Raw genomic sequence first — 72089 nt, 5'->3', positions numbered from 1 at the left:
TTGTCTACCCTTAGAGCTTCGATGAAGAGATCCTTATTGAATGCCTTCGTCTTCCACTTCCGCTCGCTTACTTTCGTCCTCCGCATTTCCACCGGTGTCCGTTCGCCGATACTGTACCGGACCGCCTGATGGTCACTATGGGTGTACTCCTCGCACACTGTCCAGTTCATATTTGCCATTAGCGACGTACTGCAGAAAGTGACGTCGATAATGGATTCCCTACCATCTTTGCGGAAGGTGCTGATGGTTCCTTCGTTGGCCAGACTGACGTTCAACTTTGCCAGAGCTTCCAGCAGGCTATACCCTCTTGCGTTGGTACATCTGCTCCCCCAATCCACTGCCCAAGCATTGAAGTCTCCTGCGATGACGACTGGTCTCCGTCCAATGAGCTCTTCGGTGAGCCCATCTAGCATCTGATGGAACTGCTCAATTGTCCATCTCGGGGGTGCGTAGCAACTACATACATAGATTCCATTGATTTTGGCGATCACGAAACCTTCATATGAGCTTGCCACCACTTGTTGTATGGGATACCTGCCCATGACTTGTATGGCCGCCATTCCTGCTCTATCCGCCACCCAGTTACCATTATCGAGAGGGACTCGGTATGGCTCTGCAATGATTGCAACGTCGCACTTTGTTTCCGTTGTTGACTGCCACAACAGTTGCTGTGCTGTGTTACAATGATTGAGATTTATTTGGGTTACCTTCATTATTGCTGGCCCACCATCGCCTTCTTGAACTCAGGGCACCTGAAACTTCCCGTCACATGGCCATTTCCGTCCTCCTTTTTGCAGAGCATGCACTTCGGTTGCTTTGTACAGTCTTTTGCAACGTGCCCCTTCTCTCCGCATTTCCTGCACAGATCAGATCTGTCAGGGCCTTTGCAGTGTCTCGCCTGGTGACCGAAGCCCATGCATTTGTAGCATCTCTCCATTTTCTTAGATACCCGAGGAATAGCTTTCAACGGGCACACTGACCACCCAACCTTGATTCGGCCAGTCTTCAGCAGCTCGTTAGCTGCGTCCGAAGAAAGTCGTATCGACGCCGTCTGCGTGCCACCATACGCCTTTCTCAACCGAATTGCCATCGGTACGTCTCCCAGGTTGCATTGCACCTTCAGCGCACTTTTCAACTCGTCTTCTGTTGTGACCTCGTCCAGATCCCTGCACTCTACCACTGTCTCCTGGGATAAGGCTCTTACGTTCGCCGTCTCGCCAAGAGATTTTTCGACGAGCTCCTTAAAAGCTGCGCTCTTAACCGTAGGGTCCCTTTTCAGCTCGAATAGCATCTCGCCTTTCTGGGTTCGCCTGGTTTTCACCACGTTCTCGCCTAGTTGTTTCAACTCCGGATCCTCTCTCACTTTCCGGAGGAGTGCTGCGTAGGACGTTTTGTCCTTCGCCTCAACAACCAGAGCGTCACCCTTGCTTCTCTCCCTACGAGGCCTAGGCTTCTCCTTATTCTTCCTGTCTTCCTTCTTCTTCTCTTCCTTCTTCCTCGCTTCCTCTTCCTTCTTCCTCACTTCATCTTCCTTCTGTTTTTTCTTCCTCTCCTTCTGGTTCTCGACTTTACGCCACGCACCATTTTCTCCCATCTCCTTGATGCCTTCCTCGTCGTCCCTGCGTTTTTTGGGCTCCTCCTCATCTCCTGGCGTGTCCCTATCTCTCTTTTCAGGACGTGGATTTGTGGGTCCCTTCGGCGTCTCATGTGCTTGAGCCAGTCTTATGCTCTCCTTAGCCTCCAGCAGAGCCTTTTCGGCATTTTCGGCTCTTTTTCTCCACTCTTGACATTCCCGATCTGCCACTGTTATGCCGGATTTGATACCGGTCACAAGTTGCTTGATCTCTTTGTGTACGTTGTTTTTATCCTTCACGAACGCATAGAGATCATCGATCTTCCTCCTGACCTCCGTCATTTTGGTTCTCCCGAGCTGCAGTTCTTGGGATTTGCTACTACTGGATATTGGTGTGAATATCTGGCTTAGCCCAACGCCTGGCTGCTCTTCTTGAAACTTATTGCTGCTGTTGGAATTTGCAGTGACCCCCAGGTTCGACACTGGTGATCTCTGCAATATCCCACTCCTTGCGAACACGTTTGCTCCTCCGTTTTCACTGTCTGGCGTCTTGCCGTCGTTCTTCATATTTTTTTTGGTATTTTCTTTTTCTTCATTTTTGTTTTTTTCTCCAATTTTATCCATTCTGATGGGTCCCCCCTTCGGGCCGCTATCTCCACTCGTTGTATGTAGTCTCCTATCGTGATCCCATGGTTATCTATGCAAGCAGGGAGGCCATGCTAGGGTTGACACGGTCCTTCATGGGGGCCGTGTTCAGAGCCAGATCGGTGTAAGTCAGGAATGTTACATCTGAGCCTACTACTCACCAATCACCAATTGGTGACGAGTTTTGAACGTATCCGGAGGCCTGCCAAGGTTTTACCGGGACGGGGGCAGCCGCACTATTAGCCCACTCGCCATTTCAAGAAGGTGTCACCCTTCTTTACTTAGGGAGCAGAATAGCACGACTGTCAGCCCTGTAGCGTGGTATCCAATCCATTGTACCGTGTCGTGTCCATAGTTCCATGCCGTGTCCAGTATGCCGTAATAAGGATCTTACTGGCGTCGATCCTAATGTGCCGGTTGGCACTCCTGCGGGTTGACGAAGCATTTCCTCTATCGCCGTGTTATGGTTACCGCGCCAGTGTTCGCGTCGCACCCCCTCACTTTGCTATTGTCAGAAGGACAACATTGCCCAGGCTACACCACGGGGAGGCGTGAGGTAGGAACTTGTGAGAACCAGAGCTAGGTTGTCAACTCACCATTTGTAGCCCTAACTGCGTTAGGTGGAAATTGACTTCTCCGTGTTTTCTGTTCACCCAGGTCGAAAGAATCGGTATTAGTCTATGTGTCCATCTACCGTTCTCCGTCGTGTTCCACTCCTGTTGCCACTTAGCCAATGACTCCACTCTCACAACTTTCCGTACTCTTCCGGCTTCCCTCTGCCTGTAGCACTCGCTGTCCTCCGCCAGGGTGATGCCGATAGGGATCATACCGGCGATAACGCATACTGCTTCCGACGAGATGGTTCTGTACGCACTCACGACTCGCATGGCCATGAGCCGGAACGTACTGCTATGTGTGTGTGTGTGTGTGTGTGTGTGTGTGTGTGTGTGTGTGTGTGTGTGTGTGTGTGTGTGTGTGTGTGTGTGTGTGTGTGTGTGTGTGTGTGTGTGTGTGTGTGTGTGTGTGTGTGTGTGTGTGTGTGTGTGTGTGTGTGTGTGTGTGTGTGTGTGTGTGTGTGTGTGTGTGTGTGTGTGTGTGTGTGTGTGTGTGTGTGTGCCCTGTTCGGCATAACAGTTCCATTAGCATTTTTTGCGAAAATAAGTTATTTATTGGAATCAATTACCCCCGGTAATATTCCCGTTTTTAATCTCAACACTTATTAGTTTGAACCCCGCTAATCTGCACGCCGTGGAAACTAAAAATGGTTCAAACGTCATGTACCTCATGGAATGGAGTAAACCGAAATGGAAGATGATGAAAAGGAACGCAGAATCAAAACAGAACAGCAAATAAGGCTACCAGAAACATGCCTTTCTGATGTTTATTTACATGGAATGTCGTTCAGATTAACGGAGGTCCACGGTGCCATCACGTTACAATGTACAGAAAAAATTTCCTACTTTGTTCAGAAAATGTCACGAATAATACCAAAACTATGTTGTCCCATCTTTAAGAGCCCATAGAGAAAATTAACTTCCTACAGCATTTTTCTCAGCTTGCTGTTTTTACTAATATGCTGAAAAGGGCAATGTACTTGCCTGACGTTTTTCAATTTACAAAACAATTTACAACGAATATTGATGAAACAACTTTCAATCGATCAGGAACTGTTTCTAGTTTTTATACAAGATTTGAGTATATGTTTTGTTTCAGTTTTGAAATATTTAAAAAATGTAATGTTGTAAGTACCCATTTTCAGTAATTACCACATTAATATTTCAAACCGCAGACGCTAATCTGAACGGCACTTCATGCATATGAATGGGGTGCATTTTTAATGTGCACTTCTAGTAACCCTATCCGCATAAGAAATGCATGGTTCTGGCTACGGTGGGAGGTGCTGTCAAATCATCCTACTGATCATTCTTGTATGAAATAGGTTCCAAACCTAAACAAACCATGTAGGTTTGTTATGGCTTGTTTACGTTTGAATCCAGTTATACCATAGGGGTAACTCTAATACTAGTAGGTCCCGAAGAAACGTGCTCAACTTTTTGGCACCGCTCTGGTACTCTTTTCGGTCCCAAGCTAATCGATGCACCCCTCGAAACATAGGAAAATCCACGAACCCCTCATTTTATCTGTCAAACTTTCATAGCGAATCAAAACAAACATAGTGTAGTACTATAATTTCGATTAGAATGGGGTACGTTAATCGATTTTCTTGGGACCAATAAGCTAGTTGAGTAGCGTGCAAATTTTAAATCGTTAGTTTCCACCGGTTGGTTATACGAGGTAGGTGACAATTGTTCATATTTGACAGCCACATCCCACCCCTGGGTTCTGGTATTTGCTATTTTTCTATGATTCTGCGTTCCGTTTCGTAATGTTTCATTTCGCTATTCTTACAATTTTTAGATTGCAGATTAGCGGGATTCGAATTAAAAAGTGTTCAGATTAAAAACGAAAATTGATGAAGTGTTCATTTAAGCAGATTTGTAGAAAAATTTCCAATCGATTGGCTTGTTTAGAATTAAAATCAATCCACTATTGACAGAAATATAAGGGATCAAAACCTAACCACTTTTCGTAACGCGGTCGTTTTTGGTTTTTGAAAATGCACCGCCAATATGCTGTCGAAAGACGTAATTCTACGTCAAAAAAATAGAACCGTGGAACCATTTTAAGCCCTAATCGCCTATTTAGTTTATCCTGTAATCTCTCAATACTTCATGAACTGTTGTATGAAGGCATATTTTTCAGAAAATATGTATAAAACACAAAGGTTTTACGAAAAATAAAGCTGTATAAAAATATAATCTCATGGAAACATAGGGTGACATGGCCCAAAACACATATTTATAGGGCTCTCCAGCGTAAAAAACTACGCACGATTCCCCAGCCCATTTCTCTTCGGAAAAGTCATTGTTCATAACAGGAATTCAGCGTCCTTTTGAAGACTGTAGGCCAAATGGTCGAAAGGTATAAGGTCGAAGGGCATAAAATCAAAGGACAAAAGGTCAAAGAAAAAAAGGTCGTGGAGCAAAAGGTCAAAAAACAAAATGTAAAAGGGAGAAAAGGTCGAAATTGACAAAAGGTCGAAATTGACAAGAGGTCGAAATTGACAAAAGGTCGAATTGAGCTTAGATGGATAAAATATTGAATGGAAAAAACGTCGAATGGTAAAAAGGTCGAATCGACAAATGGTTGAATGGACAGCAAGTCAAATGAACAAAAGATCGAAATGAATAAAAGAGCTAACTGGACAATAGGTCGAATGGGCAAAAGGTTTAAAATGGACAAAAGGTCGAAATGGATAACCTGGTCAAATTTTTGGAGTATAAAATAGGTATCTAACCCTCAAGTATTTTTCGTTCTTTAAATCATGTCCTTTTTAGTTCAGTTCGACCTTTAGTCGATTCGATCTTTTGTCTCTCTAAGTTCGATTCGACCTTTTGTCCATTGGACCTTTTGTCCTTCAACTTTTTGTCATATATATGGTACAAATCGGTTTTACCTTCCGCCACCACTGGGGTGGGGGCACACCCCTCACCATCCCTCTCCAAAGGGGGAGTTTGGTAAAGAGAGATGATAAAACCGATTTGTACGTTTCTAAAAAAGTTGTCTAGCTCGCTGTCTATTCTCTATATGCATTTTTCACACTGCCGTACTCTAAACGGAACTATCAATTCTATACTTTCATCTTCTCCTCATCTATCGTATAAAAAATACCACTTTAGTCTGTTATTTGAAATTAGCATCTTCAACTATTGTTTTAATTGATTTCGTAGTTTTAAATGAAAATAGTAATTACATCAACATTATATAAAATAAAATAATTGGAGTTTCGGCTATAAGTTCAAACCGTAGTTATTTAAACTTTTCGGTTGTTTTTGGCAGTCTTCCTCGGGAGAAATTGATTCTACCGTGATTAAATTTCTCCTGAGGAAGGCTGCCAAAAATTGGGTGAGTTTTTTTTCCCACCGACAAACCGCTGTGAACATAAACAAGCACAAAAATCATTATTAATTCAGGGCTGCCAAACTCATGGGATATTGACGCATCGATTGACAGATTTAGGCTCATTTGGCACATCGTAGGTACAGCTTTTGGCACAACTAAATCATTCGGCACAGATTAAGGTGTGCACAGTTGAATACCCCTTGAAAAAATGAGTAAATTATACATCAACGAATACGCATTTGTTGATATTCACCACTGATTGATTATCCAATCCAAAATTGTCAAAAGCAGAATCGATCCGGAAAGGCAAAATAATCATATTAATTTTGGGCAAAATGATTATTTTGCATTTTATCTAGAGCCTAAAACCTCGATATTATCATCAATTTAGCATGAGGCAATAATTTGCCATCGATGTGTGTGTGTGTGTGTGTGTAAAAACCAGCACGACACGTTCTTCAGTACTATATTGATGTAAACTGAAAATAATTATGTTTCATTTGATCCTCAAAATCTTCCTCGCCAAGATGAAGATGAATATTATTGACAACAACAGAGGTGACAATGAACATCCAGCCACGAATGAAAAAACACAAATCCGGAGTGATTTGATATTTGGGCGTAATTGCATTTGTAAACAAACACCTCAATCACTGATTTTTCGCGAATTAAAGCTCAATCTCGAAAACTGATAGCGATATGAGGTAAAGGACTGATTCCTCTATCATTTGATATAGTTTGTTCATGAGATTGAGCTTTAATTCAAGAGATATCTGCAATTGACGTCTTTGTTTACAAAAGCAATTACGTCCAAATTCAAACTTTTGGATTACGAACAAACATATTACCAACCGGTGGAAACTAACGATTTAAAATTGGCCCACTACTTGACTAGCCTATTGGTCCCAAGCACATCGATTAACGTACTCCATTCTAGTCGAAATTCTAGTACTACACTATGTTTGTTTTGATTCGCTATGAAAGTTTGACAGATAAAATGAGGGGTTCGTGGATTTTCCTATGTTTCGAGGGGTGCATCGATTAGCTTGGGACCGAAGAGAGTACCAGAGCTGAGCCAAAAAGTTGAGCACGTTTCTTCGGGACCTTAGTCTGGTCTTAGAGTTACCTCTATGATATTACTTACGCAGAGAAGTAGGATGAAATTTCCGGGGAGTGTTTGAAATAGCCGAAAGTTTTCATCCAGAGAATAAAGAAACTCTACCGGAGAAAGTTTGAAGAAAGTTCTAAGGAAAGACAGAAAAAGATTCAAATTTAAAGAACTGTTCGTGCAGGCGACTACTTCTACCTCTACCCTTAACATAAAGGAGCTACTGTACCTACCCATAGATGTCACCACTTGTCCCCGTATCATTGTCATTGCTTGTTTTGTAGTTTCCTTGTTATGTTACAATAAATAATCGTTTATAGTTCACATACCTCCGCCATGGCAGGACGGTCAAATAATCGTTCTCGTTTCAATACATATATCCTTTTATCACACAACATAAAAATCGGGTCTTATCCGTGCGCGATCAAGAACCTTTCGGAAAAAATCGAATGACACATCCAGGGAAGCCAGAAAAGTTTCGGAAATCGGAAGTACATTCCAGGAGTAACCATTTCCAGAGGAAGCAAGAAGAAGCTTGGAAAAACCTTCCAATAGAATTGGTTTATGGAGAAATGGTTTATGGAGAAACTTCCAGAGGAAGACGAAAGAAACTTCTGGGAGAATTCGATCGATACATCCGGTAGAAATTTAATGGAACTTCTTGGAGCAGACGGAAGAAACCTCCTGGAGACGCTGGAAGAAACTTTCTAAGGTAGATTGGAAGAGACTTCTGGAGAAAGTTGGAAACCAGTGGGCTTACAGAACAGTCGAAGAAATTTCAAGGAGAAGTTGGGAAAAAATCGGTAGAAAGAGATTTCTACGGGATAATCCAAGAAGTTCCTTACATGCTCTAATGATTTCCAACAATTTTCCTGATCTTCATAAAATGACCCTGAAGTTATCGGAACACTCCAAAAATGCACTTCCTTGGAACTCCTTGAAAGTTCCTTCAAATTTCCTGAAGTTAATGGGGCTGTTTTGAAGTTCTCCGATCATCCTCAAAGTTTTCGGAATTTACTTAATTATAATGAAAGTACCGAAAAAAACTCTAATCTTCTTTGAAAGTCTCTGGACTTTTTTGAAGATTGCGGAACTTTTTAAGTGCTCTCACAATTTTTATGAAATTAATGAATCATCAGCATTGAAGTTCTCTGATCTTCTCGATTCCTTTTATTTAATTTTTAAAATTTCTCTAAACTGCCATTAAAAGAAACGGAAGTTCCTTTAAAATGTTCTCACAATTATTTAATATTAACGTAATTTGCCTTACGTTTCCAAATATTTCATGAACCACTCGGAATTTTGTTGGAGTTTTCGGAAATTCCCTGAGTTTTTTGGAACTTCTTTAAGGTTTCAGCAATTTGCTTGAAATTAATTAATCCACCCTGATGTTCTCTGAGCTAAAAGTTCTGTCGATTCACCTGTAAATAAATGGAACTCCTGAATTTTTAGGAACTGTCCTGAAATCCACAAAATTTCCCTGAAGTTCTTTGGACTTGTAAAGTTTCCAAAACATTTCTGATGTTCTGGAGTTCTGTGGGCATTCCTGAAATTGTCCGATTCTTGAATTTCAACCTATTGAAACTTGCCCTTACAGAAGTTTAAGAAGTCTGGAATTTTCTGAAGTTTCTTTTCCTGAATCAAATGGGACCGCAATAAAACCCTGGTTGCACCTCTGAAGTTCAGGAGAAGTTAAAAAAAATAACTGGTGGGAGAAAAAAATGGAAGAACGTTTCAAGCGAAGCCAGAAGAAGCTTCCAAGAGAAGTCGAAATAACTTTCCGGGAGAAATCGGAAAATAACTTACGGGGTAAGGTGGAAGAAAATTCCAGGGGGAAATTGGAATAAACTTTCAAGGGAAGATTAAATAAACTTCAGGGCGTTGAAAAATTTAATATTTTGATGGACCTATTTGTTCACTGAATTAAAGTATTTTACCGATTCCCAGGAATTACTGGAATGAGCCATCAGCTGTTTCTAGGGTCGTCAAAAACGGCGAGGAAAAGGCAATAAGCCGAAAGAGTATCAAGCTGAGGAGATTTTTAAAATTGAATAATTAATAATCGTTTTCTGATAAACCGTATCTGTATCCAGTTTTCCATGCACGGTAATGGTGGCCTTTTTGTATGAATAAATGTATCCTTCACTTCAGATTTTGACCTCTCCCTTTCCCTCTCCCAGGAACAGAAGAAAATGGAACAACATACACCTTCCAGTTAGTGTCAAAAAGCACAGTGAAGGATACATTTATTTATACAAACAGGCCGCCATTACCGAGCATGAAAAGCTGCATATCGGTATCAACTTCAAAATTCGCTAAGAATACCGATAAATCGGTATAGGGTAGAGAACTACTTCGGACTAATCTCCCATTTTGGGCCTATCGAGCAGAAAACTTCAAATAAATCCATGATTTCAGAGTTAACATGCCAATTATGCATTTGGTACGATACTTTAGTTTTTTTTTTCCTCTGATTTGTTTTCCGTCGATCTTGTTTTCCGTGCTGAGCACCAATGCTACCGACGCCAGGGAGGCAGCCCCCACACCTGGACCCTACCTATCGACTCATCAACTCATAAACCGGGGACCAACGGCTTTACTTCCCTTCCGAAGGAAGGCGTGATCAGAAATGTTATGCCTCAGAACATCCCGGCGGTGCCGACTGGGATTGAACCCAGGCCTGCTGGGGTGAGAGGTAATCACGCTTACCACTACACCACCGGCACCACTACGATACTTTATTTAATAAGCTATCAAACGAAGTCAATGAGAACGCGTGATATGAAGGTTTTCACCCATTATTCCCAAAAACAAAAGAAGCGCTGAGACCGAATCAATTTTTATCTTCATCCGATAGGCCGAAGTAAATTCATTGGCGTTTCAATGGCGTTTCAATGCGTTAGGCCGAGTTTAGAATCCGTAGGCCGAGTTTGGCGTCAAGAAGTAGTGTTAGACTTTTGACAATATCTCAACGATTGGTTTCTCTTTATCAAATCTTACGGTACGTAAAGAAAGGTAAATTAATTTGGAAGCCATCAGTAAGAATAATATTCCGTTTGGTGCTAAACTGCGCTAGATTAAGAAAGACTAAGTGCGAGTTGTGCTTAATAGGCCGGAAATGGGGTAGTTAACCCTATCTGGTCGTTATATTAAAATTCAAATTCACGCAGGTAGTTTGTCTATCTCTTAAGGTTGTCTTTATTTTCATTCTAGACCTAACTCCTGATCGGCTGAAAGTTATTTATTCAGAATCCTATGAAAACTGATATTTTTTATATAATTACTTTATTTTATTAGGCACAATCGAAAAACTTTACAGTACGTCTTAAAACTATAGTACAATACAAAACCAAACATATTTTCAGCCATCCAAACAGCTTGCTCCATCAGAACCAGGGGTGGGCTGTGGCTGTCAAATACGAACAATCGTCGCCTACCTCGTATAACTGGTTCCATACGTAAACAAGCCATAAGAAACCTACATGGTTTGTTTACGTTTGGAACCAATTTCATATAAGAATGATCAGTAGGACGATTTGACAGCACGTCCCCCGCAGATTAGACCGGGATTGACTTCCAGTGGTTTCAGGGTATGGCAACATCGCTAAAGAGGGGCATAGCGCGTCCACTGCAAAAATTAACGCAAATCGTGGTCTTTACTCACACACTCATCACAAAACGGTTGCTTTTTCTAGGTCGACGACCCATCGACCGAAAGAACTGCAGATGAAGAATAATGAGTATCACACAATGGTTGCTGCTGAGTATAAAGACAATCGCGTGATACACATCGAGAGGAATGTTGGCTCGTCTCGAAAGCTTAGAGAACACTGAGAAAACTGACGAAATGGTAGATTTTTTTGAAGGCTTGTTAGTCTCAAACAGAGCTTCAGAGTCCCCTTCTAACGAACTTTGCATTAACCGTCAGTGTATAACGCTAGTAAACCGCTTTCAATCTTGATTCAAATTTCCATCCTCACATTGTATATTGCTTCATGGGAACAGTTTGCCCCATTTATCGAGGAAGCAAATTACAAATGCTGTGTGCAAGCCTCTGGCAGTTGATCCCACACTGCGCAGGCTCCATTTTTGGGCTCGGTTCGTTCATCTCACGTCTTTCTCGTGGTTCACTTCTCACCCTGAGAACAGCTGGTTGCATCACGAGGGCAGAAATTCTCATTGATGAATGTCAACCGAAGAGTGCATTTGAATGTTCTTTCCAATGACGAATCTGCTGTCGCTAGCAAAGGATGGCTTGTTCTGTCCTGGTGACCTATTCGCCAGTTGGTTTGCCTTGATGAGATGTGCGTGATTTGGTTGGGTACTAAATTGGGGCAGAGTGCAGACATTCATTTGATGGGAATTGAAGGCATTTAATCGCTGTGGCATATTGTTTGTTCATAATTTTCTTTTGCTTGGTAGTCACGACTGCTAGCTGAAACCTTTCGCCTGACCTCATTTTAGTGTTCTTTAACCATTTTCATAGTTGTTGTGCGCTCGGAATGCTTTTGGCAAGTACAATCGCTTTGCTCGGAGAAGTTGGTGAAAGGGAAATCAAACGTTCTTCAAACGGAAATTTTCCACATTGGGCCAATGCATCACTTCTGCTGTGCTCAGGCGTTATGAGTGAGCGAGGGAAATTGAAAATGATTTCATCCCGTAAAATTCCTTGGGGGACTCTGCTTGCTCGATGTTCCCAGCAACGATAAGTGTATGTATAAGAAGATTTATAGAGTCCATGCGTACAATTTATAATCAATTTAAATATATTTATGCAATATGTTCTTGGCTCTCCAAGTCGGCTGGGAGTTCAGATCAAATGCATGGTTTTATTTATTTTAGAGACTTTCAGCTGTAGGCTCCATCAAATCAAATCATTAGGTCAACCAAGCTTTATGCATTGTCCTTAGAAAGATATTCAAACATTTTCATGGATAAATTAGATGATATATTTATTTATTTATTGTTGTTTCGTCTTCGATTGAATCTTACAGACTACTCTACATATTCTTAATTCTATTTTTAAAAACATTCTTAGAAATAGTAAAATCGTAATGAACACCAACATCGTTGAAGGCTTTCAAGCAGGAATTTAGTGGATTGTTCTGACCATAGACGGTTCTATGTGCCGGTACAACAATGAGAGGAGATCTCCTTAGTTGCCGCGGTGGTACATGGAGAGGAATTTCCTGGAGCAATTGAGGACAATCCGCCAAGTAGGTCGAAAATGAATAGTTGCTGAATCATTTTACCACAGACAAACATACGTAACTCTTCATTGTATAGCTTCGTTCACGCATTTAACGGTTGATTTGAATGTTATCAGTTCCGCGAACTACTCGCCGTAGCGCTGGCATCGGATCACTTTGACCTTTCTATATATTCTATTGAACTTTAATGCAATATTGTTTGCGAGTTAGCGAGCAAGCTTGTTTTCCGCGAGAAGCCCGAGAGATGTCGTTACTGAGGCCCTATGTTTTGAAATACTATGTTTCCAAGAAAAACTTTTTCAAAGAGTTACGTCTGTTTGTCTGTGATTTTACGCCTTTCATTTGACGTTTCTAAGTTTATCAATGTACAACGAGCGGTGTAGTCAGCCAGGTGCATGGGATCACGCCATGGCAGATTTCACAGTGTGAATCTGATGAACAGTCTCTGTATTCGTTCAACTTTTAAAACGAGTGAGGTATGGAACGGAGCCCAGATGGGAGCTGCATATTCTAGTAGGCTTCTTACTAGAGTACAGTACAGCGTCTTCTGGGCGTACATGGCGAATGAGAACGACTCAAATTTGAGTTTAGTTCACTCATAATCGCCAAAAGTGCAGGAACTCAGCGATGAGTTAATTTGCCTCATGTTTTCCCAGGTTTTTCCAGGATTTTCCAGGGAAAAATTCCTGAATTTGAGAAAAGTAAAGATTGGATTCACTCAGTCTATTGGTACTACTCCGAGACTGAATAAAATTTTCGTCAATATCCTCATTTTCCGGCAGATTTTTTAGGTTTTCCACAGGAAACCATGAGACAAATTTTACTCATCGCTGAGTTCCTGCACTTTTGGCGATTATGAGTGAACTAAACTCAAATTTGAGTCGTTCTCATTCGCCGTGTAGATATCCGTGAACTGCCAAGTGTACCGCCGAATGAAACCGAGAACAGCATATGCCTTCGAAGTAACCATCGCTACGTGATTGTTAAACCTCAACTTTGAGTCAATCGTAACCCCTAGATCAAGAATTGATGACACTCGTTCCAATGGTACAGATTCCAGCGTGTACTGGGGCGCAGCGACGAGAAAATGAAATTATTTTGCATTTTTTAATATTGACGTTCATTCCGTTTTCACTGCACCATAGCAAAAAATTGTCAATATCACGCTGAAGTACAATACAGGCGTGGATGGAAACGATGATTCTGTAGATTTTCAAGTCATCGGCAAACATCTGCTTGAATGATGAGATACGTGGACACAAATCATTTAGAAACAATACGAAAATTAATGGTTCCAGCACACTGCCCTGTGGTACACCGGAAGTGATTGAAAATGATTCCGAACTAGTAGAGTTTAACGACACGAAAGCATTACGATTCGTCAGGTAAGACCGAATCCAGTCAACCATCCAATCGGAGAGTCCTATAGCTTTCAGTTTTTCACAAGCACGCGCGAATGGTACCGTGTCAAACGCTTTTGAAAAATCAATGTAGACCGAGTCAACCTGATTGCGAAGTTCGATCTCGCGGAACAGTGTGTTGGTATAGCACATCCGATTCGTGGATGTAGAACGATGTTGAACAAACCCATGTTGATACTCCGATATTAAAGGCTGAACAACACTGTAAAGTGCTCCGTGCACTAGGGTTTCGAAAGCCTTGCTAATGCAGCATAGAAGCGCAATACCACGATAATTGTCAGCGTGGTTACGGCTACCGGATTTGTGTATTGGTACGACAGCAGTAGTTTTCCATAAGTTTGGGAACGTCATCTCGGACAGCGAACGGTTGAATATACAGCAAATCGGTAAAGCCAGCGAGCGAGCGCAGTATTTCAGGAAATTCGGAGGAATTCCGTCAAATCCGGGGCTTTTTGATGCATTAAGATTGGTCAAAACTGTATGGACATCATCTGGCGTGAAGCGTAGTAAGGGGAAATTAAGGTCATATTCATGTCGATCGTTGACGCTGTAAGCCGGGAGGCGAGCTTGCCTTGCACCATAAACACCTTGAAAAAACGTAGCGAACAAATTTGCGATCTCTTCCGGCGATGTTGCGGTTACGCCGTCTAAAACAACTGTGTTGGGTAGGCGATTGCACATCCTTTGCGACTTCACAAATTTCCAGAAATTCGATGGGTTTTGTCTCAGGGTTGACTGTGTTCGTTGAACATGTTCTTCGTAGCTAGCGGCGAGTAGTTCGTTGTATTGAGTTTCAATTGAACGAAGAGTATTTCGGTTGTCCTCGGATTTTGCGGAGTTTGTTGCGGAGGTTACGCAGCTCTGTATTTCACCAGGGTTTCCACGCAGAGTAGCTGGAGAAAGGTCTACGAAGAGGAACACACTCGTGGAAAATTGCGTTCAGTTTTTCGTAGAACTGGTTTGTAATGACGTCAACTGAATCACCGTTCAGAACCAGGGACCAATTAACTGCTGTAAGTATGTGATCTAGGGCGGTTAGGTCACAGTTTTTAAGATCATCGAGGTTCAGAATGAATGGCCTGTGATGGATGTCAACATTAAGCAGTGAAACCGCTGATTCAAGAAGATCAAAAACGTCTGGATTGGTAGTGAATACCAAATCAAGCAGCTTTCCATTTGTGTTTACAAATGGGTTAACCTGAATTAGACCTTTAGCAAGCATTTCTTCGGTAAGAGCCACTTCGTGCTCCGTCGATGAGTTTGAAGGCAGATACCCGTTCATGGCCTCGTCGAAATTCCATAGTAAATGAGGGAGATTATAATCACCCAGCACCATGATGATATCATCGCTCAAGGACGTCTCTGTAATATTCCGTATAGCTACGGCATGTAACTTGTAGAGCTCAGGACCTAGGTTCTAGGTTGGGTGCCTCTGATATTGTATTCAGTTAAAGCACGGTATTATCAAGTCGGAGGTTCCAGTCTGGTCTTGAAAATGTTTCCTGGACTTCCCTGAGCATCCATGCGTTGATTGGAATATTAGAGCGGTTCCTAAGGGGTAGGTCAGACCGAAGACCACTCTTGCGTCATTTTTTTTTCTCAGTGTGCCGCAAGTGTGCTGCAGGTGTGCCGATTGTAAAAGCCATACAGCATGCTGCGATTCTTTGTAAAATGTAAAATACGAAAATTATGATCTAAGAGGAAGAGGAGACAACTGGCTTTTTACTCTTTTATCTCTCTCTCTATCTCTAGCTTACGTACTTCAAATCGGCCAATCACGAGCTGGTTCGCGTTTGACAGAAAAGTGGTTCGTTTTCACCTCCGTATTGTCTCTTCTTCTGACAGCTTGAATGTTTTTATGCTACACACTTAGAAAAATTCATGTAAATTTAGGTGCTCTGCGACTGACATATACGAGCGTCAATTTTGACATAAAATTGAGTCATAATAGACGTGAAATGCAGCTCAATTAAACGTACTTTTCGTCGAGTAACGAACTTTTCAGTCTTGGAGAACTTAATTTTACATGCATGTTTGTTTACGTCTTATCCTTTATGTCAAAGATGGATTCTGTCACGTGTAAAATTAAGTATTTCTAAGTGTGTATTATAACTGAATCATAACAAGTTACTTAAAATAAGCCTTATAAAAAAGGCGGTTGAAGGCGCTGATTGAATATGGTTGAAATCAGAATATAGCTCATGTCATATGTTAATAATGCTAATTTACTCATATAAGCGAACATCAATTAATAGGTGTCCAAAAATTTCCTTATGCATTTGGTGCACAGCTTTAATAAGAAAAGCGCATTGCAGGTCGGTATTACCGCCCTGTTATAGTTTTGATAAAAATAAAATAAATCGGTTTCGGAGCTGGTTATTCATGCAGTAATCATGAGTGACACCAGATCAAAATCCTGCCTCTAATAAAAGGACATCGGCCATGACACAGGTTTTATTTTTCAGGGGAAAAATCTCTTACCGATGAAATGCCATAAGGCAACATCAATCTCCAATTACCCAATCTGTTTCCTCCTCCTCCTGACAACCACCCCTCTGCCCAAGTCCAACTCACTAACGCTTCAAACCTCAAGCCACGTAGACGAAGACGACGACGACGACGCATCTGGCATCTCTTGTTCAGTGATAGCGTCATTTTCTCTACCTGGAAGTCACACACCTGCAAACTTGTTTTCTGTTTGCGATATCGTTAAGGCACTACCACTGACTGGTTGGTATTACCTGTAAATAAATTGATCCCTCAGTAAACTGGATCCGTCTCCTACCAGGACCGGAGTCGTTGCTGGTACGGTGGAAAGCCTCAGTGACCCAAAAGTCTCCTCACCCTCCTGACATTAGCGATGATTATGGAGACCTACTGACTATAGACACTGTATATAGACTGGGCAATGCGTGAAAAATGAAACAAGAAATGCTGCATGTCCATCTCGTTCTCTCTTATTATACAACCAAATGGGCGATGTTCGTTTGGCTGCACTTTTCGACAGTTCGTGTGGCTGCATAAGACACGCATTGTCTAGTTTATATACAGTGTTTATTAGGGCGGGTCAACATATCATCCTTCTGTTCTACCCTGAGGTTCCTAACAAATTTGTGAAATTTTATAGAATTAAGTGATAATCTTGGCTTGCGGGTGAATTTTATATTTTGTATGGGAAAATGTATGGGAAAGGGAACGATCCTATTCATTTGCTTACCAAAAGTCCAAATCTCGGACTTAGATTGAGAATACTATACAAAACAACTTTGTCAAAGACTGTAAATTGATTTGATCTTTGTACAAAAAGTTGCTAATCTTTCATTTTAGGCCAAGTGTTCCATAAGTACCTACAAGCTCATCAATACTGTCGTGGGGAATTTAGAGCTGGTTATTCACTGATTTCTTAGATGCGTGCCTCAAAATAATGCACCCCCATTCAGGAGGCCCTCAATTCTAATACCGTGAAACCCCGGTAATCTGAACACTTTTTAATTTGACCCCGCTAATCTGCACGCCGTGCTAACTAAAAATGGCTCAAACGTCATTTAGATGGGGAATGGGGATGGAGTGAAGCGAAGTGGAGCATTGTGAAACGGAACGTAGAATCAAAACGAAACAGCAAATAAGGGTACCACTGCTCATAGGGTTATTAGAAGTTCAAATTAAAAATGAACCCCGTTAAGATGAATGAAGAGTCGTACAGATTAGTGGGAGTCCACAGTATAGAAATTTTTGTATATCGGCATGTACCTACAATTTAGTTCCCTCAATCTGACACTGAGATTTGAGTAAAACTTGTCTGCATTTTCAGCTTGCCATAAAACTAGCTAAGACTTACTTCTCAGAATTGTGTTGAAGTTCAAGTAACTGTCCTAAAAATCTGTGAACATTTGTGAAATTCTCTAGACTCTAGACACTAACATTCTCAAAATTTCCTTGAAGTTCACTGGAAGTTCTTGGAACGGCTTTTAAAGCTACACAATTTTGGTGCAGTTAATGGAACTGTCTTAAAGTTCATCCGAAGTATTCGAAAAAAAAAAAATATTCAGATGTTTATAGTAGTTCCCTTGAAATCATTATTTTTTCCTGTACTTCTCTGGACTTCCTTAATGTTCCGCCAATTTCAATAACGATCATGTATCATCTTGGAAGTTCCCACAGTTTATCTGGAATTCTAGGAACGTCCTGAAGTCTCCAACATTTCAATGAAAATTTTGAAACTTCTTAAAAAAATTGTAATTTCGCTGATTTTCTTATCTTCCCTGAAGTTCTTGGAACTCCTCCAATGTTCTTAGAATTCTCGATCTTCTGAGTTCTCTGAACTTCAATAAAGTTCCCAAAACAATTTTGAAGATTTTTAAACATCTCTGAAGTTCTCTGGACTTTTTGAAAATTTTACTTACCTTACCAATCAGACTAAGGCCTTGATATCCTCTGCTGTCCGAAGAAGTCGTCTTTACCATATGCGTGATAATGTTTGCACCATTGTGCAATGTCAAAATTAAAAAAAAAATTCTGAAAAATTTCGCTTTCGAGTTTTTATTTATTTATTCAAAGAGGGGATGTTTCTCAGATTCTTAAACTATGTTAATCATCGATTGAGTTTCCACTTGCTGCAATTACGGCCTCCACACGCTTTCGAAATGTACGGCAGGTTCTAATAATCTAGTCTGGATCCATTTCTCTCCACGTACGGGTCAATGTTTGTCTGAGGCTTGCTGTACTCAGGTGGCGTTTAGAACAGGCCTTGGCCTTCATGACGCGCCATATTGAGTAATCCAGCGGATTAAGGTTGGGGCTGGATGGCGGCCACATATCCTTTGGCCAGAAAGGAAGATGTTCCTGCAACCACTTCTGAGTGCGGTTCGAGGTGTGGCACGGAGCCCCATCTTGTTGAAATACAACATTTGGCTTCGGACCGTACTGTTCTTTGATCCACCGAAGAACATACTTAAAATCCCGATGTAGACCTCCGTGTTGACCGTGTCGCCTTCTGGAATGAACACCGGGTCCATTTTTTTGCCATCGGAAGCCACCAATCCAAACACCATAACGCTAGCAAGATGCTTGATCAGATACACGTTCTTGTGCTCGTCGGCCACGTCTTTTACCGGAAGAGAACCAATATACCGGTCGGTTCTGGAATTTGATACGGGATCGACGGTAAACATGCTCTCGTCGGTGAACAGGATTACCGGATTTTTTCGCTTAAGGAAGTTCAAGATTTTCTTGCATCGTTCGACTCGTAGCTCCCGGATGCGGTTGGAAATCATGTGAGTTTTTTTTTCGTGCTCTCGACTTCGCCCTGCTTTACGATCTTCCGTGCCGTAAAGTCACTGATCCCGTGTTCCTTTCCCATTTTCCTTATTGAACGCACTGTATTCACCCGAATCTTCCTTTTGATAGCAGCGATAACCCTCGGAACCCGAGCTGACCTCAGACGACCTGTGGCCACCTTTGCGGATAGTTGTCCTTTCTGTTCTCGGTCTAAAACCTTTTTGACGGTCCACCGGGACACTCCCACGGCGATTGAAATGTCTTTTTGCGACATTTGCGCGTGTGACAAATCAAGAATACGCTGCCACTTCGTCATGGTGCAACTGTCAAACTAAGTAAATAATTTTCTAATATACATAGCCTACTACGCGTTGAGCTATAGGTTACGTGCAGCCTCGTAGTCAACGAAGGGTCCACAAGATACCTTTTACTTGGCCGATCCACTTTGCCCGCAGCGCGCCTCTTCTTCTCGATCCCGTTGGGTCGTTTTCTAGAACCATTTTCACTGGGTCGTCGTGCGGCATTCTTATGACGTACCCAGCCCACCGTAGTCGTCCATTTTTGCAGTGTGGACGATGTATGGTTCTCCCAGCAGCTGGTGAAATTCGTGGTTCATTCGCCTCCTCCACGTTCCGTCATCCATCTGCACTCCACCATAGATGGTACGCAACACCTTCTGTTCGAAAACACCAAGTCCAGGTCTCGTGACCGTACAGGGCCACCGGTCTAATCAGCGTCTTGTAGATAGTCAACTTCGTGCGGCGGTGAATTTTAGTCGACCGGAGCCTCCTCCGAAGTCCAAAGTAGGCACGATTCCCTGCCATAATGCGTCTTTGAATTTCTCTGCTGTTATCATTTTTGGCAGTCACCAGTGAACCCAAATACACGAACTTGTCAATCTCCTTGATTTCGTCACCATCAATCTGAACTCTTGAAAATCTGGGAACTTCTTCAAATGTCCCACTATTTTTTTTCTGAATTTAATAGTTTTGCAATGATCTTTCGTGATGTTCCCTCTATTCTCGAAATAGCCCTGAAACTTACTGGACATATTTTAAAACGTTTTTGCATTTTCCCGATGCTATCATAATTTCTTTGAAGTTTGCTTATCTTGCCTGACGTTCCGTATGGAATTCTTTGAAGTTCTCGCAGTGTTACTGAAATTTTTTAACGCTTCTCTGGACATCCACAAAGTCACTCAAATTCTCAAAATAACTAATAACTCTTTGAAACTCAATGAAAGTTCACTGATCGATGAGGTTCCTGCTATTTTTGAAGTTCTTGAAACTAGCATGAAACTCTGCTCACAATTTCCTGAAGTTCATGTTTCTTTCCAAGATTTTAATGAAACTCTCGGAACTTCGTAAATTTCCTAAGTTTTCCGAAAGTTCTTTAGAGTTCCTGAAATTTCGTTGTTATTTATTGAACTGTCCTTAAAGGTTCTTTAAATTGGCTTAATGATCTCGGAAAATCAATACAGTTCTCCGAAATTTCCTGATGTTCTTGGTACTGCTCTGAAATAAATTGAACTGTCTAAAACATCCTTCAAACTTCCCTGATGATCTCTGGGCTTCACTGAAGCTCCCAAATTGTCAATGATGTTTTAATAATATAATGAAATTTGAAATTCTTTGTATTTTATTAATAATGATTATTAAAAAAATAAAATAAATTAAGCTGTGTTGGCCTTAATAATATTCTATTTTCACGAGTTAAAATTTCGAATAAAATTGTTGTTTCAATTTGGTTTTTGTCATTGTAACGTCAATAGTTTTGCAGTGCTCCTGGTTGATGGAAATGTTTTGGATTTAGCGGATCTTACGCTTAAAACTTCTCTGAAAGTCTGGACTTTCCTGCAGTTATCGGAACTTCCATTAACTTATTGGATCTGCTCATAAGATATCTGTAATTCCCCGAAGATCTCCAGACCTAGCTTCTCTGAGCTACTTGGAATCCAAAATTTTCGTGAAGTTCTCTTGACATGCCTGAAGTTATCTGTATATTCATGAAACTCTCAAAACTTCTTAAAAGTTTCTGCAGTTTTCGTGAAGCAAACCCAAGTAACCAATAGTTCTGATAAAAGGCTATTTGTTGCTTAAGCAGCTTGGTTGATGTTGGTCTATAGAATTCTAAGCAGCCTCATTTTTTAGTCGTTATAAGAACTTAAAAGTTCCGGTATCATAATTGAAGAGCATTCTAAGCAGCTTCTGGCGGAACTTGAACGGAACCTTTAGAAAATATTAAAACAGGTTTTTGTCCTCTACACTAATTCTTTATTTAGTTTGCACTTTTATGAAAGTTATTTCTAAAGGCAGGTATTAATGTGTGTTGATTTATCAGCATTAGTAGTAGAGAAGTGCAGCTGTTTGAAGAATTAAAACCCAGTCCTTCTGCGTGAGAGTTCCAGCACGAACCGCTGCGTCATCTGAGATATAATAAAGTGAGCTGTTGTCCCGCCTACTGTTGGAGTTTTCAGTCCAGCTGACTGACTTGAATACGAAGCACAACACCTTGATGAATTTTAAGTTGGTGTTTGCCCGCATCGTATTCCAACGCATTTGTGGCGCAGTGGTTAGCGTTCGAATCCAGGAAATTACTTTTTAACTTTTTTTTATGTTTGGATAAAATGTTGATGCACTGCATAAATATAAGAATTATAATTTATTCGGGCAACTGATCATTTCATAATTACGTACATTAAATTTTGTTACTAATAAAGACTTGTGCGGATTGCTTCATGTGGCTTGAAAGTTCTGTCAGAACTTTATTTGAACTTTATGGAACTTGAAAGTTCTGTCGGAACTTTATTTGAACTTTATGGAACTTGAAGGTTCGGTCGGAACTTTAATTGAACTTTACGGAACTTGGAAGTGATTTTAATCGTTGAGTGCGGAACTTTTGGTTACTTGGGAATGGAACCACATGAAAGATCCCCGGAAGTTTCCAAAATATTCTATAATTTGTCGGAACTTCCCTTATGTTCTCGCAGTTTGTTTATGAAACTTCACTGAAATTATCAGCATTTCCTTTAATTCCTCAGAACTTCTTCAAAGCTCCAACATTTTTTGAAAAATTAATGAGACTGTCCCGAGGATCTCTATTGCTCTTGAAGATCACGAAACTACCCTGAAGTTCTCACTAATTGACTGATTATGATCTGGACTTGACCTAAAGATCCGATATTGCTAGTGGAACTTACCCTATAAATTTCACCGTAGTTCTAAGTGTTCTTCATGTTTTCGGATCTACCCTGACATTTTCGCAATACCCTTGAAGTTGTTCTCCTTAAGGTTTGCGTAATTTTTCTGATATCAATGGAACTACTACACAAAAATCGACCATCCAAGATTGATTCATTACAAACTTAAATATTTTTAAATGTTTCGATTGCCTGTAGATTTGAAGACATACTTCAAATCTCCGCGTATATCGTACGGGTTAGGCAAAGAGTGTGCATTTGACTTTGTACTGTCGCATTAATGGCCCTTCGCTCATTATCAACTTCTATTCAATTTTCATACTGCCGTACTCTTACGGAACTATCTACCTACCCTTTCTAAAGACCATTCTCTAGCTAATGCATTATCACACTAAAGCTTCATGTTAGATAGCATTTCCAACCAACTCTGTTTGGATTATGTTTTCTCATGTAATTTATTTGGTGCAGATTATTTTCAAACGTTAGTTTTTTCCCAGAAGTCTAATCGATTTGCATGCTTCGACAAAGTTGATCTACATAGAATTCGTTTTGCAAACATTTACCCATACAAAATTTAAAATTCTCCCGCAAATCCAGGTCGTAGCCAAATGCGTCCAAATTTGACCGTTGTTAGGGACCTCAAAATCGAAAGAGCAGTGATGAGCAGGGGGATGTGATCCGCCATACAAACTTGACCCACCCTAACTAGTGTCTATACTACCGACTGGATAGCTCTGCAGCCAGCCAGCCGTTGACATTGGCTCGCTTGAACTTTAGGTGCCTGTCTATATGTGTTACAATGTGGTGTACATTTTCCGTAGATGGCCAAACAATACTCGTTGCTCACATGCAATAATTCCTCCGGTTGTTGTTGGTGGCTCACGTTGGAGCACGCTGGGATGGTTGTTGTTTTTCCTACACCATAGCTGGGATTCATGCATGCATGAGGGCCGTCGTTCCACGATGCAAAGGTCTCGGAAAGGATGGGACTTTGAAAATTTTGCAAACCATGGCACTGGAGCAAACTGCCAAGTGTAATAATGAGTTGTGCACTTAGAAAGTATTCCTCTTTTCAGTGAACCAAATAACTAGACGATTAACCATGGAATTGCTATCTCTCTCTCTCTCTATCCTACCCTCCGAATGTGAATAGGTGGTGATTTGGTGGAATTATATCCTTCGCAGTGAAATTGGTCGTAAAACGAGCTTGTGTCCCTCTGTTTATGGTGATTATTGTTTTGGCCACTGTAGTGTCATGAGCGTGGTCGTCGTAGAGGGCATTTGACCATGTGTATGCAGGAAATTACCGGCTCAAGATGGTTTATAATGAACAGGTACTTTACGGAATCGTGGGAAAATGCAGTTGTTTGTGCCATTTCGGAGCATTTTAAAGCATTCCGAGGTAGACTTTAGTCGCCAAGCCAAGGATCAGCAGTATTGACTCATTCCGAAAGAACCGGAAGCCTAGTCCGCAGATCACGGGTGCCAGTGCGTGGAAGCTGACGATGATGGTTTGCGTTCAATTACATCTGCTGGACGCTGTGTCAGCTTGTTCGCGCTTGAGCGGCTCCGGCCTTGCTGCTCCTCTCGTTTTGACTGTCAGATGCCAACCAACTAACCCGGCACACGTGAGCGGGGGGCCAGCGAGAACGAGGTGGCTTACCACCGCTAGTAGCCTTTCTGCCTGCAATGACCACCGTAACCGCGCACCGCACATACAATGAGCGGGCAGTGGTGGTACTAGAGCATACATACCGGTTGTCCGTCGTCGTCGTCGTCGTCGTCGCCGTCGCCTTCGTTGTCGTAGCTACATACCGTAGAGCATGGATGACAGGCGAAATATTTGTTTCTCGTTTGGGGGCGACGTGTGTGCGACAGATATGCAATATCATCCTTAGCCATAAATCAGCTAAATTGAACATTTCGCATCGAGGCCTCCTCCACAATATGTTCTCGTTGGGCGCAGGGCAACCGGAATGTGCGTTATAGGCCTACATATTCGGAAATGTTTACTCCGTGTTCATCCGGGAGCCGGAAACCGTGGTCGCGGTATAGGGGAGGCTTGTGCTGCATCGGTGCCTGGTATGAGGTTGGATGATTGAAAAGTTATTGCTAAATATTTGCTCGAGGAGTTCTGAATATCTGCATTTGGTTATCGGAGGGAAACGCTGGAATCGTTCTGACAGCAGTTGTACAGTATCGTTAAACGTCTACAATTGCATTTGTTGCGATGATTGCTGGGTCGTTCTAGAAAATTGTGCAACCGTGCACTCTATCGACGAAGTGGTGGACAAGTTCTATGAACGTCAACAGAATATACCCACTCGTATAACAATTTTTGTAATACTTGGGAATGTTTACAACCAAACAGCAAACACGTAAACCAAAAATGTATTACACAGTTCGAAAAGCAGCGTAAATTTATGTTCAATATGATGCACATAAATGGAGCGTCACATATCATATAAGTTTACATTATAAATCATGTAAAGTTCTGAGACATTTCATGCCATGTAGCAAATATTGCATACAAAAGCCCATGATTGTAAACAACATTGTTTACAAGTTGCTCGGTTGCGTGAAATGAAATACAAGTTTACGTGAATGAATGTTTACATCACAATTAAAATTCAGAAACTTTATTTGTGTAAATTCAATGTTAATTGCATTTTCTATCATCCGCAATACCGCAGAGACTCATATACAGGTATTACTCAAAATAACTACAGGAAAAGTTGTGTAAATTTCTGTCACTATGATGCACATAAATGGAGCGTCACATATCATACGAATTCACATTACAGATCATGTAAATTTATGAGTCATTTCATGAAATATTCTAAATATTGCATGCAACCATCTATTTTTGTAAGCAACATTTCTTGCAAGTTGCTAGTTTACGTGAAAAGGAAGTTTACATGTTTAAATTTTAGCATGCATGGATGTTTACATCACCATTAAAATTCACATTTTTTTTCGCTGTGGATAGGCAAATTTTTGGTCAACTTTGGAGTGTTGTAGCTTCGTCATATATGATCCGTAAAATAGTAATAGTTTCCAGTCAATTGCTCTTAGATTAAATCTTCCAAGAGCATTTGACTGGAAAACTAATATTGTTTTACGGTGTAGCCTCGAAAATAATGCTGGTCACCGGATACCGGAGATATTCCGGATTTCCGGAGGGCTTGTCTAACTTGCTAAATTTTTGATGAGATTTTATATATGATGCTGGTTAAAAAAATATATATATTCAGTGAACACAAAAAAAAAGAACTATTTCTTCAGCGGAATCATATGCAAAGAACTAAAATCGGCCAATAATCAGCCGAGATATGGCCATTTCCCTGGAATCGGTTCTGGTGGAGGGTTCTGAATGCGGGCAGATCATCTAATCACTAAAAACTTGCCGTGCGACTGCTCTTTCTTCATGGTTTCTCGCCAATAGACGTTCGATAAACTTTAAATGCATCATTGACCACATTTGCCACTCTCGGAACTTCCGGTTTGCCCCCGGGGAACCTGTAGCAGGGGACAATTGCATTGTTGCACCAAAACATGCCGTGCGACAACTCATTCTTCATGATTTTTCATGAATAGGCATTCATTAAACTTCAAATGGATCAGTGACCACATTGGCAGCTCTCAGAATCACGGGATACTCCCGAGGGAACTTGTAGCAGAGGTCAATTGCATTTTTACAGCAATACATGCCGTGTGACAGCTTGTTCTGCGAGCTTTTTCATCAAGATGCTTTCCACAGACTTAAAATGAATCATTGACCACATTGGCCGCTCTCGGAACCACTATAAGTTGGGCATTAGACTGATGCAAAATTTGAAATTTTCGCTCCACAGTGCTCAATAGGCTTCAAATCAGGTTCTGATTAGCCTCCCAAAATTTAAACTCATATGGTAAGAAACTGACTTGGCACAAACTATTCGAAGTTTATGTGGAAATTACTATGGGAAAACCAAACTTTTTGTTCATTGCCTTCTACCCATTTTCCATATTGCTTTTTCGAAAATTTCTATAACTATTCTTACGGAAAATTTTCTAAGCTACAACTTTGAGCAATATCGCTTTTCAGCCAAATGTTAAAATAAATTGTTATTAATTGTTTAATAGATTGATAATCTTATGGCATGATCAAGCAGCTGTTTTGTGGGCAACACTGTATTCTGCAGTGTGACATAGTAGCCATGATATTTGTGCTCTATTCCTCGCACCAGAAACACCAATGTTGCCTGCTGAACAGTTGATTGAGCATAATCATAAGACATCAGTGGCTTGAATCATTAATAACTTTTGTTCCTTACAATTGATTGAAAAGTAGTTTTCAACAAAGTTGTAGCTGAAATAATTTTCTACAATCACTGCCATCAATTTTAAAAGCATAGTGATGTGGTGAATTGTTAAATAGATATGTACAAAAACATAAGTTTTTCCATAATAATTCCCATATAAACTTGAAATGGTTTGTGCCAAGTCAGTTTCTTACTAAAGTAGTTCAAATTTTGGGAGGCAAAGCAGAGCCCAATTTGGAACCGTTTAAGCACTGTGGAGCGAAAATTTAAAATTTTGCATCAGTCTATTGGCCATGCAGACGATGCAATGATATTTTATCTTTTTTATTTCGTGTTCTGTCTACGCTTTCGACTATACCTCCTGTTGTGCCCTGAACCGACTCACCTTCGATGACGTAGTGGATTGGTTTGAACAGAGCTCCAACACCGAATTGCTGATGCAATGGAACGATCTTGATATCGTTAATAATCCACCATCAACTAAACCTCTCAGCAGCAGGTAGAATTATCTTCTCGGACTGGTCACAATATCAAAACGCATCGCTTGTTTTGAAACACATACCCACAATCACTACATTTATTCGACTTATCAAATTAAACTACACAATTATACAAGGGAACATGAATCTTCTGCGGTTACCACGAACGTATGAAAATGACCGGTGGTCTGATCGATGACCTGTTCGTGACTATCTTCCCCTTTCGATGCAGAGCAGCGCAACAGATCCAGAGAAGCTGATCTGTTGCGAGAGAAGTGACGTCATGGATACCGATGGTCTGACAAGCCAGGTCGGTACTCTTATCGGTCGTGAACGTCATCTCTTTGATTCTCTCTAATATTGAATGCTATCTAAACCTAACTACAGTACAATACAAATACAAGGAGAAACAAATAAACCTAAACTGGCCTTCAGAAAGATATCCCTTATTCTATTCGATGGATGCTATTCAGTGGATGGTATATAACAATAGCCCAGACGTAAACAACTCTGTCTAGTAAGTAGTTGCGCTGGCAGACTATTGAATTTGTCAGCTGTTAACGATGGCAGGGTTGTAGCTAACCGGGAATCTTGCTTCCAAACATCTACAACCAAACTTTTTATTTATAACATTATACAACGACGCACCTTGCTTCGATTCTATCCAATTTCCGTTCAGCAAAAAAAAAACATACGAAATCGTACTATAACAGCTTTTTATTCGCTTTTAGCCTATCCATGCTCCGAAGCATGGAGAGAGCAGTGGAGAAAGCACAGGTGTGATAATCACAACGTTCGTGGCTTTAGTCCAGTCGGCACCATTTTTTTTACGTTATAATTTAATTCTCTCACCTATACACTTCAAATTTTTGCATTGGACCGCAGCTCTGTTTATCTCATCCTCCATTCATGCGGTCTCCACTTACATCGTGCGATGATGAATCCCACATAATTGGGAGCAAATCTTACATCTTCCAGTTGCTTGTAAAATTTAATTTAGGTATTCCTTAAGTTATTAATTACGTACCTATGTGCAGGGATGGAAAATCATTTACATTCATTTCGTGCATTCATTTACATTCGTTTGCCTCTAACTTTTTTCATCAACAGAATTCCGTAAAATAGTGTTTGAAGCATTTGTAGGTTTTGATATTAACTATCAACAACTTAAATCTGTATCTCTTATGCATGATGAATCAGAGCGATAAGAACCCACCATTGTTTTTTTAGTGAATGTAAATTGCATTCACTGAAAACCAATAACATGTTCTGTCAGCTCTATTTCATCATGCATAAGATTCAAATTTTAGTTTATAGCATGTAGTTGTAGGTAATATGAAAAGCAACAAAAGCTTCGTACATCATTTTACGGTACTCTGTTGATGAAAAAAAGATAGAAGCAAATGAATGTAAATTAATGCTCGAAATGAATGTAAATGATTTTTCATCCCTGCCGATGTGTACTCATATTTACTGGATTTTGAAGGTAAATTCCTTTAATTTTTAGAGGAATTATATGTAAGATAGATGGTTAATTGTTTTTAAAAATATATTCCGCTTTGAAATCTCTAAAAAGATTTAGAACGAGCCACATAGTACTAATTAAAACATAATAACTACATTCAAAGTGTTTTTATGTTACTTCATACGCGAAGTTAACGATTTTCAGAGTTGGTTGGAAATGCTAACATGAAGCTTTAGTGTGATGATTTATTAGCTAGCGAATGATCTTTAGAAGAGGGTAGGTGGATAGTTCCGTTAGAGTACGGCAGTATGAAAATTGAATAGAAGTTGAAAAGTAGTGAAGGGCCGTTAATGCGACAGTTTTTAAAGATAGAAAGATAGGTATGACAATTTTATCGTTTTCTCCTATGTTTTTCCTTAGGTATTCTTGCCTTGCCAGTCATTGGTTTCAATTGGTATGGACTTCGATGGGACATCCACAGGACTTTATATGGATGTCCGTACAAGTCCCAGTACTTATTGGGGGATGTCGATACGTATTAACCCTAAATATTCCATCAGGTCTGGACGATTGCTTTAGCGAAACAGTATAGGATTTATAGGAACAGATCAATGCAATAAAAAATGCAATTACATTCTATTCTGTGAGTACACCCCATCACCAACGATCCAATCTGCACTCTTCTGTTGCACTAGTTCGCCTCAAAAGGATCCGGTGCGATGGCTGGCCTACCAATCAATCAATTATAAGGCCTTGCTCAATCTCGAAAGTGCATGACGCATGACGAAACTAAGTAATTTGCTGTTCGGCAAAATCCCAGGGGCGTGCAGATGAACGACAACAACCACAGGGTACAGTTGAGCCATAGAGGTAACTCTAAGACTAGTAGGTCCCGAAGAAACGTGCTCAACTTTTTGGCTCAGCTCTGGTATTATCTTCGGTCCCAACCTAATCGACGTACCCCACGAACCCCTCATTTTATCTGTCAAACTTCCATAGCGAATCAAAACAAACATTGTGTAGTACTAGAATTTTGACTAGAATGGGGTACGCTGATCGATTTGCTTGGGACCAATAGGCTAGTCAAGTAGTGAGCCAGTTTAAAATCCTTAGTTTCCACCGGTTGGTGTATCTGGATCGTGCACCATTTACGAGGCATGAGGTGGGGGAACATTTGATGGTTTTCACTGGTGGTACCAACAATCAATACGAAACTAACGATTTTAAATTGGCTCACCACTTTAGTAGCCTATTGGTCCCAAGCAAACGATTAACGTACCCTATTCTAGTTGAAATTCTATTACTACACTATGTTTGTTTTGATTCGCTATGAAAGTTTGACAGATAACATCAGGGGTGTGTGGATTCATGCAGAACATGCAGGGGTGAGTGAAATAGCTTGGGACTGCTTGGGACCGTTGTTCTGGTACTGAGTGAGCCAAAAATAATAATGATTTTCTTCGGGACCCAGTGGTCTTAGAGTTACCTCTATGGTGGTACCTTGTAGAAGGTATCACATCTGCAAAGGATCGTGAACTTGATAGGCTTGAACGTGTGCAATTGGGTGATGGTAGGAGACATCACAATCTGCGATACGATAGGCTTGGGTGATGTCTTCGAGGTTGCGTAGTTCTGATTCGATCAGAACTGTTTTGAGGATGTTGTTTCTAGGGTGGGAATGAACTTTCGTCCGTTAGAGTTCTGGGTTTGATTTTGTCGGGGAGCATTTTACTGGCAGCTGGTAAAAATTTCGTCTACCGTCCGTTTCTTGTGGACGGGTCGCACAGGTTGCATTGCTTCCAGTTCCACTTCCACTGCCCAATACGCTCGCATTCTAATGAGAATGAGGCTTAATATTTGATATGAACCATGATCATGAATTAGATAAATTGAAAATGTAAACACAATCACAAAAGTCTAACTTCAGGGTTACCAAACTCATGGGATATTGACAATTTGATTGATAAACTTCGGCCTACTTCGGAATGATCGGCACAACGCTTGGCACAGCTTTCGCCACTGCCAAAACTCTTGGCACAGATTAAGGTGTGCAGAGTTGAATACCCCTTGTGCGCTTCTCTTATACAAGCTGGGACCTGAGTGGTGCGAAGTGAAATTTTCTTCATGTTGGTAGTGTTGAAATAAACGTTTCATCACCGTCGGTTGGTAGAGAGAAGTGTCAAACGGCTTTTTGTGCAGAGCCGATTCGTGACTTTGTGATTGTTTGTTGACATTGTTCATAGCTGGAGTTTTTACGGAGTGGAATAAAATTCAGAATGAAGTGTTTTGCTCACTTTTGCAATTATAAAGATGGACACGACGAAAAGCGAAGCCTATTCAGGTTTCCCAAGGATTCAGCAGCACGAAAAGAGTGGCTCAGTTTCTGTGAGGTGGATCTCAATTTTCAAATCAAACCCAGTGACCGGTTGTGCAGTATTCATTTTGATAAAAATTGTGTAAAACATCTGAATTCAGTTGCTTATCGTGATAAAAATGCAACCCCTACACTGCGAACATATGATGATGGTCCATTTATCAGTGAAACAATTGACGAAAGTGAAAAAGTTGTTAACGATGAAGATTGGCGATCGCCGGAACTGGAAAATATTGCAAAGCAAAGGTGAGACATTTTTTAAATTGAATTTGAAATCAACAAACAAAATAGGGTAGAGAGCCTCTGCGGCCTAATCCCCCATTGAGTCGTTTCGAATCACGTTTTTAAAAAGATCAAAAACATTACTGAAAAATATTTATTTTTTATTTTGGACGATAACAATACTTCTATCTATTTCAACGAACCACAATGATAAAAAAGTGGTTCGATTTGACAGCTCGAAAGTGGTTCGATTTTGAGGTCCGTCTTCGCACCACTCAGGCTGGGACCAAAATGCATAAGGAAATTTGCGGACACCCAAACACTACTATGCGCTCATAAGGTCTGTATCCACAATAATCCGGTGGTGTAGTGGTAAGCGTGGTTACCTCTCAATCCAAAGGGCCTGGGTTCAATCCCACTCGGCGCCGTCGGGATTTTCTGAGGCATAAAATCTCTAAAGCCGTTGGTACCCGGTCCATGAGCTGATAGGTCGATATGTAGGGTCCAGGTGTGGGTTGCTGCCTCCCTGGCGTCGGTAGCATTGGTGCCCAGTACGGAAAACAAGGTCGAGGGAAACCAAATCAAGGAAGAGTAAAAGGGAGGGCACAATTTTGCACCTCTTTTCAGCTAAATTTTGCTGTTGATCGCGACTATCTCGCGAGTCTGTATCCGATGAATCTAGTGATGGAAATCGGCCATTTTTTGCTGGAACAAATGGTTGGAAGTATAGGGAATAACTCTTTTTGTGATTGTTGGTTTCCTTTAAGGCCAAAAAGCAAGAAGAACAAGTCCTAAAATATAAAGAATAAGCAGTGGACTACATGCTTCTACAGGAGATTAGATTTGAGTTTACCTAGCTTCTAAGTGGAAATGTACCTAGGTTATTATATATTCGGTCGGTATATATATAGGTATTAAGTCGAGTATTAGTACAAGGCACTGAAAAAGTCTGCACATTGTAGACGAAATACGCGTATCTGTCAAAGATAAGCAGATAAGGTAGTGGCATTAAATGTAAATGCTTTAAACAAAATATGTTCTAAACCGGACCAGCAATTGAACCCACCGCCTCTGGTTTGGTAATACCGTGTCTTTACTGACTAATTAGACTATCGGAGGCACCAAGGATACCAAGTGTATTAAGAACAAATCTTCAACCCGATCGATGAGATGTCTTCACCGTTGCTTTTAAAATTTTCTGACGGGGAAGGTGTTCGATATTTCAGATTTATAAAACTGAGTTCGGGGGCCTCTTAGAAGTCAAGGGCAGTTCGTAAAAGTTAAAAAGTAGAAGGGTCTGTGCCTAGGGGCACGAAAGGAATCGTAGGACCGCTAGTGGACGGAACAAATGTGAACATTTAGTTCTTTTAATTGATCAATCATGAATTATCTTAACTGTTTCCGTTTTTTATTTGTAAGCGTATCAAATTTGTAGTATTTATTTCAAAGAGAAAGTTGATGAAGAGAATCCAAGGGACTGTCAACTTGAGTATTTTCGATTCATCTACCCGACTTTAAAAGGTGTATTTTGATTTTTTTGTTATTTATGATTTTTTTAAGTTTTGTGCATTTTGGTATTAAAGTGTATTCAATTCACCCCTCACAGGATTTCCTTCCGAATTATATGAATGGGGCGGGGCTGAAAGTATCGTTTGTGCAGAATATGTAAAAAAGGAGGGACTTCGAGAGATTGAACTCGTGAGAGCTAATTTTTTCACAAATTTGATTTATTGACTTTCTGGGGACTGAATATACACCCAAAGCGAATTATTTCCACTTTTCTCAAATTCTATATGGATTTTTAACACTTCCTACCAGCGTGTTCTGGAAAATGGTCGGACGATGATTAATCTCACCAATACATTCGGGCCTAAAATACAACACCTTCTATAGAGACCAGGTTGAGCCTTGATAGCTAGCTGCTTGCGGGAACTGATGACCTTGACCAATGTCCAAATAATACTCTTTAACAAATTTGTTGTGGCCAGTTTTTTCAATAGTTTCTTGTTGAAAATCAACATTCGGAAGCATTTTTATCGATGCGTAGCCATATTTCTGATCGATTGGTGATAAAATTATTGAAATTGGACCAGGGACAGCTGAGTTATTAACGTTCAAAATCTTTCTTAATTTGTTACATGTTCCATTTTCGGTTTTCACAAAGTGTACCCCCATATAGAAATCAAAGACGTAGTCCTACGTCAAAAGAACATTATTTGAATTCAGAGAACTTCGTAGAAACTCGGCGAACTTATAAAAGGTAAAGGGAACGTTGTAGAATTTCTAGGGCCGTTTTAGATCTTCAAAATCCTTAATCTTCTTCTTCTTCTTCGCATTTCAAGCTTATTGCATATCGCATATAAGCTTATTTCGTGCTCTTCACTTAGTGTTCTAGATGCACTTCCACAGTTATTAATTGAGAGCTTTCGATGCCTGTACCATTTTTGCATTGGTATAATTGTGTGGCAAGTCCAATCATACTTCTATGCCCAGGGAAGTCGAGAAATTTTACAACCCGAAAAGTTCCTATTTAGACCGGACCGGAAATTGAACCCAGTCACCTCCAGCATGGTCTTGCTTTGTAGCTGCGCCTTTAACGATTGAGCTAAGGGAGGCCTCAAAATCCATCATAGAGCTTTCGAAAACTTCGTAGACATTAATTGAACTGCGTAGTTTTTGAAACTTCCAAGAAGTGCGGCAAATTTGATTGAACTATGTAAAAGCACAGCAAACATTGTAGAAGTACAGTGAACTTTAATAAACTTTTCGTGGAACTTCTGCACGTGTTGTAGATCTTTGGAGATCTTTGTAGAACTTCATCAAACATTGTTGAAAATGAGAGAACTTAAGATAAATGTAACGAATTTTGTAGAAATTTTATGAACCGCGGTCAGGAGTTTTTCTTTAAGACTTAGACTTTTGGAAACTTGTGGGACTTTGTAGATGTTCAAGGGACTTTTTGGCAATTCAGGAAATTCAATATAAACTCGTATGAGTTTGCAGGGTGCTTGTTGAAGTTAGAATTTAATGAAGTAATGAAATTGGGTTGTTAGCGGAATGCTTAAATAAAACAGCAATATAATAAAATCTTGTTTCCAGTAAAAGAATAAGCACACTAAACAAACAAAACAAATCCATAAAAAAAATCTTAGCTTCTGTGAATTTTTGCTACGGATCCTTATTTCTGCAGAATTTAATCAATTCTGTAGATCTACGGAAAATTTAGTAGAACCGACATCACTGACTTCCATCTGTTTTGTTTTTATTCAACACAGCTGACACGTTTACAGAACGAGGGAAAAGCAACTGGTGAAAAATGGCATGAACGATGGATGAGCTAGTTGCACATCAATGCTTGGGAATGTGGATGATAGATGGTGCTAGTGCGCGATATTTTTTGAAGAATTTTCTTCTAAGAGTTATGTCTGTTTGTCTGTGGTAATACCTTAAATAGCGCGGTAAAATAGGACATTGTAAATCGAATCCGAGTAAATGATTTGTTCCGTTTACGCGGATTCGATTTACAATGTCCTATTTTAGTATGCGAGGTTTGTCATAATTGGTTCCAAGGTGGAATATCTCCTGAACCTGACCATACATTAGGTTTCTGTCTTGAGAAAAGCTGTTCAGTGGGTCATTGACTTTTGGTAGGTGCTCATTAAGTTCAGAACTTTCTCACTACGTGGCGCTAATGTGCAAATTAATCTCCTGAATATGTTATATTTTGGGCTCCTGGTAATATAGAAGGTTACAGTCTTCGGAACATTTGTTTAGTAGGTCATGGACTTTTGGTTGTTGGTTCCGAATTTTCTCTGTACGCGGTGCTAGTGTGCAAGTGTATTTCTTGATTATGCTAAATCTTGGGCTCCTGGCCATATAGATGGTTTCTGTCTTCGGCAAATTTGTTCAGTTAGATCTAAATTTTCTCACTATGCACTAGTGTGCAAGTGAATTGCCTGAATATGCTATGTCTTCCAACCCTTACATAAGGTTTCTGGCTTCTACATGTTTGTTCAACAGATCATGGACTTTCTGTTTAGTAGGTCAAAATTTACTAAAGTCTTCGACATACTTGTTCAGTAGGTCAAGGACTTTTGGTTGATGAACAGAAATTCGGAATTTTCTTACTACGTGGCTCTAGTGTGCTAGTGAATAGGAAAAATTGTTCAGTAGGTTAAGGACCTTTAGGTAATGGAATCCGCACATTCATTTTGGTTAAAATATAATTTTCCGAAGTTTGGCCTAATGACCATTCACCCTAATGTCCATTCGGCCAAATGACCTTCGGCCAAATAACCTTTAGCCAATGATCCAGCATCTGTGCACAGCAAAAAAATAATTTTGATATCACGTCAAAGTGGATGCACTACAATCATGTCGAAAATATGGTGTAATATTACTTGCTAAAAAGGACAAAATTATCATTAATACAATGCATGAACTGACATTACGCTGCTTTTACTGCATTTGTTTATTTATGTGTTCATAAAAATTACATGAAATTTTCGACATGATTGTAGTGCATCCACTTTGATGTGATATCAAAATTATTTTTTTGCTGTGTGAAACCATGTAAAGGGTGATACGGTCAAAATTTGGTCAATATCAACTTGACGTATTTCTTTCAATTTTGCATTTAAAAAACCTGAACACCCCTCATTTTGAAGGTGTGTGTGTGTAGAATGTTGCTCCTATTTTGATTTTGGAATTCACTCTTCAGTTGTCAAAATGCCGTCCAAGAAAGAAGAGCAGCGTATCAAAATTTTGCTCGCACATCGCGAAAATCCGAGCTACTCGCACGCAAAGTTGGCAAAATCGCTAAAAGTTGCCAAATCAACCGTTACAAATGTAATTAAAGTGTTTGGGGAACGTTTGTCGACAGCCAGGAAGTCTGGATCGGGGGGAAATCGAAAACCGGAAGCCGCTGAGACGACAAAGAGAGTTGCCGGTAGTTTCAAGCGAAACCCTAACCTCTCTCTCCGAGATGCCGCAAATAAGCTGGGTGTATCGTCTACAACCGTGCATCGAGCCAAAAAACGAGCCGGACTATCGACTTACAAGAAGGTAGTGACTCCAAATCGCGATGATAAACAAAATACGACGGCCAAAGCGCGATCCCGGAGGCTGTACACGACGATGCTGACGAAGTTTGACTGCGTGGTAATGGACGACGAAACCTACGTCAAAGCCGACTACAAGCAGCTTCCGGGACAGGAGTTTTATACGGCAAAAGGAAGGGAAAAGGTAGCAGATGTTTTCAAGCACATGAAACTGTCAAAGTTCGCAAAGAAATATCTGGTTTGGCAAGCCATCTGTACCTGTGGCTTGAAAAGCAGCATTTTCATAGCTTCCGGGACTGTCAACCAAGAAATTTACGTGAAAGAGTGTTTGAATAAACGTCTGCTGCCTTTCCTGAAGAAACACGGTTGTTCCGTACTGTTTTGGCCGGATTTGGCATCTTGCCATTACGGTAAAAAGGCCATGGAGTGGTACGCCGCCAACAACGTGCAGGTGGTTCCCAAGGACAAGAACCCTCCCAACACGCCAGAGCTCCGCCCAATTGAGAAATACTGGGCTATTGTCAAGCGGAACCTAAAGAAGACCAAAAAAACTGCTAAGGGCGAGCAGCAGTTCAAGGCAAACTGGCTTTCTGCGGCGAAGAAGGTGGACAAGGTGGCTGTACAAAATCTGATGGCAGGGGTCAAGCGTAAGGCCCGGCAATTCGGATTTGGAAAAGCGGAAGCCTAACTGAATATTTTTCCTGAATTTTATACTAATTGAACTTGAAAAAGAAATTTAATTTGATTTTTTAAATAAACGATTTCACCGATTTACACGCGTTTTCCCTTAACCAAATTTTGACCGTATCACCCTTTAATTCAAGTTCGTTGCCCAGCTTCTATTTAAGCTGTTGTGTGTTTCTCTTAGAGGGATTTCAACCAAATTGGTTTTTCATCCCGGTCCAAATTCTGCCCTGCCTCGTGATGGCTGCTTCAACTGTCAGCATACCAACTTAACAAATGCACACCAGCCAGTGCAGCATCGTAATCGGGATCAACTCGTATTTTGCAGCGCCGTCCATCGCTGGGGCCGCCTTTGTTTGGAGCATTTCGTCAGGCGTTGCCACTCTAATTATAGATGCACTTCCGATACCTATACCACCTGCACAAGTGCACAGCTCACACGGTATCAGCTGGTAGAACACGATCCAACTAGTCATAAAATAGTGAGACAGCCTGAAGCGCAATTGTCCTGTTATAACCGATGATGAAGGCAAGTGCTGCTGCTGCCGCCGTTGCCTGTTCTGTTACGAGAAATGGCCAGGTTTGCTATCATCCTGTGCCATGTCGGAATAGCTACTGCCAACATGGCAGCATCATGTCATGTTGGTCGAGGTGAAAGAAGTCTTATCGTGATTGAGGTGCAATTTCGCTCAACGTTGGTTGCATTTCAACCTACACTGGGGCTCACTATCTGGTGAGTCATTTTCAGTAATATTATGAAGGAATCGTTAAGTTTTACGGCAGGTGCCAAATTTGCTCACAGAGAAGCGGGAATTTCGAAGGCATTTACCTAGCGTTGGATAGTGAGTACATGCATGCTTATGGAGATGGAAAATTCAGGTGCATCTAATTTGTCGGCCAGTAAGCTTTTTGGAAATAAATGTTTATGCACTTCTATGAAATACAGCTGGCTGCATACCAGATAAGGAACGTTTCAAATAAAATGTAAAAATTTAAAAGAGTCTCTTTGTCGTCCCAAAAATCCAAACACTTGTTCCATCATTCCCACGAACAGACGCGAAGAACAGAGTATCAATTTCAAATTTATCCTTTTACCCCTTCTCCACCCGTTTTAACGACCGAATCAGCTTTCAGCCTGTGATGCTTTTTCGCAGTTTCCTTTTGCAACTTTAAGCCTCATGAAGAATTCACACCAAATTTCACCAACGAACGAACGATGATCCATCGGCCTGGCGAGGGTTCGCACTTTCACTTCGTTGTTCCCAGCCGAATTTCTGTCTGCCTTGACTACGGTCGTCACGTTTAATTTTGGATGACTTTTTTGCTCCCTTTAAGGCCTCCATACTCATTGGACATGCATGAAGTTGAGGAAAAAAATAACAACATTTTCTAGATGACAGAATGATTTATCTGTTACACACTCCATTAACTTCGTTTCGGCTCTCTTTTTCTTCGAGCGCCAGCTAAAATGGAACGTGAACCAACGCAAAAGATCAAAAATCGTTTGCCTTAAGAATTATCATAAAATTTGTGGCAGTACTCTTGGGACGTTTCGCCAATACCTATATCTTTTTTTTTGTTTTCCGGTATCAAAACACACACACTCTGGGAGCCAATTGAAGAGCTCAAGAAAGTTAAAAAAAAAACCGACTACCGACGGTTACTCCATTACCGAGGGAACTCTTTTCTCCCCCTTAGAAGTGGAATATTTTTCCATACAATTTATGCGAATACTTTCATATTGAAATTTTCGTTGTGGGTGAAATGCAACGATTCCGGCTCTTTGAAATCAACTACAAAGGGAAAAGCTCGGTACAATCACTTTCCCACGTTACGAAGTTTTTTTTTGAATGGGGTCTTTCATGCAGCAGTTTAAATGCTCATACTTAAATGGACGATCATGGTAGTTGAAATAATTTTCGTTTTCATGCGTGTGTATTGAATAGTGACAGTTGAGATATTGACTTTATGAGATTATGTTGCTACGAGCTTCGCGCCTGAAGCAGATCAAGTTTATGAAATAATGATGGGAGCATTCTCATGCAAAAGTTGTTTATTTTCTGTGTTGTATTTAGCTTCAGGGCGCTCGGTTTAATGGTCAATGCTGATAGATGGTAGATATGTTTTTTTTTGTAAACTACGTCTTTCGGGAAGATACTGGGGGGTAAATCGAAAATCTAAAATTGCGACCGTCACGAAAAGTGTTAGGTTTTGAACGCTTATAACTTTGTCATTTATAGATGAAATTAAAATCCAAATACACCAATTGATAGGAATTAACTCTCGCAATCTGCTACAATAAATGCTTCTTCAATTATCTGAACAAATCGTTGAAAATGTACCAAAAAAAAAAAAAAAAGTCTACGTCAACCATGCGGTCGTGTCGTGTACACAACCCCACCAATTTGTTCTATTTAAAAAAGTTGTACAAACTATGGAATCAGTTATTTTCAATACGTGTAAGGTGCCAGGTTAAATCCACAATATCTTGTTTAATTTAATACTGGGGTTACTTCTGTCGAACTAACCAAATCTATGAAGCAAAGAGCAAAGTTACAATATTCCTAGGTATCATTGTAACATAGCAATTCGTAGATTACGAACCGACAGCTGTCTTGTATCTGTGTTATAGATCTTATTTTGATTACCACTGAAATGCTAATTTGGAAGTAGAGAGCTATCCAATCAGAGGCCGAAAGACATGATACCTACTATTGTGGGTCACGATCATCTTCCCCTCTACATGGAAAGGCAGTAGGGGAGAACAGTACAAAACGCACCCCCGGGGTAAGACGCACTTTTTCATTTTATTTTTAGTTTTTGTAGGCCAGAAAAAGAATTTTCTCAAGGGTGACCTCCAGAAACTTACCCGTCATAGGTCTAAATTCTTCATTATTGGTGATTTTAATGCAAAACACCGCTCATGGAATAATGCTCAAAGCAATTCCAATGGTAATATTCTGTTTGATGATTGTTCTGCAGGTTTCTACACTATTCAATATCCATACAGCCCAACATGCTTTTCTTCTGCAAGAAATCCCTCCACTATTGATTTGGTCTTAACTGATTCATGTCAATTTTGTAGCCAATTGGTTACCCATGCTGACTTCGGTTCTGATCACCTTCCAGTAATTAGAGATGAACTAGCCTAAGGCTAAAAATCTCTTAAATAAATAATTTAAAAAAAAACCTTCCAGTAACTTTTGAAATATCACAAGAAATAATTTGTAATCCCAACAGCTCTACTTTCAATTACCATAGAGCTGATTGGGAGCAGTATCGAACATTTATGGAATATAACTTCGATCCAAACATTCCTTTGCAAACCAAAGATGAAATTAATTATGCTCTTGAATCTCTGACTACTTCTATAGTTGAAGCAAGAGCTGCCTCAGTACCAAAATGCGAGGTTAAATTCGATTCAATTATAATAGACGACGATCTTCAGCTCTTGATCCGTCTTAAAAATGTCCGTAGGAGACAATATCAAAGAACACGCGATCCTGCCATGAAGGTTATCTGGCGGGATTTGCAAAAACAAATTAAAAAGCGATTCTCTGCCCTGAGGAACAAAACTTTTGAAAATAATATTTCTAAATTAGACCCGAGTTCCAAACCCTTTTGGAAACTCACAAAAATTTTGAAAAAACCTCAAAAGCCTATTCCAGCGCTTAAAGAAGGTGGTAAAATTTTGATCACAAATTTGGAAAAAGCTCAGAAACTTGCTAGGCAATTCGAGAGTTCCCATAATTTCAGTTTGGGTCTTACTAGTCCTATTGAGAATCAGGTTGCTCGGGATTTTCTGAATATTTTCTCTCGGGAAAATATTTTTGATGATTCCTGGGGGACTGATTTGGACGAAGTAAGGTCTATAACTAAAAAGTTTCAAAATATGAAAGCTCCAGGTGATGATGGAATTTTCTATATCCTCATCAAAAAACTCCCAGAGAGTACCTTGTCTTTCTTGGTAAAATTATTTAACAGATGTTTCCATTTGGCATACTTTCCTGATAAATGGAAAAATGCAAAAGTTGTTCCAATTTTGAAGCCGGATAAAAATCCAGCTGAAGCTTCTAGCTACCGCCCAATAAGTTTGTTTTCTTCAATAAGTAAACTTTTTGAAAAGATAATTTTGAATAGAATGATGCTTCACATCAATACGAACTCAATTTTTGCAGATGAGCAGTTTGGATTTTGCCATGGGCATTCAACTACTCATCAACTCTTAAGAGTTACCAATTTAATTCGTTCAAACAAATCGGAAGGCCACTCAACTGGAGTTGCTCTTCTAGACATAGAAAAAGCATTCGACAGTGTTTGGCATGAAGGTTTGATTGCTAAATTGAAAAAAGTTTAATTTTCCACTTTATATTATAAAATTAGTTCAAAATTATTTAACTGACAGAACTCTGCAGGGAAATTATCAAAATTCCAAATCTAATCGACTACCTGTTAGAGCAGGAGTTCCTCAGGGTAGCATTCTTGGGCCTATATTGTATAACATTTTCACTTCGGACCTCCCTGATTTGCCTCAGGGTTGCCACAAATCTTTGTTCGCTGATGACACAGGCATTTCCGCTAAAGGAAGAAGTCTTCGTGTTGTTTGCAGCAGGCTGCAGAAAAAGTTTAGATATTTTCTCTTCTTATTTACAAAAATGGAAGATTTCTCCCAACGCTTCCAAAACTCAACTTATAATATTTCCACATTAGCCTAGAGTTTCGTTTTTGAAACCTAGTAGTAGTCACATAGTCACTATGAACGGAGTTCCAATTTCCTGGTCAAACCAAGTGAAATATCTTGGATTAATACTTGACCAAAAATTAACTTTTAAAGATCACATTAAGGGCATTCAAGCTAAATGTAACAAATATATTAAATGTTTGTATCCTCTTATAAACAGGAAATCCAAACTTTGCCTGACGAATAAACTTCTAATATTTAAACAAGTTTTTAGACCGGCCATGCTTTACGCTGTGCCAATAAGGTCTTGTTGTTGCACTACCAGGATAAAAGCACTTCAAAGGATTCAGAACAAAGTTCTGAAAATGATTTTGAAGTTGCCTCCGTGGTTCAGAACTACCGAGGTACATAGAATTTCGAATGTTGAGACTTTAGAACAAATGTCCAACAAAATAATTAATAATTTCAGGCAAAAATCGTTGCAATCCTCAATTGCAACGATTAATTCCCTTTATACTTAGATAAGATTTAGTTTTAGTTTTTAGTTTTATGATATCAATTGTTATACTGACATGCAGGTTAAAAAACCTGTTTAAAATACTGAATTGCCAAGACATGAACAATGTAAAAACACTTAGATATATATCATAACAATTAAGGCTGGTACGTTACTGCAGTAACTGGAGCACCTAGGTTAAAATGAAATGTAATTTATTTTGAATGTGGAACAAATAAAGAGTTAAAAAAAAAAAGTTCACAACATGGCCGTAGAGATGGCGCGCGAATCTTACTTTTGAATAAAACGTCCTAGACGTATGGTGTTTTCAACAAAGTTGTTTATCTTAATAGATAAATGAAGGAAAGTTGCAGCAAACATGAAACTTCCATAACCTTTAGCTTAGGAGATATAGGGTAGCCAGAAAACTGAAGACATGATATTCGATGATTTTTTAAAATTTCACTTTATATAAACCGATGAAAACATCCTTTACATTGAAATTAACTGTTTCGCAAAATGGATAAAATTAAATAAATTTTTGTCACGTCACCATTTTTAAATCGCATGCTGAATTTTGAGATTGTTTACTTATTATGAGTTGCCAGCGAACTCATTCGTGGATTTGATGTTTTTAGCTTATGCCAAGGCAAAGTAAATAAGATAATGAAACCAGCTCAATCAGCTGCATCACCCAGATAAAGTTGTATGTGTGACATCATCGTACAAGCTGTGTGCCATTATCGTACAAGCTGTGTGCTGCCGTGCCAACGTGATCGTGTACAACGTACAATTCTCGATTTATGTTTCGAAGGGACGTATCAGCTTTTGTAAACAATGCATTTTATCGTCGGTTTGGCGTAACTGGTAGCTCGTCCACGCATACTTTCCCCTATCTGATGGTAGTGTTAGTATGCGTGAGCTAGTTACCAGTTATGCCAAACCAATCAAATGCTTTGTTTACAAAAGCTGATACGTCTCTTCGAAAAAGTAATCGAGAATTATTCATGTGCGTCAATGTTTCAGTAGTTGGTATCCATAAACGTGATTTTTTTTTTCTCAGTGATCAATTTCAAATGTTGTGCAATAATCCACAAAGTTGCTATAATGGATTCACCTTCAGGTAAATATAAATGTTAATTTTCAACAGTTATTTATTCTATACTATTCGCTCGACATGCATTTCGTTTAGTGATGTCTCAAAACTAATTTTAGAAAAGATAATAATGTGAATTAAATCATTAAAGCACAGGCCACAGTAGGCAACTCAATGTTCACTGCCTCTTATCTTGGGTTCCAGGCTTGTTATTTCCTCCCATATTGAGCACAAAGAGAAATCTTTACAACTTATCAAATTGAGGAGAACGGCTGCACCAGTTTGAGAAAATCATTCACACTGAACTGGCGAACTGGGTGCACTGCCTCAGCGTCGCAACCACAGCGCTAGAATGTCCAACGCCGGTTAAAACCGGATTTGGGTGAGAGTAGCCAAAAGTTTGCTGGATATTATTCAACGAGCAGCAAAATTTAATATAATTTTAATTTAAATACAAATTTACCTTAATTTACCTTAAACTATTTGGAAAACCGAAATTTACTTATATCTTATAGCATGTTAAATAGAAGCGGTCGAACCAAAAAAGCATCCCTGTAGGAACAATTCTTCTAGAAATTTCATCGCAATGGACCCAGAGGAAACTTTACCGGTGGGAAAAAGCAGTGCGACCTTGGTGGCATATGACATGCGCCGGGGTGACAAGTTCGGTAGAGGATCGTTCGTGGAGTTGCAGCAAGTGTGTTCACGTCCCAAGTAGCGTCGGATCAGTAACGTCGGTGTCCACCAAGAAGTCGAGACGGATGTTGTTGGTGATAAAGAAGCTGCAGGAGGATTGTTGTTGTTGTTGTTGTTTATTATTGACATTTTACATCCTGCGGATGCATTCATGTCAGTTCAATTGATTTTTGTGTAAACAGTGTGTGGGTGTGTTCAGAGTGATGTGAGGGTGAGTGTTAGTGTTTACGATACAATTCAAAATTCACTTAGCTTTCTTATCGTTTGCTCGTTTCCTGGTTCATCGTCTGCATGCTCATCTCATGGTTTACACTTCTTCTCCATAAATTTCTTCTTTACTTCTTCTATATATATATTCACCATCTTAATTCTTCATGATCTTCCATATATCTTTTCCACATTATTTTTCGATTTCTCCGTTCCTTCCTTGCGCTTCATATTTATCTTCATTCTTCTGCATCTTCATAATCATTCATGTCTTCTGTAGTACTTTCGTTTTCTGCTTCATCTTCATCCTTTTTCACTTTATCTTCTTCGATTTCCATTCAGCATCTTCTTCATGAACTCATTTGCTTCCAACATTCATCGGTAACATTCTTCCACTGCATCTTCTTCCATTTCCTGTCCGACATCTTCTTCCATTCAGACTTCATTTTTCTTCTGCATCGCTTGCTTGTCCTTCATCCTCCGCTTCGTTTTCTTCCTATATCCTGCATTTTCCTTTCCATTCTATCATCGCCCTTCAAAGCTTCCGATAAAGTTTGGTTTCATGCAGAAACTTCAGCAACCGCTTCTCATAATCATCGTCGTTGCGTAACGCCGTAAAAAGGCTTGTGGAATCGATTCCGTATTTCGTTCTGGCCGCTTCAAATTTTCTGCAGTGCAGAATAATGTGACGAACGTCAACAACGGTCCCACAGCATTCACATGCTGGCGGAGCTGTTTTCTTCAGCAAAAATTCATGCGTAACCCTAGTATGACCAATGCGCAGTCGAGTGAGTATGCGTTGATCGGCAGAGCTGTACTGATCGATCCACTTCTTCGTTTCCCTTTTGACCTCCTTCAGCTTCACATCTGTCAATTGTGCCCAACGTGCTTCCCATAGCTGACGAAAGACTTGGTTCATGTTCTTGATGGAATCAATTCTTGGTACGGCAACGTTGATTGGTGGACTGTTTCGTGCTTCACTGGCTGGACGGTCTGCTTCTTCGTTACCGCGAATTCCGGCATGACCAGGGATCCAACAAAGGTGGATCGGCCGTCCACGTATTAAGCGCTCGATTTCCTGGATCCACGGATGCTGCGATCTACCACTCTCTATGGCCGAAAGACAGCTGGCCGAATCAAACAGAATTATAACACATTCGGTTGATGCTCTTGCAGCGATGACGGCCGACTTGATTGCAAAGGCCTCCGCCGAAAAAACGCTACATTGTGACGGAAGACCTATTGCTTGCTGAATGCTGCTACTAAATACACCTGCTCCAACTATGTTCTCGTATTTAGAACCATCCGTATAAATAGCCAAAGCACGGCTAAACCGGTTAGCCAGCAACTCCTGCACGATGGGACGCACTGTATTCGGGGGGTCCCCAGCTTTCACCTTCCGTTTCACATCCCAAACAATATGCGGCTTGGGTTCATACCACTCTCGGTTGGCTAGACGTGTTCGTACAGCGATGTTTGGAAGCTCTACATCAATCGTCGCCAGGCGATCGGACGCTCGTTCCACAACTGGAAGATCGATATTCCTGGAATCCTTCTCCATCAAACGAATTGCAGCACGAATTATGGCTTGCATAATCATTAAATCGAATGGCAAAGTGCCTGCTTCAGCCATAATCGCTGGAATCGGACTGGTGACGTACGCCCCTGAGGCGAACCGGACCATCCGGTTGTAGATGGGTGCAAGAGTCTGCACCACCGAATCCTTCGCTCTACTGACGAGCCCGATACCGTAGATAAGTCGCGACGTGACGATTGCTGATCCGATACCCAACAGAGAATCGCGTTGCCCTCGCGGAAGTTGAGCCCCGATCATCTTCAAGATCCGCAGTCTAGAGTCGCACGTGTTTTTGACTACCTTGCAATGGTGTTTGAAGGACAGCGACCGGTCAAGGTTGACGCCAACAACTTTCAGTTGATTCGTCCTCGGTACAGCTGTACGGTCGATGAATATATCGTTGCTGGGTTCTCGACGGGCGTTGGGACTGCCGTAGAAATTTTTTGATTTTGTCGCGGAAATTGTGAAGCCGACGCTTTTCGCCCATTTGTCGACAGCTTTCACTGCAGCCTGTAGATCTCTATACAGAGGACGCTCCTTACTCCTCCGTACCACCAGCAAAATATCGTCCGCATAGAGAAGCACGGCAACAGTATGCGGCACCACTCTGAAAATCGGCTGCATCGCTATAAGGAATAACGTGACAGACAACACTGATCCTTGGGGGACTGCGTTCTCCAATGGCATTTCATCCGATAAATGTTCTTCCACGTTCACCCGGAAAGATCTGTCGGTGAGGAAACTGTTCAGTACGTTGAACATGCGCCCACCCATCTGCCACTTACGCAGAGTACGCAAGATACCGTACCGCCAAGTGGTGTCGTACGCTTTCGACAAATCAAGCGATGCAATCAAGCAGTGTTCGTCCCGATTTGGCAATGACCTATCCAACTCCGCCAAGTATGTGTCGACGCCTCTTCCAGCTCTAAAGGCGTGCTGCCTCTTATCCAGTCGTCCATTCGACTCCAACTCAGTCGTCAATCTGCGGTTCACGATACGTTCGAACACCTTTGCGATGCAGTTGGTCAAAGTGATAGGTCGGAAAGCAGCAGGTCCAGATTCAGAACAGTTTGGCTTCGGAATTGGCACTATTATTCCGGTTCGCCAGCTGATAGGGTAAACGCCACTACGCCAGATTCTGTTTAGAAGCTGCAACAGCGCGATTTTGACGGATACAGGTAGACGTCGGATCATCGGATACCCTACCGAGTCAGGACCTGTAGAGACACTACGTCCTTTGTCGAGTGCCCACAGAAGCTCATCCAGGGTGAAGTCCGCGTTATATATCTCGTCGTTGTCCGGAAGAAAATCCACGCGATCCCGTTCCGCTCTTTCCTTCGCTGTTTGAAACAGTTGGGGATAGCTTGAGGTCGCTGATCTTTCACAGTAGTGCTCGGCCAGTTCTTCTGCTATTTCTTCCACTTTCTCCGTGTAGCCATCGGGTCGCTTGATAACCGCCTTGCTGTATTGTCGTTTGCCTCTCAGGGTGTTCATCGTCCGCCACATTTCTGCCGTTGTGCTGCTAGGTGATATTTTTCCGACAAAGTCCTCCCACGAATGTTCCTTAGCTTCCTTCACTGCCTTCTTAGCCGCTGTCTTCGCTTCCTGGAACTGCTTCAAAACATCCGTTGTGTCTGATCCTGCTATTCTGCTGCGCTTCAGTGCTCTCAGAAGTTTTCGACGCTGCTTAATCGTCGTTTTCACTTCCGGGCACCACCATGGTACCGATTTGGAACCAACTCGTCCTGATGTTCGAGGAATGCTAGCGGTTGCTGCTGATAATATCCGATCTACGAACTCATCAACGCCAATCTCGTCATCCGGTTTGATGCTGCTGGAAGTCAGTCGTTCGAACAATGTCCAATCTGCTTGGTCGTAGAGCCATCTTCTTCGCTTCGTGGCGATCTGTGAGAATTCAGGTGAAGAGACGGTGATTGGAAAGTGGTCGCTGCTGTGGGTATCCGGAAGTGTTCGCCAGATAAATCTGGGAGCTAGCACCTCTGAACAGATCGAAAGATCTATGGCAGAAAACGAACCGTTTGCTGGATCCACCCGCGTGTGTGATCCGTCATTCAGGATTATCAGATGCTCCGTCAGTGTCTTTTCAGCGATGTAGCGGCCAAGCGCATTCGATGCCGTAGAACCCCAGGCGGGATGGTGCGCATTGAAGTCGCCAAGTACCAAAATTGGCGGGGGCAGACGCTCCAAGAAATCATTTAGTTCTGTTTGGCACTGTTGCTGGGAGTTCGGAGATATGTAGATCGACACTACCGTCATTGGAGTCGGAAGATGGATGTGAACTGCAATGGCTTGAATATCACAATTGATATCGATGCGCTCGAATGGAACCCCTTCACGGATGGCAAGGCCCACTCCTTGCTGCCAGTATCGACGACTACCGGTTTGAAGAAGGAGGAGTACGAGACGAAATTGAGGCAGCTAAAGTACCAGCAGGATTTAGAGAAGACATATCTGGAGCGAAAATATGCTTGCTTTGAAGCCAACAACAACAACAACAACAACAACAACAACAACAACAACAACAACAACAACAACAACAACAACAACAACAACAACAACAACAACAACAACAACAACAACAACAACAACAACAACAACAACAACAACAACAACAACAACAACAACAACAACAACAACAACAACAACAACAACAACAACAACAACAACAACAACAACAACAACAACAACAACAACAACAACAACAACAACAACAACAACAACAACAACAACAACAACAACAACAACAACAACAACAACAACAACAACAACAACAACAACAACAACAACAACAACAACAACAACAACAACAACAACAACAACAACAACAACAACAACAACAACAACAACAACAACAACAACAACAACAACAACAACAACAACAACAACAACAACAACAACAACAACAACAACAACAACAACAACAACAACAACAACAACAACAACAACAACAACAACAACAACAACAACAACAACAACAACAACAACAACAACAACAACAACAACAACAACAACAACAACAACAACAACAACAACAACAACAACAACAACAACAACAACAACAACAACAACAACAACAACAACAACAACAACAACAACAACAACAACAACAACAACAACAACAACAACAACAACAACAACAACAACAACAACAACAACAACAACAACAACAACAACAACAACAACAACAACAACAACAACAACAACAACAACAACAACAACAACAACAACAACAACAACAACAACAACAACAACAACAACAACAACAACAACAACAACAACAACAACAACAACAACAACAACAACAACAACAACAACAACAACAACAACAACAACAACAACAACAACAACAACAACAACAACAACAACAACAACAACAACAACAACAACAACAACAACAACAACAACAACAACAACAACAACAACAACAACAACAACAACAACAACAACAACAACAACAACAACAACAACAACAACAACAACAACAACAACAACAACAACAACAACAACAACAACAACAACAACAACAACAACAACAACAACAACAACAACAACAACAACAACAACAACAACAACAACAACAACAACAACAACAACAACAACAACAACAACAACAACAACAACAACAACAACAACAACAACAACAACAACAACAACAACAACAACAACAACAACAACAACAACAACAACAACAACAACAACAACAACAACAACAACAACAACAACAACAACAACAACAACAACAACAACAACAACAACAACAACAACAACAACAACAACAACAACAACAACAACAACAACAACAACAACAACAACAACAACAACAACAACAACAACAACAACAACAACAACAACAACAACAACAACCTAGCCTAGACGAATGGTTGGCATCCCTGTACAAAGCTGAGGCATCTGTCCAACGTTTGCTGGTGGAAATCGACAACATACGGTTGAATGTTCCACTGAAAACCAAAGAAGGTGGAGCAAATGAAACAGTCGCAGTGAAAAATCGCTTAGGCAGGTGCATCTACGGTAAAGGTAAAGGTGAAACCATAACAACATCGTCCCTCAACGTATGCGCTTGCGATTGTTCTTCGGATGAGAATTTGCACAACATGGTGATGGAGTTCTTTGCGGCGGATGAAGTTGGGTCACAACCTGCGGAGCCGATAATCTCGGACGAAGATAGAAGAGGCAGCGATCTACTCGAGCAAACATCCAAAGGAGTAGGAGATAGAGTTGAAACCGGTCTGCTGTGGAGATTTGAAGACTTTGAAATACCTGACAGCTACGGAATGACTCTGAAGCGTCTGGAATGTCTTCATTTCAAGGAAATCCACTTCAGTGAAGACCAACGAGCTTGAGTGCAGTTCAATTAACTTTAGGAAAATTCTAGATTTCTTTAGAGAATTTCATGGCAGTTCTGAAAACTTTAGGACAGTTAAATATTTTCTGGAAAATAGCGGGAACCTTCAAGAAGTTCTTATTATTTACGAATAGTCCAATGAACTTCAGGGAAGTTTGGTGAACTCATGGCAGGTCTAAGATATTCAGCTCAAGGATCTTTTGGGCAGTTCTATTATTTTTTGTCAGTTTCAGAAAAAATGATCAGATGGGTTGCGAGAACTTCAGGAATGATAAGAGATGTTCAGGACGATCCCATTATCTTCACGAAAATTTTAGGAAATTTTAAATATTCTGAGGAATTCCACAAAAGTTTCACGAACAAACTGCAACAAAGAGAAGTTCTGAAAACTTTTGCAATCTTTTTGGAGCTTCAGATAAGCACCGGAAATTTTATGCAGTTCCATTAGCTTCAGGAAAACTGTAGGACCTTTTTAGAAGTTCTGAGAACTTCAGATATATCCAGAGAAGCTCAGGGAAATCAAGAGAACTTTAGAGAAGAGAGAACTCTCAAGAGAACTTTAGAGAAGAGGAAAATTGTTAAAACATTAATGAAGTTGAGCAGTTCCGCGCTAAATGACGAATCGAAAAAACTCGCCTTTCTTCGATTTTCATGAAATTTTGCATAATTGTTTGTTAGAGGCAATGATTCACATTTTTACTCAAATTTGACCATTTTAGATCTTGTAGAATTTTCAAAAAATTGGAGCGAAACTTCCATTAACAGTGACGAGTTGACGAAACAAACAAGGAACTGTGGCAAACGTACCATCTGTAACCCAATACTTTGCCTGTCCAAGACGTCGCAAGTTTTCATAAGTTCCAAAAATTAAGGCTCTTTAATTATTGTCACCGAAGTCAGCAATCAATAGACGGTCCCCATTATCATCCTTCTGGAATTCATCGGGTAGATTATGTCTAACGTCCATTATGCCTAAACTCCATTATGCCTAACGTCCATTATGCCTAACGTCCGTATGCCTAGCGTATTTATGCCTAATGGGGTACACTCCATATAAACAGCACTTCTGATTGAAATGACGTCTGAGACAAAGTTGTAATGCTTTTGTGGCAAAAATAGACATGTCGTGGTCCGTTTTTTTTTTTGAAAAATATAATCTTTTGGAATGTTTAAAATTTTGGACACTAAAAAATACAAAAATCGTAGAACAAGAACTTTTGGTAAACATTTTGAAGTTTCATTGCATACTACTACTTTAATTTATTATAATTTAATACAAACATTATTTTTCGCTACTGCTTTGTCTCAGACGTCATTGCAATCAGAATTACCATTTCCGTGCTAACATTGTTTTAAAAAATTTTAGCAGGCCATTTTTGAAATTTAGCCAGGTCCAAAATTGACGAATTTTCACAAAAATGTGAACCATTGTCCATAACAAATAATTATGCAAAGTTTCTTGCCAATCGGAGAAGGTCGAGTTTTTCAAGCTTGACATTTGGTGTGGAACAGCTCAGTTCAAAGTATCTGAGAGAAGTTAGGTCTTGAGATCTTTAGGGGTTTTCAGAGATTCTAAGGGCGGGTCCAATATTGTCCAATGTTTGAGAACCATCGGAAAAATCCAGACTTTCTGATAAGTTTAAAGATCTGTAAGGATAAGTTCCGATAAATTCAAAAAAAATCCATTAACTTCTGTTTAGAAACGAATTAAGTACCGGGAATTTCTGGAAAGTCCAGAGAACTCCAGAGAACTCCAGATAAAATATGAAAATATAAGAAATATTTCGAAAACTTCACAGTAGTCCAGAAAATTTCAGAGATGTTTTCAGGACAGTTCCTTTTATTTTAAACGGTTCCGGTGGTGTGGTGGTAAGCGTGATTGCCTCTCATCCAAAAAGGCCTGGGTTCAATCCCAGTCGGTGTCACCGGGATTTCTGAGAAAATCTCTGTCGTTAATCCCCGGCTCATGAGTTTATGGGTTGGGAGGGTCCAGGTGTGGGAGTTGCCTCCCTGGTACTGAGTAGCATTGGTACTCAGTACGGAAAACAAGATCGACGGAAAACAAATCAATGGAAAAAAGTTCCATTTATTTCAGGACAGTGCCAATAACTTCAGAGGCAGCAGATAGCCTTGCCACGGCACGGTGTTACCAAGCTGGAGATGGCGGGATGGAAATGTTCTGTCTGTAAAATTCCATGTGCAATAGAATATCATTGTGCTTGCCGAATCTATGACAAAAAGTTGAAGGACAAAAGGTCCAATGGACAAAAGGTCGAATTGCACTTAGAGAGACAAAATATCGAAGGGACAAAAGGTTGAATGGACTAAAGGTCGAACTGAACTAAAAGGGACATGATTTAAAGAACGAAAAATACTTGAGAGTTAGGTACCTATTATATACTCCAGAAATTTGACCAGGTTATCCATTTCGACCTTTTGTCCATTTCAACCTTTTGCCCATTCGACCTAATGTCCAGTTAGTTCTTTTATTCATTTCGACCTTTTGTTCATTGGACTTTCTGTCCATTCAACCTTTTGTCCATTCGACCTTTTTACCATTCGACGTATTGTCCATCTAAGCTCAATTCGACCTTTTGTCAATTTCGTCCTTTTCTCCCTTTTACATTTTGTTTTTTGATCTTTTGCTCCACGACCTTTTTTTCTTTGACCTTTTGTCCTTTGATCTTATGCCCTTCGACCTTATACTTTTCGGCTATTTGGCCTACAGCCTTCAAAAGGACGCTGAATTACTGTTATGAACAATGACTTTTCCGAAGAGAAATGGGCTGGGGAATCGTGCGTAGTTTTTTAAGCTGCAGAGTCCTATAAATATGTGTTTTGGGCCATGTCACCCTATATTTTCATGAGATCATATTTTTTCACAGCTTTATTTTTCGTGAAACCTTTGTGTTTTATACATATTTTCTGAAAAATATGCCTTCATACAACAGTTCATGAAGTATTGAGAGATTACAGGATAAACTAAATAGGGGATTAGGGGTTAAAATGGTTCCACGGTTCTATTTTTTGACGTAGGATTACGTCTTTCGATAACATATTGGCGCTGCATTTTCAAAAAACCAAAATCTACCGCGTTACGAAAAGTGGTTAGGTTTTGACCCTTTATATTTCTGTCAATAGTGGATGGATTTTAATTCTAAACAAGCCAATCGATTGGAAATTTTTTCTACAAATCTGCTTAAATGAACACTTTATCAATTTTCAAAAGGTCACTATTGAAAATTACACAAATGTACAACTGTTGCAGTGGTGATCAAAATTATCACCGATTGCCTTCAAAAAAAGTGGATTCCCTAACACAGTCGCCGTTCTTTTGAGATATTTAATTTTGGGCAATTTTGGGCTCATTTCTGCCCATAGTGGCATTGGTTGGCATTGTGAGCTTTAATAACTGTGAAAGCGTAACTACGCTACTTATTACAGCAGCATAAACAATCTAGAAGAATACAGGGCTGGTAGCGAGTCACTTTTTAGTGACTTGGTCACTTTTTTTCAAGTCAGTCACTAAAAAGTTTTTTAAGCCCCAGTCACTAAAGTCACTTTTTCTTGTAATACGTCATTATTTTCAACTTTTTTAGCTTGAATTTATTTCTCGATTGATTATTCTTTGCTTTGTGACGTTTAATCGTCTTTTTCTATGTACAGGATGTCTACTCATTTTTCTGGATAAAATTACATGAGTTTTCCAAGTAAGTAAGTCCAAGATCTAAAAATATTCAATGTCTTGAATTTTCGTATTCCATGTACAAGTTCAAGATATTGAAAATATTCAAAGTGCCAGAATTAAGTAAACAAATAAATGATCTTCAATGCAGTCCCATTAACTTAACAACAATTGTAGGAACTTTGGAGAAGTTCTGTGGAATGAAAGGAAATGCTGAGAATGTCAGTGAAGCTCTATAAACAACCCAACTAACAATTTTCACAATGTAAACGCTTTACTCATTTCATTTATACAGCCTCAAGCTGAATTCAAACGTTATACGATATGAGGAAACCTTTACTCAGCCTCTATACAAGCAAATCTGGCGAACTTAGTCAGCTAATTATGGTTGTTGGGACGGTTGGGACAAGCTCTTTTTGCATATCCATTAACGCTTCTATACAGCTGTTATCGCTTATTCAACCTTATCCCGGTTATCCAATAATCACTACACAGCTTTGTCTTGAAGCTGGGTTAAATACTGTTTACGCTTTTTTTTTATGGAGGAATTTCTGGAGTTTCATTTACCCTGCACCGGAACATGGAATCGAACTTGAGACGACTGCATTGGCAAACCTTGACACTAAGAAATTGTGCTACACCTACACTTTGAACTGATGTAAGCAAATCACCATGCCCTTCTACAACATAATCGCTGAGTAGAGGCTTTATAATAGTGCACATGAATCACTTTCCTCGACTATTTACTTAACCTTTGTAAAGGAGCAGAGTAAAAGCTGTAAAACTGCACACGTCTAAAAATAAACCTAGTTGACTGTGAAAATGCTTCCAAAGTAGCTCTAACACAGTTTATTAGCTGAGTACAGGATGTTTAGCTCCGAGAGAATTCCTGGAAATTTTATGAACATCCGGAAAACGTGAGAGTATTTTAAGGGTGTGTAGATTTCAAGAACTCAAAAAAAAAGCGAAAAATTTGGTTTAGTTGATTAGAGAACATCAACGAAGAACTTTTAGCTAGCAGCGATATCTTTAAGAAATTCCAGAGATCTATATTAAGTTCTTTAGATAATTTTAGATTGTTTAATGATATTCAGCGAAGTTCTGAGTACTTCAAGGACAATCGAGCTTCAGAATAATTCCATTACCTTAAGCAAATTTGCAAAGACTTACAAGGAGTTCCGTGGAATTGTAGGGTCTTTCAAGAATTCTATAATTGATCCAAAAATGTCAGAAGCGTCAGGGAGTTATGAATATATATTAGAAAATTTGCTGGATTATTAAACAAATTAAGAAATCTTCCGGTAAGCATAGATACATTCAGGAAAAAGTGAGTGTTAATAATGGTTATAATAGTTAAGGAACATTTTTTGAATTTTCATGGCAAATGAGTTGATTTCAGTAATGTTGCGGGTCATTAAAAAATACTGATAAATTTAGGGCAATCTAGAGAACTTGAAATTCAGTAATCGTTTAGGCATCAGGAAAGTCTTGGCTATTGATAAAGTTTTAAATTAGTGTCGATAATTAAAAGGAAGTTTTATGAACTTCAAAAAAAATCTGGAGAACTTCAGTGAAAATCATAAAACTTTATTAATTATTTCGTTCTAATTCCATGAAAATTGCGGTGGCACAAAAGTTCCATAAATTTAGAAAAACTTCGGAAATTTCACTGACGGACAGTGGTCTTCCGAAAACCAAAAAAAAAAAATAAAAATTTCATACTAAGGATTAATCCACTGTGAATCTTTAAAGTTCAAAGTGTGAATGAAAATAAGGAGAATTCATTTTTTTTTTAATTCATTGAGACTTCCAAGTATTTTAAGGAAAAAAAAGTAGAAGGGTCTGTGCCTAGGGGCACGAACGGAAGCTTGACGTAGGACCGCTAGTAGACGTAATAAATGTGAAGAGCATTTAGTTCTTTTAATTGATTAATTATCTATTATCTCAACTCTTTCCGTTTTTGAATTGTAGGCGTATTATATTTGTAGTAATTTTTTTTTCAAAGAGAAAATTGATTAAGAGAATCAATCAAAAAAACTTGCACACAAGATCACAACTCTGGAGAGCATTTTGTCTGGTCGTTGGGGGCTTGTGGTTCTGAATATGGACAAACAGGCACAGATAAATTCTATTCCAACTCTTTACTGATATAAGCTTGATGGCCGAGTGTTCACTCGGCTGTCGACAAAATCAGGCCACTCTCGATGTGTGCCACGCGATCGTCTGTTTTTTCGGCAGCATCCATTGTGTGGTCTTCCTCATTGTTCTTTATCAGCAGTTCTTTCGGTCGATGCGTCGTCGACTTTGGAAAGCAACCGTTTCGTGATGAGTGTGTGAGTGTTGACCACGTTTTGCGTCCATTGCTGCAATGGAAGCGCTTTGCCCCACGATGGCTTAACTGCCATACAATGAAACCACTGGAAGCGGCTCCAGTTCTGATGGAGGAGGCTTTTTGGATAGCGGAAGATAAAGTGTTTATTGTGTTGTACCTTTTGACTATAGTTTTAAGATGTATTGTATAGTGACCAAGAATCCTCGGCTCTGTAAAGTTAATTCGGTTGAGCCTTATCAAATAAATTAATGCACAAAAAAAAGCTTGATGGCCCTGAAAAGACCTGTTTTATTGTAGAGGACATCCATGACCACTTACGATTGGCGTGTTTAGTGTAGGTAACAGCATCACGGACCTCATTTTCCAGGAACACCTTGAGCACACCTCGTAGATCAGACCGGAGATACGTTTGAAACCACCACGGCAATCCAGACGACCGATGGCGGTTATCTCGAAGAACTTTGCGATGACGCTTGGCGCCTCCTTTACCAGACCTTTTCCTCCTTTGCCACGACCAGTCAATTGTTGCTTGTTAGGTGTGAAGGAGTGGACTAGCCACCACCTTCCTACTGCTGCTTTTGCTGTTCACCACGCCGTCCGATACAGCAGCGATCTTTTATATTTTTCAGGTTAAAGCAGAATCATGTGCAACCAAGTGGTATAAAAGCTACAAAGACTCCTCCCATTATGAGTAGTTTGCTATCAAGTAGCGATACTGGCTCTTTTCCTTTTGCGTACACGGCGAATGAGAACGCCCCAAATTTTTAGTTTAGTTCACTCATAATCGCCAAAAGCGCAGGAACTCAGCGATGAGTAAATTTGTCTCATGGTTTCCTGTGGAAAACCTAAAAAAAACTGCCAGAAAATGAGGAAATTGACGAAAATTTTATTCAGTCTCGGAGTAGTACCAATAGACTGAGTGAATCCAATCTTTACTTTTCTCAAAATCCGGGAAAAACCTGGGAAAACATGGGGCAAATTAACTCATCGCTGAGTTCGTGCACTTTATTTCTTATTTCTGAGATAACTAAACTCAAATTTGGGTCGTTCTCATTCGCCGTGATATCACCTTGAAAGATATCGGCGCCGGTGGTTAGCGTGATTACCTCTCATCCTAGCAGGCCTGGGTCCAATCTCAGTCGGCGCCACCGGCATGTTCTAAGGCATAACATACCTGATCCCACCTTCCTTCGGGAAGTACAGCCGTTGGTCCCCTGTTCATGAGTTGATGGGTCGATATGTAGGGTCCAGGTGTGGGAGCTGCCTCCCTGGTGTTGGTAGTCAGTACGGTAAACAAATCTAGCGTCTCTTTTCAATAGGTCCTATCTACATTGATCGATTCTCTTTATCGACACTCTCTTTCGTAAATAACTCGGCTTCACAAATGTTTCCTGCCTTCTTCGTCGAATTAGATGCTAGATTGTTGCTTCTTCCATCGAAAATATCCGGCCATGGTGATTCAAAGTTGATCAAGGTTGATCAAAATAATTTGTACCCCTGCTTCCAGTTTGATTACATGAGCATTTTGTGTGATCGTTGGTTCTGAATATGGACAAACAGGCAGATGAATTCTATTCCTACTCATTACTGTAATAAGCTTGGCTGCCCTGAAAAGAGCCGTTTTGTTGCCAAAGTTGGTGATGATTTAACCTCCGAAACCAAACAGAGTGTGTCTCTGTCACTTCAAAACGTAGATGACATCCATGGCCGCTTACGCTTGGCGTGTTTAGTGTAGGTGACAGCATCACGGATCTCATTTTTCAGGAACACCTTCAGCACACCTCGTAAATCAGACCGGAGATACGTCAGACACCGCCACGGCGAGCCAGACGACGGATGGTAGTTGTCTCGAAGAATTTGCGTTTGGTTCTGAATATGGCGATGAGTGTGCAAAATATTACGCAATTCCATCCTCCCTATTCGCACGCGCCCGAGGATCGGAGGCGAATGCCACTTCGACTTGTTTCGTCTACTTACTACTCTCTGTCGACTGTGCTGGGGAAGCAGCATATGCATGTAGGTAATTGGTGGATTTGTTAGTTAATTCAACGCTTTTGGACAATTCTAGACATTTACCAGTTTTTCAATAGTTTCTTGTTGAAAATCAACATTCAAAAGCATTGTTATCGATGCGTAGCCATATTTCTGATCGATTGGTGATAAAATTATTGAAATTGGTCCAGGGGCAGCTGAGTTATTAGCGTTCAAAATCTTTCTTAATTTGTTACATGTTCCATTTTCGGTTTTCGCAAAGTGTACCCCCATATAGAAATCAAAGACGTAGTCCTACGTCAAAAAAATCCTGAGGATTTCCAGCTTTCCAGATTTTTGAAGTTAGTAGACACCGTAACTAATACCATGGTTTTGGTTATAAACTTTCTATTGAATCTTTCGCTTTAAAGGTTCATAGCGTACATAAGTGTTAATGAGATAATTATCGAATGAGTCTAAAACATGAAACATTTATTTGATGCGCCTTCTCTTAGGTCACTTTTTAGTCACTATTTTTTACAAATTTAAGTCACTATTTGGTCACTTATTTATTCAACATGGTCACTAAAATCACTATTTCTGACAGCAGTGATCGCTACCAGCCCTGAGAATAAGAACCAAGAGCTTCTGGAGATTTGAGAGAACTTGCTCCGAAAAAATCAGGACAGATCAGAGAAATTTGGAACTTTAAAGCAAAGTTCCGAGAGGTGCAAATGTTGGAAACGTTAGGGAAGTTACATTAACATTAGTAAAATGTGAGATAATATCTTTTTGCACAGAAGTCGAATCGATTTGCGTTCTTCGATGAAGTTGTTCTGTATAGATTTCTCAATCTAAGTCTCAGTTTGTCTTTTTCATTAGTATGTCGCTTAGTGCTAGATCAAGAGCACATTGCTCTCCAAACCCTGTGTTCTCAATCCCTTCCCTGACATCCAATTGTTACAATTGTTACCCCTTATCTCAAGATAGCCGCGATTAATTTGCCCTTGCTTTACTAACGTTAGTTTTAAGTAAGTTTGTAATCCAAACACTGAATATCGGCTCCGTAAAGCTACATAAAATGAGCCTGCAAAAATAAACGCATTATATAAGTCGGACCCCATTTCCGGCCTATTAAACACAACCCGCATTTAGTCTTTCTGAATCAAGCGCAGTTTAGCACCAAACGGAATGTTATTATTACTATACTTACTACTTACTACTTCAAATTTATTTACCTTTCCGTACGTACCGTAAGATTTGATAAAGAGAAACAAATCGTTGAGATATTGTCTAAAGTCTAACACTGCTTCTTGACGTCAAACTCGGCCTACGGATTCTAAACTCGGCCTAACGCATTGAAACGCCATTGGAACGACAATGAATTCACTTCGGCATATCGAATGAAGATAAAAATTGATTCGGTCGGAGCGCTTCTTTTGTTTTTGGGAGTTATGGGTGCAAACGTTCATATGACGCGTTCTCATTGACTTCGTTCGATAGCTTATTAACTAAAGTATCGTACCAAACGCATAATTGACTTGTTAACTCTGAAATCATGAATTTATTTGAAGTTTTCTGCTCGATAGGCCCAAAATGAGCGATTAGGCCGAAGTAGTTCTCTACCCTCCTAGTTTTTGGTAAAAATTGAGTGATTTTTGAATTTTTGACTACCAATTGAACAGTTTTGGACCATTTCCCATACAAACTATAAAACCCGCCGGTAAATCGAGATCGAAGCCAATTTCGTTCAATACGAATCGAAAAAGCTGTGGGGAGTAGGCAGTTGTAAAGTTGACCCACCATACTGGCCAGTTCCCTGAGCAACTCACGGCACTGACCCAGTCAGACGCTAGAATGTAAGCGAACGCACTTCTCTAGTAACTGCACTGTCTTGATGCCGATATCATTTGAAGAACATTGGTCGGGTTCAGAATGATATTCTCCCCTTATGTAACATGGAAAGTGAAACTTCGGAACATCTGCTCTGCTCTGCTGTTTTGTGTAGATTGAGTAGCCTTGAAAAAAAAAATCTTTTAGCAAATTGCTAGCTTATGACACAGCAATGTCTTGAACGGTTCGTTTACTACATTTGTCGTACGATCGGCCTTGAACCGTAACCTTCCCCAAATTTGTGGAAAATTTCCGAGAAAGCCATTTCCCGACAACGACCTAATCAACGCCTTCCTACGCAACCACACACAAACATCGCGAGATTCGTAAACAGACCCCCCCATGAGCACCGGCAAGCATTTCGTTGTTCCATTTCACTTAGAGAGGACAACAAAAAAAAAATCGTGACGAAAATTCTTCGTTCGTTACGTTGGAACGTGAAATTCAATTACCCGCATGTAACAACACAGTTCGAACACCACGATTGCTAAGCTTCCTGATTGGGAGCGGTGGGTTGTTGGGGTTGGGTTACCGAAAAGCGATTGCAATATTTTTCAATCTAATGCCTTTAATTGGTGCTTTGTTTACAGTGGGCAAGATGAGGCCGGTGGGGGAGGAGGCATTAAGGGTTGGTGGTTGTTTTTCCCTATGTGTACAATCGCTGATGTTGAACATGAGCAGGAACAGGGCAGGAAATCGAAAAAATGAAGCACTTTTCTACGCTTTATGATGGGTACGTAGGGGTGGTCAAATCGTACCTGTGGTGTCCTTCGGTATGGTCTGCTTTGTGGGTCTCAGTATCGGATGTTCGTGTGTCTTCTGAAACATTTTAAGTAAAGACGGTAGGACAAACCATCCCTAGGTGATGATGCTGATGACGACGAGATGGGTCGAATGTTTCCGGCGACGTCGAAAAGCCTACGAGGATGTTGATGTTCACTCCCCAAGTATTGTCTTGCCTTCACGCTTAGCCACATGTGTTGAACATCACCGATCACACCTCCACGACGCTAACCTTCAATGGAAAGCCTATTATCGTCTATTGGGGGGAAAAATCCACTTTCACAGAATGGGTTTTTGCTGCTTGACAAACGCGCGCGCGTGTGTGTGTGTGTGCGCACGCACCATCAGGCAGGAAGATACCCTACTTGTCGTTGACTTGGGCAGGGTCGTTCGCAACGGGCACACACTCATCTCGTTTGCAGCGTACATAGCGAAGGTGAACGGAAAGATTAAGAAAATGGCGTCGCTAGACGAAGGCAGGGGAAAAGCATGATCATTTCGAATTTCCATCCTCCTGGTGAGCTATGGATGTACATATGCATGTAGACAATTGCCAGTTTTGCTGTGTACTCCAGAGAGCGAATTGCGCTGTTTGCCGGCGTGCGTGGGTGTCTTGTTGGTGTACAGCGCAAATAGCACCTTTATTAAAGATGTCATATTACCATATTTATTGCCAATGAAGATGCTGATGATATTGCACAATTTGGACATTCGATGGGGCGCGTTACTTCGGCGGGTGATGGGACTGGATACAGGCAGCGGAGAAAGAAATGGCTCATCAAGTCTCGTTTGGAGTACATCGTGAGCGGGATACCGATGGGAATTGATATTTGAAGAAAGCGCCAGTTGGCTAGAACATGTATGGTAATGATACCGCGTCAACACGTAGAGTCGTATACTTGTAACCTATCGTTTTATGAATCTACAAAGGTGTGGGGAATATGTGGACTTGTTTGGAGTTACAGTTAAATTAAAGACTTGTTCATTAAAACCTCGTTTTGCTGGTTTTTGAGTTGCATGTTGGAGATTTCTAAAATTTGACAATGGAGTTCTGTTTAACATGGCATTAACAATAACATTATTTAAAATTTCGCATAAATACTTCGATGTTTCGAGTTTTCGATATGTTTAAGTGGTTCGGTCGATGAAACCTGGTAGGCACTACACTTATTTCCTTTCAAAGGTAAGGAAGCAGATGAATGTTCTGGCCGAAAAATCATATATGATTACCTTTGCATGGGTCCCTTCACATTGCCAGGCAATGAGAAGGCGGACACTCTCTCGCAAGAAGGCGAATTATATGACAGGCTAATTTCACTCGATAAATTTTACCAGCTAGTGCGTCAAAATACCCTTTTGAGTTGGCAAACCGATTGGAACACTGAAAATCTTGGACGGTGGCAACATTAAATTATTCTTAATGTTTCTTCGAGAGTGTGGTTTTAAGGCTTGGGCTTAAGTCATGACTTCATTCACGCGATGAGTAGACTTATGTCCAACCACTACTCGCTAGCTGCGCATCTCCATAGAATAAACCTCGTGGACAGCAACATCTGTCGGTGTGGAAACGGTTACGATGATATCGATTACGCTGTTTGGCAATGTACGGATAATGACGCCGCCAGAGAGCGGCTTTTGAACACCCCCGAGGCCCAATGAAGACAATCCTATATCTCTATCAGGGACGTGTTGGGAACCCGCGATCTCTGCTATATGCAGTCGATTTATGTGTTTCTGAAAATGTCTAGTATGGTAAATGCTGCAACTTTCTCTTCCACAGTTGGCATACGATTCTCAAACAAGCTGGCAAATTTGTAACCAGTTGGTTACGTTCCGTGGATTTTCATCTGTATGAGTTGTTGTTGTTTGGAAAATTCTCGTACTTTAAGAACAAACCCAGAAGGCACACACGGCGGAAGGGTTAGTACCGCTGCAAAAATACTCGAACGATGCTAAAAGGAGGAAAATCGTAGCCTTAAGCTAAAAATGGACAATGATCGTCAAAAGACGTGCGAGTGAGCATCTTCATAAAAAAAAATAGGTGGGGTTGTGTACAAGACACGACCGCATGGTTGACGTAGACTACGTTAAGCTGTGTAGTGAAATTCTCGTGCGTTTTTCTCAATATTGATTTAAAATACAGTAGAAGTAACCTATGATTTTGGAGATCGAAGTGTGCCTTAGCCGCGATTAAACGTGTTTGTTTTCTATTGTCGGGATTTTTGCGATAATCTTCTGTCAGCGTTTTGGCTGGTGGCGCTACGCCATCCGGAAGAATTTTCGTTTGAATTATTTCCAAATGTATAGTCCAGTTCAGTTTTTACGTATTCAGTAACCGTGTTGTGCCAGTGTTAGTGATTTAGACCGTGAAATCAGCATGGAAAGAAAAGATTCCCATTGGTTAAACCCTGTTAAGCCGTGCCGTTCTTTTCTGGATACTAATTTGGTGAGCTCGTTCCTTAATTTTTGTGGTAATTCTATCGTAAATATTTTTTTTAAATCATTAAATACGCGTCAATCAAATTTTGCGCTACTGTTTTATAGAAAGTTTCAGTACATTATCAGCATCGATACTGTACCGGAGCGGGGCTTATTGTAAGCAAAATCTTCGGGAGCATGCGATCTTGAAATGGGCTAATGGGTATACGGTAAAGCTATCACCTTCGAACTCCAGAGTTCAAACTTTTTGCAGTCATAAAAAAAATGGTTACAGGTAGATTTTATGGCCAATTGTTTTGTTCTTTAGTTTCAATAGTTGGTCTAGGCAATGATCCAATTTTATCAGAATATAGTTTTGTCATAGAAAAAGGTTGTATTAGATCATGTTCGTAAAACAAATTCATGAAAGAAGGATACATATGTGGTATTTAATATAGTAACAGGTTTCCTAATGACTACTGACTACTGATATTAGGCAGAATATAATTTTTCAACAAACACGTGTCGGTCGAATTAGGATTTATCCCAGGCTACTATTGTAGAAAAACGTAATTGATAGACATTGGGCGGAACGCGTCGGAATGTTTGGAAAAATAGGGCGCACGCTTGATCCGGTTTAAGATACATTGTTGACTGCTTTCGGGAACATGATTTCATTTTAATAACTTGTTTACTTGTTTAACCAGGGCTTAAGCAATCTTCACGTCGGTCATAGCTTGTTATGATAGCCTGAACAATGCGTAAAGAGCAAACCGCGAAACATTGAACGTCGCGTGAAAGTGGAACTTAATGAAGGCCTAAGTGCTTTTTCGTAGCTTTTAGTTTTCGGATTAGAAAAATCATCGGTTGCAGGACAGTGTTACCGATTTATATTGGATAATCCAAAGCTATGTTGATCATTATAACATTAAATTTTGAATAACAAATGATAAGACAATCTTATTCAAATGTCGTAATAATACCTCTGACCAAGGAAAAATGATTTATATAGTTTTCATAAATGTTGATGATACAAATACTAATGAGGAAAGGAATTCCGCATTTCCTTTTCCCAAGACCTTTTCCTCTCCTTCCCTTCCCTTCTTCTCTTTTCAGAAAGCGAGTAATGGCGCTATAACCATATGCCATATAGGGCTAGGACAAGAGTTAGTGCTCAGGTCCCAACCGCTAGAAGAAAATGGTAGCGAGCAAGGGCGCTATAACCTAGGCGAATACAGCATTCCCTCCGTATAGGTTACGTCCGCACACCGCTCTCTGTTGTCCTTCGACTGAGGTCGGCTGGATCGATTGAGGGATGGCAGTGGGTTGGCGGTGCCGTCCACGCTTGTACGGAGGGAGGACTGTACGCTCGAACACAAGGGGTAAATACCTTTATTCCATCCCAGGAGATCGGACAACCAAGGAGTGTACATTAATTTTCTTAGCTCTGTCACTCCCAACGATTTATATAGCCTATTTTCAAATCCTGCATACGGAGCGGTTGGTACGGTATGTCCCCGCTCTTTGATTACCTGTGGATTAAATGTTAACCACTGTCTATACTTATTAAGTAGACATGGTAAACATTCACTTCCACAAAAATTAACTAAACGCTACACAGTAGGCCTGGCCGCTTTATTGTTTGTTTCACATCCTTGATGTGTAGCAGGCATTAATAATGACAAGAAAAATGATAGATGTATCATTTTCCAGGATTCTTTCAAGTACTGGCTGTGTATGTGTAGACTAGACTAGACTAGTAGAAGTAACCTATGATTTTGGTCCTATGTACATATTTTGGATTTCCTACTTAGTAAAACTTGATTAAATTCAAGACCTCATAAAAATTCGAATACATATTCTATTAAATTTGGTTCCTAAATACAGTCGAAGCTCTTTATAGCAACATCGCAGGGGACTGTCGTTTTAGAGAACTGTCGTTATAAAAGATAGTCGTTACATAGAATTTCAATGTCGTTATAGAGAGAGAAACGTTACTCCATGCTAAACAATCAAAGTATATTTTTAGATGATTGCAATCGATTTTTAACAATACAATACATATCGTTTAAGACTAAACCCATTCCATTCATTCGTCCCTTACACCGTTTGGAAAATTCATGTAAATTTCTGAGAGATATAGCACACATGAAATTAACGCTATAATTGGTGTAAATTTAGACGATATTTCGTGTAAATTTGAGCTCAATAACGCTTAAATTAGCAATATTGTATGCAAGCTTGTAAATGATTTCGTTGTTTATGCCAACTGTAGCTCAAAATAAAACGAGGGGAGATTTTACGCGAAAGTAAAAATTCAGAATTTTTATCTGTGTAGAACCTGTTTTTTAATTAAAAAAAAATTGCTGAAACTGTCCTTTGGCAGATCTCCCGTAGTTAAAAAACTAGCATAGATTGTTTGGAAAGCATCTAAAAGTTGATTCTTTGTAGGCGCACTGGTTAGTTTATTGTCAAGAGTTTCATCTGTCGCTGAATGATTTTGAACATTGATACTGCTGCTAGATGGCTGATCGTTAACAATTCTGACTATGCATGTCATCGTCAGTCAAAGTCCTCCTTCACAAAGGCCGTCGTCAAAAGTCACGTTGTCTGGAATACACAAATTTCATAAATAATATTATTGAAACATTACATACATGTTTCTACCCCCAAATGAATGAAAACCTTTCTCAGTGAGCATTTTAAATTTTCGAATTTTTCGATTATGCCCAGTTTATTCTGTAATTTTAATGCTTTTCTAGTTTTTGAACTCATTTTTGACCGTGAACTGAAAGCGAAAGCAATGCACTTTTACTTGACACGAACTTTAATGCATCTGCTTATTAACAAAAATTCGTTAGATAAACTCTACGTGAAAATCTCGTTCAAGTTGTCTAAATTAAGTTTAAATGTAGGCAAATTTGGTATATGTGTAATATCTATTGTTTACAGATGATTTCCAGACCGTAGGAATTTAAGTAAAATAAACAATACCGATGGTTAAATTTTTAAACAAAAAATCTACGACCAAAAAAACATCTTTTATTAAATCTTTAAATTTAATATTGTCTACGGCTATTAAACCACGGTGAGATGCAAATAGATGAGATGAAGAATGTCGCAATAGAGAATGACAAGTACGGGTAAAAAGCAATGATGGTGTGTCGTTATGGAGAAAGGTCGTTATAGCGAAATGTCGCAATACAGAAGAGGATTTCTATGATAGTTTTAAGGGGCCTGTGGAAATGTCGTTACAGAGAGATTAGTCTCTATACAGATGGTCGTTATAAAGAGCTTCTACTGTAACAATCAGATATGAGTAAGGCTTTCTTCAGGTGATTCATTGGAGCGTCCAACAATGACCGTCATATTCCCTAGCACTTCAAGGTTTCTAGGACACACATCTTGGAAGGTTGTGACATCACTCATGAAATTGAAACTCCTTGTGTACTGGACTTTAAAAAACGTGAAGTTCCAGTTTCTTTGTTTTAATTTTTGTGAGAGCTGATATCGGTACTCTTGAAATTTTTATGTGGTAATGATGTTGATCAGAAATAAGGTTTCCTCAGCGATTCAACTTCAAATTGCTAAACGGTGTGCACAATTTTGCACCAATGTTATGCAATATTTCATAGTTGATCGGTATAGCAAATAGCCATGAATCCCTCCAAAAAAAAATACTAAGGCTGTGTTCCATTTGGAAAATTTTCACTTAGATTTGACACTTCGAAAATAAATTGAGATGTTCGAAAATCCCTGTTGTTGATCGGCCGATTTTCAAGAAAGCGTCTGTCAAAATTGATTCCTTGTCTGTCAGGTTTATTTGAAAATTTTCCATCTGTCAAATTTAAGTAAATATTCACCAAATGGAACACAGCCTTAATAACTTGAGCATAGAATCGTTTTTTGTTGTGTTTGTTGTATTAGATGCGAGATAAAAACTTCTTTTATCGATATGTGTGCTGAAAATACCTTTGCCGAGTGGATTCAAGGAGAAAGTCGACGAAGAGAATCTTGTCAGTGTTACTTAGGACCTAATGCAATGTTCAGCTTGAATTGTTTCGCTTAGCTGTAGCAATGTAAACAGAAAATCGATGAATGAAGAGAATAGAACATTACAAGTAGGCCCTTTTGAACGGTCACTATCGAATTTCAGAACCTAGCACTGAAAAAAACTCGACGGTACCTCTATTTATGCTAAGAGATAAGCATTGCCTAAGGGGCCTCCCTTAGCTCAGTCGGTAAAGGCGCAGCTACAAAGCAAGACCATGCTGGAGGTGGCTGGGTTCAATTCCCGGTCCGGTCTAGGAATTTTTTCGGTTGGAAAATATCTCGCCTTCCTGGGCATAGAAGTATGATTGGACTTGCCACACAATTATACCAATGCAAAGTTGGTACAGGCATCAAAAGCTCTCAATTAATAACTGTGGAAGTGCATCTAGAACACTAAGTTGCGAGCACGCAATAAGCTAATATGCAATATATATTCAGTCCGCATCGTGCTCTCTTGCCGTGCGGATCTATTAGCTTTTTGCTGAAGGAAGTTTTACTACTACCTAAAGCTACAACAAAATTAAACAGCACTTTTCGGTGCTCAACCTGTAAAATTTCTACCTTGTTCAACTCTTATTCCTCTTCGATCCTTGTTTGGACCCTACACGAGGTAATCCTTCTGGGATATCGATTTGGAAAATTCCTCTTCGATCCTTCAGATTCTCATAGTAATCTGATTGGAAGTCGATTTGGATAAAAATTTACTGCCGCCATGGCGCCTAAACGCAAAAGAAAGGGGCTACATCTTGATCCTCCTTCTGATGAAATTAATTTGAGTAATCAATTTGATTTGCTCACGTACGGTGCTATCTAAGCAAGACGACATGTCCACGTGCTGGCCATAGGTGCTCGATGACTGCTGAGTCGTCGTCTGGTGCCTCGGTGCCCGCCGGTTGGCACCTCGTGGGTAGCTGGTGCGATGGATTAGGTGAACGGCCGGATGTGCTGTGCTGCGTCAGCTTCTTGTTGGTTGATACTGGGTGTCTCTGTTGGATCGGGTTTCGGTTGCTAGAAGTGGTGGCCAGGTCCGTACATAACTATATATCATAACAATTAAGGCTGGTAAGTAACTGTAGTAACTGGAGCACCTAAGTTAAAATTAAATGTAATTTATTTCGAATTTGGAACAAATAAAGAGTTAAAAAAAAATAATGTGCGATATGCAATAAGCTTGAAATGCGAAGAAGAAGAAGAAGAAGAATATAAACACTGCAAATCCTGAAGAATTATGCAATCGAACGGCTGGCTATGGCTTGCCCCATCAGCAAAAAAAAACGAATAACTCTGCTATACGAGCGTGGTTATTTCGGACCGAATAGAAGTTAACTTTTGGTAACTTTGAAAACTGATCAATTTCCGGCATTTACGAACATTGAATATAACTTTCGAAATGTCACAATAAAAAACTCGGCAACTGGTACACAGCCCTCGCAGTATTTCTCGATTACTTTTTCGAAGGAACGTATCAGCTATCGTCGATTTGGCGTAACTGGTAGCTCACCCACGCATGCTAACACTACCATGAGATAGAGAATTTTTTTCCCTACCTGATATAGTGGTGTTAGTATGTGGGGCGAGCTATTAGTTATGCCAAACTGACGATTGTTTACAAAAGCTGATATGTCCTTTCGAAAAGTAATCGAGATTTGTAGTTATCATTCAGCCAAGGAGCGCTTGCGCCATCGAGGCGACGCTGCTACCAGCAGCCAGTGATCTCGACGGGAACGACGCGCAAAGTTCGAGGTGCAAAACTCGAACGCTGCGCGCTTGACAGGAACCGCCTTCCTACAGCTGCTAATGCTACTGCTACTGCTACTGCTGCTGCTACTGCTGCTGCTGCTGGTACTGCTGCTACCTACTTACCCGCCGTCCGAAGCGAAAATGAGTTGAGGCAGTAGTAGTAAAATTTACGTTTATTTTCTGGGTTTTATGTTTCAACATTTGATTTAACATTTCAATTGGTTAGCCGTTGGCTCTTCATCTTTGTTCTAGTTAATTGGTTATTCTAATGTGATGATTGCGTTTAGCGCTAATTTACAGGATACCCTTTGTGGGATTGTTTTGGTTTGAATTTAAAAATTTGATAACCTACCTACTTGAGCACCTAACTACTTAAACTAGGTTGCCAAATCACGAATGATCTGGTGGTTTGATCGCAGACAGGCGACTCTGAACCTTTCCAGCGTGGAAGTCTTTCGCTCCTCGAGTGTTTGAAGACCGGCCAGGTGGTGAATCTCAGAATTACGAGTTCGCGGTGGACTGTTAAGGATCATTCTGAGGATCTTGTTTTGGATCCTCTGAAGCTTTAAGTGGTGGCACTTAGCACAACTCTCCCAGATTGGCATACCATACTCAATAGCCGGCAGAATGATTTGCTTGTGGACAGCAAGCTTGTTTTTGAGGGACAGGGTGGACTTCCTGTTTATCAGAGGGTAGAGCGACCTGATCAAGATGTTACACTTGGTGGATGTCTTGTCCACATGGGATCGGAATAGCAATTTGCTATCGAGGGTGAGACCAAGGTAGACTACTTCACTCGACCATTCAATGGGAGTGCTATCAAGATGGACCTTGTTGTTAGCAGGTGGAACAAACCGAGGTGAATTCGAGTGTGGGAACAGAATGGTTTGTGTTTTAGCTGCATTGATACAAATCTTCCAGCTCTTAAAATAGTCGGACAAAACATCCAGGCCTGATTGTAGTTTACTCGCCAGAGCACGGATCACTCGACCCTTATAGATGGTGGAGGTGTCATCTGCGAACATTGACAGGATACCACCACCCGGCAGGGGAGGAACGTCTGACGTGAAAATGTTGAATAGGATAGGCCCAAGCAGGCTACCTTGAGGGACCCCTGCATCAACGTTGAACGTATCAGAGGAGACATTGTTCAAGTAGACCTGGAATGATCTGCCCGACAAGTAGTTTTTGATGATCTTCACGAGGTAGTTCGGAAAGTTGTATCGATGCAGCTTGTAGACTAGACCATCATGCCAGACATTGTCGAACGCCTTCTCGACGTCCAACAATGCCATGGCAGATGTATTGGAAACGGACTTGTTCCGCTTGATGATGTTAGTAACCCGTGCGAGTTGGTGGATGGTAGAGTGGCCTTTCCTAAACCCGAATTGCTCTTTGAGAAAGATGTTATTATCATTTGAAAACACCAGCAGACGGCTGAGTATCAATTTTTCGAATAGCTTCGAGATGGAGGACAAGAGGCTGATGGGGCGATAGCTTTTGGCACTGGTAGGGTCTTTGCCAGGTTTGTGAATTGGAATAACTTTGGCTAACTTCCAGCATGCAGGGAAGTAGCCAAGCATTAAACACTTGTTGAAGACCACTGCAAGGTGCTTGAAGAAGTCAACACTCAAGTTTTTCAGCTCGAGGTTGACCACTCCATCGACACCAGCGGCCTTCATGTTCTTTGTTGATTTAATCGCTGCTATCACCTCATCAGCCGATATTCTACTTTCGTCAGGGACAACTACGGGGGTGGCAGCGACACTAGCCATTGCCTGTGATACTGCAGGCTCGTGGGGACTCACCATGGCGTGGCCAAGGTTATGTGAATTTTCAAAGTGTTGTCCAAGAGCATTGGCCTTTTCAAATGGGGTTATTAGTAAAGATGGGTCCGAATTTTGGTTTGGAGAGGAAAGGGGAGGAATGGGCCTCGGCTTATTTTTCAAAATCTTTGCCATTTTCCAGAATGGCTTAGCACAATCTGGGAGAGAGCGAATCTTGTTTGCAAAATCGATATTTCTGAGATCCACCATCCTGGCTTGGATGATTTTGCTCAAACGGTTGCAATTGGTCTTCAGATTAGGCAGCCCAGTACGCTGGTACTGCCTACGGATCGTGTTGCGGAGTCTAATGAGGTCTTAATAGGCCTGTCAAGGTTCAGAGTGTTACTCACCTGTCTGGATACTGGCACATGTAGCTCCCTGGCCCGGGAAATTGCTTGATCGATGGAGCGCAGACACCGGTCAACATCTTCGGACGATTCCGGTTGGACATCGTAGTCTACAGCGGTGTCGACGCAATGTTGGAACTGACCCCAGTCAACACGATGATAGTTGCGCCGGAAAGCTTCAAATCAATTTACGGAGGATCCCACCTCAGTCACCACCGGGTAGTGGTCCGAGCTGAGTTCCTGATAGGTGATAGGTTGAGCGATGTTGTTGCCCATGTTGCTGATGAATATATCGATGGTAGCGTGAACACCGGACCGACTCAACCGGGTGGGAGTTTCCGGACTCAAGATGTTGTACTGCGCTTCCTGCAGGTCGTTGTTCAGGATGGTGCCGTTTTGATTGCGCCGATTGTTGCCCCAAGCTTGATGTTTGGCGTTCAGGTCGCCAGTGATGATAAAGTTTTCCCGTCGTCGTGTTAGCTTGATAATATCTCGTCGCAGATCTGCTGCTGATCCGTCCCTGATGTTGACTTGTTTGGGGCAGTAAGCCGCGACGATGGTGATGGGGCCGATAGGAGTAGAAACTTCCACCCCTTCGGCTTCGATGATCTTCAGCTGAAAGCTGGGCATCAGTCGACAGCAGATGTTTCTCCTTATTGCAATAGCCACTCCTCCTCCTCCAGAGTTGGTTCGATCTAGCCTCACGAGCCGGAAATCGGGAAGGTAGACGTTTGTTTCAGGCTTCAGGTGGGTTTCAGTTATGATGGCAATGTCGATGTTTCGTTCATTGAGAAACTCAACAAACTCGATGTTTTTGCTCTTCAAGGAGCAAGCGTTCCAATTTACGATCTTGATGGCTTCACGGTCCATACTTAGTGACAAGGGACAGGGCAGCATGAAGCTGTTCAGATCGAGTCTTGC

Source organism: Ochlerotatus camptorhynchus, unplaced genomic scaffold, assembly GCF_037179485.1.
Source record: "Ochlerotatus camptorhynchus isolate MF236.1 unplaced genomic scaffold, CSIRO-AGI_Acam_v1.1 ptg000193l, whole genome shotgun sequence".
Taxonomy (NCBI): domain Eukaryota; kingdom Metazoa; phylum Arthropoda; class Insecta; order Diptera; family Culicidae; genus Ochlerotatus; species Ochlerotatus camptorhynchus.
Note: the sequence above shows the minus strand (reverse complement) of the source record.